At 43.3% G+C, this 72,089-nt stretch overlaps 2 protein-coding genes across 5 annotated transcripts in view; both read left to right on the forward strand.

Annotated features, from left to right (window-relative positions):
- Nucleotides 1–3,983: 3,983 nt before the first annotated feature.
- On the forward strand, nt 3,984–40,160 carry sfswap (splicing factor SWAP). 4 transcript variants are annotated; one of them, XM_040197227.2, is made up of 19 exons: nt 3,984–4,372; nt 5,911–6,074; nt 8,072–8,203; nt 10,106–10,182; nt 11,510–11,732; nt 11,917–12,017; nt 12,761–12,911; nt 15,864–16,131; nt 16,466–16,618; nt 16,795–16,888; nt 20,974–21,031; nt 21,873–21,976; nt 22,084–22,213; nt 25,357–25,553; nt 29,222–29,676; nt 30,621–30,755; nt 31,102–31,242; nt 35,032–35,104; nt 39,503–40,160. In XM_040197227.2, the coding sequence occupies exons 1-19, from the start codon at nt 4,173–4,175 to the stop codon at nt 39,566–39,568; spliced, it is 2,922 nt and encodes a 973-aa protein (XP_040053161.2). In that variant the 5' UTR covers nt 3,984–4,172; the 3' UTR covers nt 39,569–40,160. The 4 variants fall into 4 exon arrangements, with proteins under 4 accessions (XP_040053161.2, XP_077944557.1, XP_077944559.1 ...); XM_078088431.1 differs by having other exon boundaries at nt 3,988–4,372; nt 8,072–8,233; XM_078088433.1 differs by having other exon boundaries at nt 3,999–5,456.
- Nucleotides 40,161–71,828: 31,668 nt separating this feature from the next.
- LOC120832044 (matrix metalloproteinase-17) overlaps nt 71,829–72,089 on the forward strand; it is a 50,795-nt gene continuing 50,534 nt past the window's right edge. The window contains exon 1 of the mRNA XM_040198061.2: nt 71,829–72,089. This exon is cut by the window's right edge and continues 256 nt beyond it. The gene's annotated coding sequence lies outside the window, so the exon portion shown is untranslated.

Here is a 72,089-nt window from a genome sequence, read left to right on the forward strand (position 1 = left end):
TAGCATGTACCCTTTTACATGGCTTAGTTCCTGTAGAGACCTTTTTTTATAATTAATGTTATTATATGACAACAATGTGTTTCATAGTAAAAATAAAATAAATAACCTGTCTGACCGATGTTTGTCTTCATTTAAAAAGATATTGTACACATATGAAAGAATATGTAAGATTGGAGAATTTAGTAACTTTTGAATGGAACACAGAAATGTAAAGACCTGCAAAGATATTCTTTGAAAGTGGTTGTTTTTATTCCCAGTTCCCAACGTGGACTCACTACATGGTCTTGTAAGCTTGACTCTGTGGACTAATTATAAAATAGAGGCACATGGCTGAATCCTGATCTTTCACTGTGTAAACTCCCTTTGAGTTGTACCGCAGGCTTCGGCTACACAATGGAGTGAATGACTTGCTCAGATATCTCCACATTTTAATTGTTGCATTTACCGATACTTTTGTTTATGTAATCCACTTTTCATTAAGTGTGTGGGAATGTTACAGAAGAGGCTTTAGAACACTATATAAATTAACTAAATTGTCCATTACGGGGCATTGCCGGGTAATCAGATAGCTGGACATACTGAATTATTTAAGACGTATAGTCATTAAAAAAAAATCCTGTTATTGTTTTATAATGATGTCAACTATGATATTTATGCCACTGGTTAAATATTTCTACCAGCTACAATAATATATAATACTGTCAAAATAGTAATAAGCAATTTTTTTCAGGATATTTATATTGATAAATAGTTTCAACACATTAATATCATGTTATATTTTAGAATGACATTGTCTTGACACTGTAGATGAGACATTTTATTCTGGTTAACAGCGATGTGTATTAAAGTGTCCTGTTTCACTTAAATGATCGAATGAAATAAATGAGGGTTAGGGTTAGGGTTACTTGTTGGAAATGAGTGGATAAGAGAACATATAGTGAGTGAAAGCGCAAAGGTGTGCACCACTACAATTAAAATGCAATGAAAATATCACAAAATATACCTCCCTCCAGCAGCTGAATTATTTCACATTAGTTGTAGTCTTGACATTTAAACTGCTTACTTCTGCTTATATCTTGACAAGTGCACACGTTGTGATGCGAGCCGTACGAACAAGGGAGACAGAAGAAAAAGGGGCATAACTTATCCACATACTGCTGTTGGCGGGCTTTGTGTGGCTGAGCTAAACATCTCCCTGCTTCCACTTTGCCACCTCCTGGTTGGCTCTTTGGCCATCTGTGAATAGAACTCTTTAAGGCATTTAATTACCACATAGTGATTAGTGATTGGCTTAATTGAAGGCCTATGAAGAAAGCCCAGTGTGCCCTAAATACCAGCCCTCGGAACACAGAAAAATGCGTCACCCGTGGTAATTAGGGCAGATTTGTGTGACATGTGACAAGCTGTTTAATTTGAGCATTCTCTTAATATGTGCTAAATGCCATACCTAACATATGCATGTGCAGTATTTGAGTATACAAAAGAAAACATGTCATCTTTCATTTGGAAATGAATGAATGAATGACTACTATTAACAGTGCATGAAATCACACAGAAAGTGCCAACATTAACCCGGTGCAGGCACTGTGATATGAGAGCAATAACTGCTTTGAATGCAGAAAGATGTACAGTTCTTTAGTCTAATCCCAAGACATTAATAATGCTAAGATTGAATATATATTTGTGCAAGCCACATAACTGACTCCACAACAGCACTTTAATGCTCTCTCTATTTCTGTCCTACTTGTTTCAACCTCTGCTTTTGCAAATGCATTACTCTTATCCTATATGGACACATTTTGTTAAAACACAGTGAGGGGTTATAAATAATAGAGGGGAGAGATAAAAGCTTTGTGGAAAGAACTACAAAGCCAATCTGCTTTGTCCCCTTCATGGGACTAGCGTGTACCGGTTCAGATGCATACTTCTTGGGATTCATGAGTTTTTCAAGTTGTATGTGATGAACGGTGGTTTATCAACATGAATTAAACTAATTATAGTGTGTTCAATTTAATTTATTCACACAAACGCATCTGGTCAACACAGAATGCACTAAGATCCTAAAGACATATTTCTCATCCACCCCATGGTTTGATTCAACATGAATGTAAAGACATTATAAAAAAAGCTTTTATTTTTACATTTTTTACTGGACTAAAAACCGGTTCTTATTGAGCTAGTTCATTGCAATGAACGGGGTTAATATCCACAGCTAATGGCAATGCTGTATTCATTCTTTGGTCTTATCATCCCTTTTTGTTCCAAATTGGTTCTCTAAACAAAAAAGGAATTGGTAAATTGCTCTCCCTCCCACCATTTTTCCTATTGTAACACATCAATGTGTAAATGTGTTGCGGTGTATAGAGGATATTGCACAATCTAGTAGAACGAGAGTATCTTCTCTGAGGCTGATGTAAAGCGTTGCAATGAAAAATGTGAGTATTTATGGTAGCTTCACTTTTAACACATGACATGCTTAGTTTGCTGCTGTACAATCTGGCTGCGAGCTAAACGGAATCGCCACTATGTTCAGGCAACTGATCTGTGTTCACTTTAGTGCGAGTCCACCTCCCTTGGACAACCGTAATGGAGAATGAGACAAATGAATGGTCAACTACAGATGTTATTTTTGTTTTGTGTGCTTTATTTCCAGGGGCAGGTTTTTTTTAAATTGTGCTTTTTCATTTACATTTTAATGATCATAATAAATCACTTCAGTCCCACACTGAGTGTTTGGGAAATTAATGCAATTATCTTTGCACCACATTCATCCACTCATCTCCATTAAGTGTGATTGTTTTACGTGTTAGCACTTATTCAGACCTCTCCGGTGGCTGTGTAGGTCAGATAGTTAACGTATTCTCGTGGGAGGAGCTGTTGCTGATAGAAAACATTTTAGGAGCAAATTGCAAAAAGGTTCTACAAAAGGTAAGTCCATTAACATATTGAGAGAAAGGTTGCACAAGTCTTTGGCTCTGCGCTATTTATTCCCAAAATATTTGGGCTGGATTGCTCAAAAAAAGCAAAAGACTGTAGGCCTAGGCCTACTGCTTCAATTCTACCATCTGCCCTGAAAGATGTGTCTAAGAGCTTATAGATGCATGCTTGAAAAGGACATGAACAGGACCAGGAAGCCGTAACATGTTTTCCACTATTGATCTTAGTTTATCCGTCTAAAAATATAACTGTAAATTAACCTCAGGGACACAACCAAGTTACAACTTATTACTCAGGGATAACTTTTGTCCTAGATTGCTTAAATCGTCACATTTAATTAAGACCTCAGCTCGGCTGCAGCTGTCTCTTCATAAATCCCAGGTCCAACATCCACTACTGTGTTCTTACCAACAGATGGGGTGTGTAAAAATGCCATTCGGTTGTCTCGTGGCTGCAAAGGCCATTCTCTCACCTGAACAAGGTGAGCACTGATGTGCGGATCGGCTTCTTCAACATCATCATTTGGTCGCCAAATGTTCTCTTCAAGGCTGTGATGGTTAAATGGGTGAGGTAGCACAAAGAAACTGGGTGCTATGCGTTTGAAAAGGCTAGTGAGGAGAGAAGGCTTTGTGGTTACAGAGCTGGATTCCCTCATTTTAGTAGAGAATTAATATGTATATCTGTTTTTTTATGCCAACAAATGTGAGTATATCATGTATACACACTCTGTCAGGTAATTTACAGTAATATATCTTTGTCTGGGGATAATGGGAATACATTTAAACCCAAGTGCACTCATGACTTTGACCCTTATTGCTCCACGCACCGATAATGCAGGGTTGAGAGTTTTCAGTCACATCCATTCAGCACCAGTACATTCGGCAAACCGCCAATTACTTTACAGGCAAAATACGATTCATATACTCCATTTTAAAATTTTAAATAAAATATATGGTGTAAATAAATGAATAGCTTTTTCTTAACCACAATTGTATCTCATCCAAGCAAATGTTAAGAAAGTAGAAACATTGTCGAAAGCGGAGACTGGATACGTAAGTGCATTTGCCTCCTTTCCAACATGGCGACGGACGGCACGTAGAATAGTTTTGGGCTGCAACATCACGGATTATTCTAACATTTGGACCACATGAAAGCTATTTGCTTACCAGAAATCCGTCTCTATACTGTTTCTAACCAATTTATTTGGCCATTCGGCTCTAGCGAGTAGTTGGGAAATGTATCGTCGCGGAGCGGCAAAGAAGGACCACAACAACAAACCTGTGAAGAAGGATGTGAGTGACAGTGATAAATACGCCGACCTCTTGGTCTTCGGATACGCCTGCAAACTGTTTCCAGACGACGAAAAGGCGCTTTACCATGAACACGGAAAACATCTCATCCCATGGATGGGGGAAAAGAGCATCATGATTGATAGGTCGGTTGAACAAACTTAGACCGAACCATTATGCTAACCATCTGTCCTTCCAGTTAGCCCCAACGTTCAAGGGACCACTTGGAGCTTGTTTTGCAGAAGCTTGGAAATACCTGCAGCTGGCGACGAATGTTTTATTCCTTCTATGTTGGCCTGTTTTTGGATGTCTTGAACTGACCAACGAAATGCGTGTGTCTGATGTCTCTAGAATAACTTGTCGAGATGCAAACTCCTGATGGTTTGCTAACATTAGCCTAGCTAAAGCTGCTGCAGTCCGACACAACATGTCAACACAGTAAAGAAAACATTGTATCACGGTGATTGTGGATTGTTGAGAGCTGATAATTATCTCGCTGCATTACATTGTGCTGTGTACTTCATGCACTGGTAATGGCGTCTGCTTAAAAGACTAATGCAAATATATTTAAATTCCACAACCTCTTAAGACTGTTGCCTTAAAGTGGGCTTTGCATCTTGGCATGTTGGGGATCATTTTTCCTGGAAACGTTTGCACAGGCCTACATAATAGTAGAATAAAAATGATGGAGTACAACACACAAGATGTTTCCTTCTCTCTCTCTCTCTCTCTCCTTCCTTTCCTAAATGAAGTCTAGCAGAACAGTGTACACAAAGCTATGCACTGCCGCAGTCCACAAGGCCAGAGCAAATTCGAACCAAGACTAAAGTTACAGCAGTTAAGGTGATTCAAAATAGCTCAATGCCAATTCTAAACGGTGTGTAAAACGGTTTAACATCACTGCGAAACCGATGGCTGCATGCCATATCTGTCCCACGTGCGGAGCACATAATAACCATATTCTAATCTTAAAATAATGCATTTCTTTATTTGAATCACCTTGATCTGCGGTGACCCAACTTGTGTTTTCATTTGTAAAGCCTTTGTATGTGTGTCTTTTATAACATAACCCAGTTTCCCCCCCAGCAAGGTAGGCTAAGGGGTCCGGCCAAACCCCGAATGCCAACCACAGCACCCCATTTCTTTGTCTTCGTGAAGAAACTGCCACTGAGAAGTGCCGTAGAGGGACGAACCCTGGAAAATGTCGTCCATTTGGGTTCTTGCGGATAGGTATTTATGTGCTCGGGCTTGTGTGAATGTAACTCTCTTTGCAGATGTAGACGTAGTGGTGAGTGTTACAGGGGGGAATGAACCCTGTAAGGTAAGAGGCGAGTTGCTTTGTTTGATCTCTTTTTTGTTTGTTTGTTTTTCTTTTGATCTAAGGTTGTTGCCGTGTAATACTTGTCCAAGAACGAAATAGCAACAGAGAGCTTGCTAGGTATCATAAGAGCACAATCAACAATTAAGCCCAAGGACTTCGTACATTGTTACATTGTCTGCATTTTGATACATTTTACCATAAAGCATTTTACATGTATACTCATACTCCTAGACAGACTTGCAGGTAGAGCATTTTAATGTAAATTTGGGGTTTTCGGTTCCCCTCCCTCGGTAAGTAGGTGCATATTGTGTACAACACGCCTTGTCGACTCCCATCCCTCTAATCCTTGTTATCATCCGACAGATACGATGGCCGTGGTCACTTACACGACCTCTCAGAGTATGACAGCGGCTCATGGAATACGTCCTACCAGCTGTCGGAGGAGGAGGCAAGGATCGAGGCGCTGTTGGATGAGGAGAGGTACCTGGCTCTGCACACCGACCTGCTGGAGGAGGAGGCCAGACAAGGTGGGCGCGGCGCCAGTTCTGACACGCACTTATGGGTCGTGCCGGATGATTCTGATCTGTGCGTATCCCTTTGTTTCTCGAGTTAGTCATCGCTGTTTGATTAAGGCAGCTACCCAGCAGACAGTGTAGAAATCCTGTTATAGGTTTTGCGGGCCCCTCAGTCACCCGTTAGGATCCTTCGCCCCACCATCTAATGACAAGGCGGGGTAATGAGCAACAGGGAAGTCCTGAACGAATTAACAAACTAACTAATGCGATAACTGTGTAACTTGCTGAAATTAGAAACTCAAAGGGACAGAAATTAAACAGGAGCAATTCCTGTTTACTGTGCAAAATATATTTGTTCATTGCCGCGATATATCCCTTATGATGCTTAGACAGCTAGGTGCTTGCTGATATTAATTCCAAATGGCAGCAGTAGGCGAACGGACCGGCCGGCGGGACGGTGGGGGCGTGCGCGCATGTCTGCGTACGCGCCGTGCGTAGTGAGGAGTGGACAATTGCTTCAGACTTCAAAAAGAAAATTCCAGACTTAGCGAGGGGAACCGCTGCACGTATGCTGCCAACAGCTGTCAACTCCAAAAGCTCCCGAATCTTTGACACTGTGTTCTTTATTTCTGCCTTTTGCTACTGATTTCTGTCTTTTACTTTCAAAGATAAAGTGGTCACTCTCTTTCTAGGCAGGCAGTCAGGGTTTGAATTATCTTTAATCTAAAACTCCTCTAGTTACACGCCAATATGAAAAAACTGCCTGTACGGACAGAATAGGATGTACTTCAATCTTGGCTTCCAAAATGATGATTTCCCGCCCCCTCTAAGACGTTTTCAGCTTTTCATCTCCTTAAAAAGGACTGTCTTTGACTCTGAGCTCAACAGCTGCCATTTCTATGGAAATCACTTTCAACCCTTGGATACTTGCATCTCAGTCGTTTTACATTATAATGAAACCGGCTGTTTTGATGACAAAGCACCTTTCTGAAAGACAGACTTTATGACTGTAATGTAATTGATAAGCCACAGTTTCATGTGAAATATGGGGTCTCATTCCTAAACCGACAGGACAGAATGAGTGAGCTAATTATTTGTGTCTCACACACACACACACACACACACACACACACACACACACACACACACACACACACACGCAGTTAGTGCAGAAGGTTCATCCCCCAGGCCAGTTTGTCCTTGGTTTTGGAGGCCTGACCCCATTCACTTAGGCCATTACCCGTCTGTCCGCTGAAGGGACAGCAGGAGGAAAGCATTAGAAATATTGATATTTTTAGTGGCAATTTTGCCCTTGCTACTTTTATAAGATATAGTTTGCCATGAATTTCAATTGGAAAGGTTTGGTGTCCAAGGCCAAATAACCATGTGTATTTATCTAACCAGCAGTAATTCTCTTTCCCAATGATCAGTGCGCTTGTACAAGGACTATCATTTCGGTCACAAGTAATTTTCATGGCATCATTAACACTATTTATCTTACTATGTAAAAACCTGTCATCTGTTAATATCAGTGGGACATATTTCAATCCAAATATATAAATGCCAACAGTCATAGAATGACTGTTTTGGTCAAAATAGCAAATAATCATATATACCTATTAAACGTGACCAAACTGCAATGTGTATTCTTAAAGGTTGAGGGAGTGAGTGATGAGTGAAATCAACAGTTGCTATCAGCTGGCCAGAATAAACTGGGGTCTGAGTTGCCCCATTGATATTTGGGCAAACACCACCTCGTTCTGCACCTTCTTCCTGTGGTTTTGCAGCAATGCTTCTTCTCCTCTTTCAAATGCAAAGATACTAAACAAAGGGGCAAACTCCTTCACTGATTCAAGCCAAACAAAAATATACTCAAGGTTTTGAAAATGCCATTTTGAGTGATCCACTGCTACTTTGGTATTAGAAGACCTTGTATTTCTTTGATCTGATGTCAGAATGATTATCGACCTTGTTGTACATGCTTCTTCACCATGTGTCGTCTTGCTCAGAGGAGGAGTACAAACGTCTGAGTGAGGCTCTGGCTGATGAAGGCACCTACAACGCAGTGGCCTTCAAATACAGCGCGGACTACTACGATCCCTCTCAGCCCACCGTGGAGGACGAAGCCAACAGGGAATGCGGTGAGAACACGTCACTCGCAAACCAGTCAGGTAGCTCGGTCCGGTGATCACGTACGTCTACAGAGAGTATTTACGGACGCACTCCCACATGCACGCACACGTTGTGTTGGAGCAACGCAACACAATCAGTAGAGATGACTCACAGCAGGGTGCGCAAACCCCCCCAAAAATGATCCCTACAAATCTGGGATCTTACTCTTTTCTTAGCTGCTTGACTCTGTCATCTGCTGTGATGCACACAGAAGGTCTGTCTAATACGTTTCTAATCCATGTCTTCTTTTTGAACTATTCTAATCCATACGACCATCTGCAAATATCCGACCTCACGTGGACTGCCTCGGTAAATGATCTGCCTGCAGCGGACACAATGAACGCATCAAAGACATTCAAACACGATTAAATATTACAGAAGGATACCATGAAACCGACCTAGAACTCTTTTATTGAATCCCTTAAGTTGTTGCGCAATAAATGTTAAACCCTGGTTGTCGCCCACTCACATCTGACTTGACGCACACACGCAAACGGACACACACATGCGATTTTTAATATTTCATGTGGATAGTTAGAAGCACTCTGTCTCGGCCAGTGCCTGACAGTTATGCAGACTAAATGCTTCTCCCTGGGGAGAGAGCAGAGCCATTGCACGTTATGATTACATCTGCCAAAAAAGCCTCCCGACGTGAGTAGAATTGGTCCGTTGGGAGTAAGTAAACAAGGTTCATGCAACACTGGCCCTTAACATTTTGTTTGCTTACCCATTTGTTTGGCTTTCCCTTTTTCATGGTCCTCGCCGTTATCTCAAAAATACAGAAAAATCCGTGTAAGATGCTGCTGGGTCAATGTGTGACTAGCTTTGAAAAGTAGTCTAGCGTTGACCACGAGTGTGAAATAAAGTCTTGCTGACGATCGTTACCTGCCAATTTTCATTATAATATGCAATCATAAGTAACATCGACATTCATGGTTTTCTCGTTGGCGGTCTCCGTTGCGTTGTAAACAACCAATCCGCGTTGATGGGGGCCGCATCGCTAATGGGAAACTAAAGAAGGTTCAGTTACGTTTTGATGGTTCAGGCGCTGTTCAGTGAAAATGAGTATTGCACGAAGTTAAATGAACACATTTACAAAGTGTTCAAATGTATTTTTGTGAAATGCGAAGTTGGTGAGAAACTTTTTTCACAACAATGTGAATATTAGATATGTTTCATGTTTGACTATCTAGCTGTAGCTCTAAGCAGCGTATAGTAAAAAGATTTTAAGCAATACAAATACAAACGTTATTTTCCTTCTCACTTGAAATATTGTTTGTATGATGAAAACCCTGATAAATTACCACAATAAATTAAAAGGATAACTTCTCAAAAATGTTGACTAGCTTTACTTCAAAGGGATTTCTATGGAAAAGCTATATTTGCTCTCCATTTCCTTTGTGCTGATTCAATCTGCGTCTTCTTCTTTAAGAAGTCGGAACACTGTTGTAGGGGCCTTTATATCGTCGCTAAATTGGAGTTGAGATGTGAGACCGGATGGAGAACGTGATGTGAAAGCTGCTCAGCTTTCAGCCTCAGCCAAAAGATGATTTTAAAACTATTGTTGTGGCTCAACTAATACGTGGAATCTATGGGGTGGCTGGGAATGATTCTTTTACCCATTTGTGTCTTTGAATTGAGGAGCAAATTCCTCATCTAGTTTCCACCTGACCTGTACATTATTTCCCAGTGCAGAGGCAGGTATTTGTACAACAGAGAGAATAATTGAGAGCACGTGGGTCACACCTCTTTTAAAACGCTTTAAGCATTCAAAATGAATCCCAAGTTGTAGCTTTTTTTACTTTTCATTACAAATGACTAACACAAGTTCATCTTATTCTTTTTGCCCAATTATCTCCTCGCATGCATAGAAGAGGCAGAGCCTGAGGAGAACGAGGAACCTTTTATTGCTCCCCCGGGACTCGCCATCCCTCCTGACGTGGAACTGGTGAGTGTTAAATACACTGATGCCCTATTGTGTGCCTCATTCCCTGTTTATATCTACACAACACATACAAATGGACATGCATAGGGGGGGTCCACTGTACGTAGGCCTGCAGACGCTGCAATTGCTTCCCATTTAGCCGCTTTGTGATATTTGGTTGCATAATGTGTCTACATAGTGTGTATTCTTTGTGCGTCTCCATGGGTACATCTCGAACCGCTTGTCAGAGCTCTAGTGGACAGCAACAATTAACAGAATGTCATGTCTGAATGTGGGACTTATCCTAATGTAGATGATATTTATTCATCTATTCATGAAATTCCTGCACTCTTTTGGTAATTGGTAATCATTAAAAACACACAATGGACATAATAAGGAATGAATAATTGATAATTTCTTGTTTCTCTGATTTTCACCCAATGTTTATTTAATTATGTCAATTAATGTCATTGAAATAAAATGAAGAATGCTTAGCATGAAAATGCCTTCGGTCCAAAAAATAAGCTTTTCACAATGGGTGGACTACGTTCTAATGTTATGTGCCATAAGGTCCACTCACTTGACTCAAACGCTTGTAAATTGTTGAGGCCAACAACATTTTTAAAGGCCAATAATAAGACGGTTTAAAGAAGGAAAAAAGCCTATACACCTGCTCGGGAATTCGGCCCACTTTCAAAATAGAAGCCATCCCTTTTTGATCCAAAAATGAGAATAGATTTTTAGTTTTTAAATGTATACCCATTTAATTGAATTACAACCATGCTTGCTACATTCAGCAACACGTTCTATTGCATTTACCGGCAACCCATTAGTATACAATACAAATTACACCTACAACACAGACTATTGCTAGCATCACTCCACTGTTTGAGCCAGAAGACTGCATTTCTTCATGCAAGCATCACTGGGGGGGGATATATATTATGCATCTTTAAGATATTTAATTCATCCAGAAGATGGAAGCCTGAGGCACAGTACACAGTTCACCAATTCTTCATTGTAAAACATTTCTGTTATAGATTCACCTTAAACTGAAAGTTTGTTCAGCCCATATATTTTTTGTTGAAATTGTCAAAAGACCTGTTACTCCATGTCTTTGCTCATCAACATCAACACATGGCTATTTTCTCGCTGTATGTCAAAGCGTTTTTAGATGTGATTTGTTTCTATCCGCATATCTCGTGTTAAATAGTTAAATAGAGTTTTAAGTGCTTCTGCAAGATATTGTTATAGTTTTTTTGCACATTAAAAAGCAGTTTCAATGATTTTTAGAATTGGACACATTCATTTTAAAACATACCTGCTCATCTTTGTGCCCTTGCTTTTGTAGCCGGCAACCATCAAGACCCACAACATCATCGAGAAGACCGCCAAATTTGTATCTCAGCAGGGGGCTCAGTTTGAGATCGTCCTGAAAGCTAAGCAGTCCAACAACTCCCAGTTTGACTTTCTTCGCTTTGACCATTACTTGAACCCTTATTACAAACACATCCTGCGGGCCATGAAGGAAGGTCGATACAACATTGTCTCCGCCAAGAAGCATGAGCAGCAGGGTGAGTTGCAGAAAGCCGCCTGTGTCAACAGTCACATACTGCAAATAATGCAGCAATATCTGTTCCACATGAGCGATCGACATGGTAATACGTGAGGTACATCAATGCCGTGCATTGATTATGGCTTTAAACACTTGCTCATACAAATATTCATCATATTGTTCTTGTTGTTTGCTTCATGTAGAATCGAACTCTGATGATTCAGATGACGACGGGGACGGCAATTACCTCCATCCCAGCCTGTTTGCCCCTAAAAGGTGTTCTCGCCTGGAGGAGCTGGTGAAGGTAACGTAAATAGAATGTTGCCCGCCCCCCAATGTGGAACTTCACCTGTCGGACACAGTTGCTACTTAATATCGGGACGCTGTCCTGTGAAAATATCCAAAACATTTCAATAAGTCAAGGATAAACAGCCTTTTAGGCAATTGATGTTTGCTGTTATTGGACACTGATCAAACTGAAAATATTTTAGTATGCTGCCAATTCTAACTGATTCGTGCCAAGTGAATCGCACTTGTATGCTGTTCGCTCCTCCGTGTCTCTAACTGCATTCTGTTAATAACTATTTTGCTGTTTGTGTTTCTTGCCAGTGGTTTCATGTACATTGTCAGGTTGGTCATTAGTCTTTGACAGAGCAGTGTAAAGCGTGGAGGCACGTTCATCTTTTTTTTTTTTTTAAACATAATGAGCTCCTTTTAATACGAAGCGGTCCGACAGTTGCTTCCCATTAACAGAGCTTTCCACTTCTCATCAGCCACTCTGGTTTTCTAGCCGGGCTTCTTAGTCCATATTTCATGGGGATAACTATAAAATTATGTATGTAATGGCAGAATTATACTCTTTTACTTTTTTGTATTTCACAGGTTCTGACTTCACATCTTTGAATATGTGCCGTATTTATTTTGATACAACTCTGAAACGGCTCAGTCTCTCCCACAATACGGACACGGTGTGATTTCAACGGCTTTTACAGGAAAATATCACGGTGTGATAATGTTCTTAATCAAACCACCTTTCATCTACCCCAGCCTCTTCAAGTAATGGACCCAGACCATCCTCTGGCAGCACTCGTACTGAAAGCCCGACAGGAAAGGAACGGCACAGCAACGGTGGCAACCAAAGCAGAAGACGTGGCGGACCCAGTTGTCTCCGGCACACCGGCGCAGTTCAACGCTGAGCGTGAGTACGGACCGGAGATGCACTGCTCGCCAACAGCTTTGGTCGATGTAAACTTCCTGGCAGCAGATGTCATCCACATACTCTGCAGCAAGGATTATAATAAAATGATTACGTCATTTTGACTCCATTCTACTTGTGCATCGGTGCCAAATCTATGAAATTGAATAAGAGGGGCACGGCAGGTCTGACTATAAACTTTCATAGCTGTGTTTTTCAATAAAAATGCTTGTGCACGCAATCATGCCAGCACCTAAAAGGTCTGCAGTGTCCAGTCTACGTGGCTGCCGCCCTTTTGGCGCAACCCCCCCGCCCCCATTCTGATGAAGTGCTTCCTCAGCACATCAAAAACAACATCCCAGCCAGCCTGGATCCCCACCAGTTTACATGCAGAGCCCAACAGAACTTTCCATCGCCCTCCACTCAGCCCTCACACCGAAAAAGTGAGCTCTTTCTGCTTGTAGCGTTCTGCCACTGCTATTTGTTTAATAAAGCTCCCCACTAATTAATGCTGAGCATAATCTATTATTGATAAAAAAAAGGCATTCTCAACAAAGTCAAAGTCAAATCGAGCTGAGAAGTTCGACACTTTCTATTCCACCCGGGCTGCGCCGCTGATAAGAATTCAATTGATACGTGTTCTTGGTGTGCGCGACATTTCAATCGGCCTATTAGCCAGGCTCCAAAAAGCTTCCGTGGACGTGACACATGCAGCGCCTCGACCAAAACACAACAAATCACTGATTTTGATTCCTCTCTTTTTTGATATCGCATCAAAGGCAATGTGAAAACTTTATTATAGATTCATGACCAGAAAATATGTTTTTGCAAGATTAGTGAGTTTAAATTGCTCAAGGCTAGAATGAGAATCAGCTTTATTGGCCACGGATGCTTACAGGGAATTAGATTCCGGTTTTCACTTTGTTCACTGCAGTAATAAACACTAAAAATAAAAAAAACAATGACAACATAAGGAAGTAGAACGGACATAAGTATAGAAACTCAAGGAATATACATAGTTACTTCTTGCAATGCAACCTCTCATTAAATACAGATGTTGGGTTTTAAATGTCTAATAAAAGTCACGCGGCAGGTCTTTTAGATGTTGAATTGACCCATACGACACAGAATATGATGAATTATCAAATTAAGATCAATAAATAATACATCTGTTAAATGAATTAAATAAAACAACAGCGCTTCTGTTGAGTGTCTGGCTCATGGACGGCATGCAGGGTCATACCCGTATCCATCCATGTTGAGTCACACTCCACAGTATTCATCACACTTATCCTTAAGTACTTGTTCCATTTATGTCTTCTTCCTCCCCTGAAATGGTCGCTTAAATAAACCCGTGGTTGTTGGCCCCCGCTGAACCGTCAGCGCCAACTTGTCCATTACTGCAATTTATTAGTTCCTCAGTCAGTCTTGGAGGCTGCCCTTTGACCTTTTCCCTGCTGCAGGAATAGGGCCGTTGATATTACTGAATGGCTTGCGGGTGACCCGGCTGCTGAATGCCATTGCTATGCATTGTTGCTCAATATGGGGGTCTGCTAATTTGCCCAACGAAAACGCTTTCTCTTGTCCTTTCTGAGCAGTTCTGTCGTCCCACGCGAATGTTAATACAGGGTGTGGATAACGAGTTGCTCCATTATCTCTTTCGTACTGGGTTGTCTGCCGTAATGTACTGTATTAATTACTGCCTCTGACCCTGAGATGAGCGCAGCTCCGGAGACAATAAAGTAACTTCAACACTAAAGGCGATCCATGAACTGAATCTAGCCTGAATCTGATCCATCGATGTGGCGATCCATCCGTCTGACAAAACCATTCAACTAGATTTCCTTTTTGACCATTTCTACGCCTTCTAAGCCGTTATCTCAATTTTTGACACACGTCGAGGGCGTAAATTAATGCTCCTGTTGTGCTTTTCCATTTTCCTTACCGGAGAAAATTGGACGCGTCATGAAAGGCAACAACCGCAGTGACTAATGTGTTAATATCACACTGTCGACGGCTTTGACAATTTGTTTTGTCCTTGTCCCGCTCTTCACCCCTCCCGTTCCCCATTCTCTTTTCAATAACAAACTTTGTAACACAAACCCGCTGATAAGCGAGATGAGCTTTTCACGCATACGTCACATATTGATATATATTCTCTTCCCGCCGCTGATTTGAATGAATCTGAACACCAAAAAACGCATCCTCACACTGAGGAATCTGCTTACCCTTTGTCTCTACTCTTAATAAATATACGTTCTGAAGCTTAAAAACATTGAAATCTTAAAATGTAAGCTCCTTCAGTAGCAGCTTAGTTTGAGTAATTGTGGTCACTACATTTGTTCTGTGTCAGTTTATACAAAACACCAAATCTAAAACACTTTTATATCTATAGTAAAAAAACACTGCTTATTCTTAACGTATGTTAAGCCGAATGTCGAATGTTTTCCATGCAATGTAATTTCCACACAGTGACAAACACGGCAATGGTGGAGCCTGATTTTGACAGTTTGTATTTCAATTGGCACAATTGGTGAAAATAGGTACAAATAAATAAAAAGATTGCCAAGAAAATTCTCTGTAAGGAATTAAAGCATCGCTTGGAGCACCATCATTTCACATTAAGCAATTGTTTCTCTGTACTTAGTTTCTTGCCAACTTAACTACACGGGGAATGGACACAAGAATAATATCCTGCACTGTAAAGCACCACAGTACCATACAAACTATTTGCCTTTTAAAGGGACGTCTCAGCTTTTGCTGTAGTAAGAGCTTGTGTGAAAGCCACAGTGGAAAGCAGTTGGCATGACATGAGAAAATTAAATGATGTTTTATAAATGATTTCTTGGATAAAAAAAACAGACAGTCTGTTATACTACCTCTCTCTTATAATGCTTTGTGGATCGGGTGGAATTGTATACAGTGTGAAATACTGTCCCCATCTTTTCTATCCAGCAAATGCAGCTGCAACGTACTACGGCTACTACATGCTCCCGGATGGCACCTTCTGCTTGGCTCCGCCTCCCCCAGGGATAGATGCCAGCGCCTACTATAGCAGCATGCCCCCAGGTGTCATGGGGCCCGCGACAGCTTCTGAGGCCTCACCTAATCTGGGAACCACACCCTCCCAGTCTGAAACGGTTGCCGTGGCAGCGGCAGCTCCAGCTCCAGCCCCCTCTCAGGTCGCCGTCTCTGCGGCTCCCGCTGTTCTACCAGAGACCAGGTAGGAAGTAATGGGCATCCCAGCGTGACAAGCCCTGCTGGTAGTTTGCCTGGTCAAAAATCAAGTGGCATAATGCAATATCATTTAAATGAACAGTGTAAGTTACATTACATTACATGTCATTTAGCTGACGCTTTTATCCAAAGCGACTTACAATAAGTGCATTTAACCATAGGGTACAAACTCTGAAGAACAAGAAACAAGAAAGTGCAATTTCCTCAAATAAGCCAATTTACAATTTGCTATAGATGAGTGGCGTTCTAAGTACAATTTAAGTGCTACAAAGTTGATGAAATGTTTCCCTCATCTGAACAATTTCCCCCCCAAAAAACAGTTCAAAACCCGAAGCTCCGGTTTGCACGCCAGCAACGCCGGCCATCATCCCCCCACCACCCGACACCCAGCCCGTCATCGACAAGCTGGCCGAGTACGTGGCGAGGAACGGCCTTAAGTTTGAGGCCAGTGTCCGTGCCAAGAATGATCCACGGTAAGTGTCCTTAGCAGCAATAAATCTGTGGCCTCTGGTCACATCGTGTTTTTTTAGAAACTCTTTTCAGTGACTCTCCCCTCAGATATTGCACTCTTCATCATCTTCTGGTTTGTCCTTTGGGAGTGCTCACCTCTCATCTCAAACGCTTGTGTTCTTCCCTCCGTCTACTGTAGGTTTGACTTCCTGCAGTCTTGGAATCAGTACAACACCTATTATGAGTTTAAGAAGAATTACTTTTTGCAGAAAGAAGGAAAAAGCTTCCCAGAGGTAATGCAAGCATTTAATATATCTGTATGCATGTGTGTGTGTTTGTTTGCTTGTTTGTGCATAAAAATCGGGGAGATTGCCTCCAGTTCACCAATAACGGCCTATGTCCGTCTTGAGTTTGTTGGATACAGTTGACCATTACAATTACCACATCGCCATGAACTTGTGCACAGTTCAGTCATTCTAAAGGTCCCTAACCCACCACAATTTTATCATAAATCATCTTGATAAAAACCGATGAGTGAATATATGATAAAAACAAGAGAGAGTAACAACATTGCTGCCGTGGAAACTGTTGTAGTGTAATTAGTCTTTCATCAATCAATCGAGGGAAGAAATGCTACGATGGTCCCCTGTAGTTTTCAATAACATCTTGCTGTAGGCTAATACTAACATTAATGTCATTTGTTGGGATAAAAAGTGTTAAAAAAGATGGGCGGGAATAAGCTGGTAAAAAAAGAAACCATACAGATGTTTCATTTTTTGCTATTATAGATATACTAGTATTTTTGTGGTATTGTACCGTACCTGTAGTATTGTATCGAGTATCATTATATTTATAGTTTCAAAGGTATTGTTTCAAAGTCATAATTTGGTATTGTGACAACCCTCATGTGAGCCTGAGTGGGGAGAAACATGAAAAATGAAATGGACTGTGAATGGGAAAACCCCTCTCATAACTCCAACTAAGATGAATGGACAGTGCATTTTGTCACCAGGTGCTTCTCAAGGCTTTCGACATCAGGCGTGAATTTCCCCGCTGCGGGACTACTAAAGGAGTATCTTTCTTAGTTCGGTTTGTTTTGCAGTTATTCGCCCCCCCCCCCCCCCAAAAAAAACCCCAAATAAATTGGCTCATAGCTGTGTGGAATTGCTGATGATGCCGATACAATTGGAAAAACCTTTTTTTCGGAATGGTTTATGTGAATAGCCCAACAGGCCCAAAGCCCATCAGCTCGCAGTTAGGAGGGAACACGCGTTTCTAGTTCATTTTAAGTTCACTTACTTAAGGAAAAACGGTTTTCTAACAAGAATCTGCCAGAACGTGTCAGAGTACATCTCAGTGCGAGCGTTTTCCAGGTCTCATCGCTGTGCTGCTTTGGCGTTCCGTCATCTGTATTCGATCAGCGTGCCTGAGTTCACAGCAGCGCCATCCAGCCACCGTCTCTCTCAGACGGGGGAATTAATAGTGATTGTAGGGGTATGTGGGCAAATACATTTGTGTATCTACTTGGCGAGTTTATTGCTCGGGACGTAGATACACGAATGTATTTCACTTATGCGTCCCTGTGGCTCCTCTCCGAAGCGTCGTCGTGCATCGTGAGTCTGGTTTGGGGGGGAGAGGTAGAAAGTGACAAGTGGGTTTTTGTAATTCGTTTTCAAGATGACTCAAACCCACTTGCTTTTCAGAGTGCGGAGGAATGTGATTATGACACCGCTCAGGCCACTCCAACAAGCTGCTGCTCAGCTTTTCTAACAAAAAAAACCTGCCCTGTGTTTTGCACTGTGGGTATTGGGAGGCCGATAACGTCCCTCTCAGCCAGCACTATATTTGATCTTTTCATAGTTAATGAAAAAGTGAGACTGAGCTAAAGTCAGGCGACTAACTGCTGTTTTCATTCTAATCTTCACGATCTTCAGAATGTGCCACTCTCCTCAAAAGAGAAGCATTTTGTAAATTGTGAAAGGTGTGTGTGTGTGTGTGTGTGTACCTCCTGTTTAGAGAGATCTTCTCAGAAGTTGTTTAGAGTCTTTGATGCTTTCATAGAAGTCCCGCTTCACTCCTGAGCGGCTCCCGTTGTTTGTTTTGGTAGAATCGAGCAGAACCTGTGTGGATTCGCCAGAGCCTTTGTGGTTAATATGCGACTGACTGCCTCAAAACTCGAAAACTTGATTGCATTGCAGGCAATAAATAGGTCACTTAATGTGAACTCACATTTATGAGAACATCACAACAGGGAGACAAGTTTGCTCGATTACTAAATGCATTCAAATGAAGTCTCAATGACAGAGCGGATCATTTAACGTTTTAACATTTAATGTAATGTTCTTCCTTTGGCTCGGCATTTTACTTAAAACCGCATAAACACAAAGTAGAACAATGCAAATTATCATTCATTTGATTTTTGAATTAAGCTAAAATGTATTTATTTATTATTTAACAAGCCGTTCCTTTGGCGAGAGGTCAAACACTGGTCATGTGAACGTGCCCGTCCTTCTAGCACAATGTAAAGCTAATCTTGGTTTTTCTATTGTAGATTACACCTTCCTGTAAAGCTGGTGATCTCCAACTAGCGCAGGTTCTGCAGCTCCGCTGTGAAACACTGGTTCATGTTTTCATCCAGAGTGGAGGATTATTATTATCTAAACTGCCCTGTGTCTACACAGCCACGCATGTGAAACAAGTAATCCCAGGATTCCAAAGGCTGAGCTAAAGCTTAGCTTTGTATGTGAACACAATAGCGTTCCTGCAAACTCCAAATGATGAGCCTTTTTTTTTCTTTTTCTAGAGTGTTTTTTCTTCCTTCTGCTTCTCCCGTGAGCTTTGATTTTTAGAGTTGTTTTTTTTATAGAAGTTATATTCTCTCGGGCCGTCTGTAAAGTGCTTTGACTTTTGAAAGCACTGTTAAATTTACAGCCGCATCGGATGCTTCCTTTTGAAGCATCCTTCAAACATGGGAAGACACGTGAGGCATCGGCCGCATCCCCAGTCTGACCTGTCATCCCATCGGAAGGTTGTATTTAGGATAGCGACTCGGGGCACAGGTACCACTACAGAGCGTTTGTGGTTTAATGACCTTTGCAAATTACCAAGCTCTATGAAATTGTTTTGATAGATCATACGGTAGGATTTTTGAGAACAGATTGGAGGCAGTCAAAGCTGTGTAAGTAACTACTTGTATTCCGTATAAAAAGTTAGCCGTTCATTTGTTGTTGTTTTCTACACTTATCGTGATATGAATCGATCCTTTATCAGATATGTACATCTCTACAGCTGGTAAAGGTAGGTGACATAGATGATGTTTAAATGTTACAGTCCACTGGTTAAAATATTTTTGATTTTTATGTCCCAAAGGATATCAGACAATAACCATTGCAGTATAGAATAAGGGGGTGTCCCGTTGCAATTAGTGCAGTTAATTAGAATAAATATAAACATATAATATGTATTGATATATCTCAGTCTTTGTATAGATGTCTTCATCAATCATGACCAGTATACATGGACAATTTCTTGCTTAAGTGAGTGAAGGAGATGTGTGGGCTCCTTTAGAGACTGCTGCTGCACACAAGTTAATCGTTTCCATTGTCTGCTTCTTTTCTGACTTCCCACTACTGTGCTCTGACGGTATGAAATCAAGTCTTTCATCTTAGAAGATTGGCTCGACTGAACAGTCGTTCGCAAGCTTTTAATGGTGCATTGACCTTTTCTTTTCTACCCAATTCCTTCGCTACAGCAATGCACTTAAAGGTATCAGCTCGGCCACGTACAGAAGTTATTGTTCTCGGCAGTTGCTCTTTGTTTCTCCTCCACAGCCACATTATCCGTGACACAGGAGTGAGACAACTTGAGAGGTGCAAACCTTGACCGCTGATGGAACCGGCCAGATGACTAATCACGTTATTTAGACACAACAGTTGTAGTTTAATTGGAAATCGTTGGGAGAGGAGTGACGCGTTCTAACATTTAACATCCATCCGCCGCTGGTGTTACACAACCAGCGAGCATTCACAGCAGTTTCCTTTTCTGGGACAAACCAAATAGCAAGCAGCTCCTGCGGATGTTTCCTTTAGAAGCGCCCCTGACGCCACGTGCACATATTACTGCTGTGCTTCTAACCCGTCACAGAAGTGGTTCATGTCGAAGTCAAGAACCGCAGGTTTCCACAGAATTGTATTTTTGGCACCACGCGTCTTGCCGGTAAGCTCATAACATTGAGATATACTGCAGACAAAAACAGACAACTTTAGACGCCTTGTCAACATTCTCTAAACATTGTTAGTTTATAGGACACGGACATTGATACAGGTATGTTTGCATTTATTATTTATTGTCTTTCTCTTCTCTTCACTGTCCCGTCCAGAATGAGACTCCGGATGACGATGCGCTTCAGTCCGACGCGTCGGCCCACGTGGCAAAAGGTAGGAACAAGAGCACAGAACACACTGCTTCTCTTCATTCTTTCAGTTAACTATGTCCACGTAAGCACCCATGCACATGTTCACTGTATGTGAGTGCATGTTTCATATGTTGGTGTTTACGCACGGAGCTGCCTGGGAGTCTGGATGGTATTCACGTCTGCTCCTTTGTTTGGTGATATGGTCTCGGAAATGTCTACGCAAAGATGAAAGCGTCCACTTACCGCGACGCCGGCGGGATCCATAAACATGCACAAATGCAAATGAAGGCATGCATTTTGGGGCGACAGCTCGCGGAGGCCAAAGAAAACTAATAACTGCGCAGAGTAGTGCACAAGTAAACTATCCGGCCTCCTACAATAAGGATCAAAGTCTGATATAAGGGTTATTTCTTGAGGGAATGAGGCACATTCTGTACTCTCTGTGTTTGATTGTAAAAAAGGAATCAACGTGACAAACAGCTTTTGTTTGTCCCTCAGTCGGTCTCTTCTCCCTTCATTGTATTATGCCTCTTGTCCCGTTGGTTTCGCCCGTCTCTTTGTGTACGTCTGTTTTGTAAACTCTCTTTCGCTCTCAAACATATTATTCGTCAGCACTTTCCCGCGTCTTTTCTCGGGGTTTCTCTGCCCATCCCTTTATTCATTCTTCCTCCTGCCCTTTTATCCTTTTGTTCTCTTGTCATTGCCAAAAAAGCACGCCTAATAGTTTTATTTCATTTGGCTCATTGTGCTCTGAAACGGTGAAATAAATTTATGTCCAAGCCGTATTTGTTTATCGGTTATTCTAAATACTTTTTGTTCTCTCTAAACCACACTACTCCTTCTGTCTCTTTGTGCCATCGCAGCCCCTTTTGCCCCCATCTGTTTTGCCATCAAAGCGAAGGAAACCGATATGCTGCCGCTGGAGAAGAACCGGGTGCGATTGGACGACGACTCCGACGAGGACAAGGTCCAGTTCCAGCTCTATTCAATGCACGCAGATCCAGGGGTGATTTTTGGTATGCATTGAAAAAACGGCATTATCAATAAATCATCGTCCATGTTTGTCTTTTGAAGTTGCTGGACGATCAGGGGCTGGAAGCTCTGTTGGGCGGAGCCATGATGGCCGATAAGGACCCCGCTCCGGTCACTGCACCCGAAGACAAAAGACCGTCCCTCAGCTTGGAGGAGTTGGAGGCAAAACAAGGTATTAATATTCAAAAAAAAATATCACTGCAAACACAAACATTGATCATGCACAGCTTTAGCCAAGCTAATATTGATATATTGAAAAGGTAACAGGTTGCTACAAAATATTATTTTAAGAGTGATAACTTGGCTGAACATGATTAAAATTGAATCCGACTATATTGCGAGAGTAAGCGCAGATTCTCTGTGACAGCACAGACTAAGTGCAGGTGCTTACAAGACACCTCCGTCACACCCACCGGCATGCCGTTTCTTTGTGGGAGGGTTGTAATGTGGGCAAAAGAGGACGAGCGGAGATGGATAAATCCGTTGAGTCTGAATAATGAATTGTCTCACCGGTGTGTACCCCGCAGTGTGGCACCGCAAACAACCGCACAGATCTCTCCAAAGGCCTAATGGAGATGTATTCTCTCTATTTATGTCTCACTCCTTTGTTCACTCGTGGCTTTGTGGTATTACACACTCCCTCTCCTCTGTTTCCCCTCACCTAAAGTAACGCATCAGTGACTTTGCACTCAAACACTTGACTTTTTTTTGCCTACGTTAGAACGCACACACTCACAGAGAGCATTCTTTGTCCTATAAAAGGTTTACACTCTGATCAGGATCTTCATCGGGACCTATGGCATCTAACTCAGCTTATCTAATAACATCACGCTTGGCTGGTAAACATACCTTTTTTTTGTACAGAGATCTCCTGAGTGAGGGATTGGGAAAGAATACATAAAAAGTTGTCTCATCATTTTGGCAATTATATTTTCAAGGTTCCGCACATCTCTAAAATATTCATGTGCTGTAACGTATCACCGGCTATTAATTTCAAAACTAATAGGCTTTGCTACTGGAAGCTGAAAGCTATTATATTGGAAGTTGATTCATTGCATCTTGTTATACTTTCACACCCTCCAAAATATGCATTTGTAGTCTTTTAGCTTTCAAAATCGGACGCTTTGCCTTGGACCGCAGCTGAACTATGAAATGACAAACGGGTGATGCTGATGCAATTGTCCTTTCTCGAAGATGAATTTGGCCCTACTTGATATCCAGTTGCACAAACAGTCTAAATATTAAAGGTGTAAGAAAAATTCCTTTTCCCTGTCATCCCACTAATCATTACTAATGACTCAATCCTTGAGTAGGTCCCAAGATGTCTGCCTCTCAAAGGCTTCGTCATGAAATCTGAAATGCTTTTGCAGGAAGAAAAAAAATGCAAATGATAAAAGCAATATTAAAAGTCTTACCGACAGTGGATACCTTTTTACAAGGCACAGTTCTTATTAAGTCATTTTGTTTGAGTTGTGAAAATAATTGATTTAATATCAGGTTTGGGGATTTACTAGATTGCTCTATGTGGCGAGCATGCTACTGCTTTTTTGGGAAATATGTTATCACGAGTATAATGTCACAGTCCGGGAAAAAACAATTTCGATATGCTAGAAACTGACAGCGGACCTACACAAATACATTATTTATTTGCCAAAGTTTGAACATTGTGTTTATTTCACTTGACACACTCCTGTATTTATGTTTTTCGCGTCGCCATCGCCTAACCTGTAATAGCTTTAAATCACATAACTTTCACGGTTAGCTGTTTTTGTGTCCGGACCGCTTTGCTCCACGTTTAGGTTCGTCGGGACAATCCCAGAGAGTAACGCGCTCTCTCTCTCTCTCTCTCTCTCTCTCATATATATCGAGCTGAACGGCAGCCAGAGCGAGAGGCTGGAAGAACCTAATAAATAGCTGGCTGAATTGGCTTTGCTGTGTGGCAAAGTGGCTGTCAGTCAGCAGGCCTAACTTGATCAGATAGCAGGAGAATCAGTGGCAGGCAGCACAGCGCTAATCTCTGGCGATGGTCTGGAAAGCAGCCGCACAATGAAAGCGGCTCCCAGCGATAAATACATGAATCGTTCAAGTTGCTGCAAACATTTCTTAGTGTATTTCTAATAGTGGTGGTGGAAGACTTTGAATGACAATGTATCTTAAATCAATGTGAAGTTAGGAATGTTGTAGATATACTGTAATTATAGATGCTATCTGTGATCCATTCATTGAACGGGTCACAGAAAACAACGTTAAAATGTGTGTGAGGTTGCTTATAGCGATACGCCCTCCATCATTTTACCCAAAGATGCATCTCCCCTCGGCTTCACGGCTAGTTTTTACTTTACGGTTTGGCTTTACTCTCAGCCCTCTCAAAGTGTGGTTTATGGCTTCTGTTTTCTTTGAAAACGCTAAAAACTGACTAGACATTACCTGCTGAACAGCAGACAGATCAAATGTGCCACTGGGTATTGAGCATCGGGGACAGTTTATGTTCTAAGGAGCCAGATATGAACCTCAGGAGTTAGCTGAGACCCAAAATGGAGCTAAAAGGAGAATGGCTGGCAGGCCGTGAGCACGTCCGCGTACGAGAAACTAGAAGCGGCGAATGTTCCAGCTTCTCGTATGTAATGTTTCAAAACAACATTACGTTACTGCCGAGGCAGCCGAGGCAGCACGGCCTTGGCTGCTGTTTACACAGCCCTCAAATATGATTTGCCTCGGCATCGGGCCCGTTTAACCTCCGAGAGATGACAGTAGCCCCGGCGATTGCATAACTCCCAACAACTTGTTTTCCGCCAGCATTTGCTTTAGACTTCACCGTCTCGTCTCGTTTTCCATGTCTCCTTTATTCCGCTCCTCGGCGTGACTCATCTCATTGGTGTGTGCTCTCTTTACTCATCCGTCCCCCCCACCCGTCTCTGTCACTTTATCTCCTCATCTGTCAAAACCGCGCATATTTTCCCATCACATCACCCAATTCCACTCAGCCGTCTGTCTCCTCTTCCCCACCCACATCTCCCCTCCCAGTTTGATTCTGTATTAATCTTTTATTCAAAAGTGCCCGCCACATAGGGAGGCCTTATTATTCGGGGCAAAAACTTTTTTTGTGTCTATATATTCTTTTATTTCTTAGAAGAGAAACACACTCTCTCTTTCATCCTGTTCTCCCTCCCTCGTGGTCACGAGGTCAGCAGAGTGAAAAGCGGAGCACGATCACTCTTTGCCTCCTCCTCGTGTCACTGTAGTTGTATCCGGCTGTGGTTAAAAAAACCAAACGGGAGCATCTCTCACCTGTTTGTACTCTCTCGTATCCCTTAGCCAAGCAGAAACTGGAGGACCGCCTGTCCGCTGCAGCCAGGGACAAGCTGGCCCAGGCATCTAAGGAGTCCAAAGAGAAGCAGCTGCAGGCCGAGAGGAAGAGGAAGGCGGCGCTCTTCCTACAGACACTGCGCGGCCCCGTCGCCGGGGAGCCCGAGGCCAAGCGGGCCGGGCTGGACTCAGGCGCCCAGCTTGAGGTGGGTGAAAGGTCGATCGACCCCGACACACAGTTCCCCCGCTGTATGTCGCGTCTCTGTTTGTTTTACCTCCAATGCAGAAAGCTCTCTCCATCTTCAACCAACCGCCTCGGCCTCTGCGATGTAACTAACTGCAGCATGCAGCGGTTTCGTGTCGGGCGTCAACGCGCACCGGAAGCAATCAAAGTTGCGTTGAAATAGTTTATGGCATTAATCTCGCCCACAATAATTTCATAGATTAAAGCTTTAACTGTGTCATTCGTACCATTTAAAAGTTTTACTCTGAGAGAACCAAGCTGCTTTGATTGCACTTATATATACTTGCACTGGTACATTGTGAGACGGGTTAAACCGTTTTGGGCCATTAGAAGAAAAGATTTTGAGATAAATGGTAACATGCCTCATGTCTCACTTTTCCACCTGGAATCAGGCTGCTGGGAGCCACTTGAGCGGGCTAACTGCATGAAGTCACAGTCAGAGTAAAAATCAACAGTCTTTGATATCAGAAAAAAAAATACTGTGTCCGTTAATTCCATCCCTGCTTTGATTTTCAAACTGCCGCTTCAACCTACATTGATCATAATGTTTTTTTTGTAGGCAGGAACATATGAGTATTACACATTTTAGCACAGAGAATACCAGTCTGAGTGCTGACCTGCGGCCTTTCCTGGCCTCGACACATTTCCCAGTACATTTTTCATAAAACTCCGAGCTGTCTTATTTCTTTCTAGATTCTTTTGAGTTTTGATCACATTTTGTTATAGAATTCTCAAATATAAACAACAGAACCATTTTTTCTCATAATATATACATCATATATATATATATATACATTAAAAAAATAACCTACGGATGCAGTGGATAAATAAGCACAAGTGTGACACAGCACAATAAACCCTGCCTCATCAAATTGTTAACCTCCACAGCCCCGCTCAGACATTTCCACCCTGAGGGTCAGAGGCACATTTTTGCTGCATCAGATTCTTTTTCTCTTTGGTCATAATAGAGGTTTAGTAGATAATAAAATACAGCTGACTAAAAGAGCCGTGATGTTCATGTCTGTTAACACCAGATGGGATACTGTCTGTTTCTTCTTCTTCTTTTCCATGAAGGTTCATTATTGATCATGCGAAAATGAACTTGCAGGCACCTACAGCTGCTGTATGGCTGTATTGATGCCAGTTTTCAGTTTACGTAACCAAGCAACAACAGATTAGGAGATGAATGTCTGGTTGTCGGGAGAATATCTTCATCTACATCAGTGAGGTATATCGAGAGACGGCATGGATCTAAAGGTCACATTTCTGCAGAGAGGATGTGTAACACATATTGTTATTGTTTTCAATCCGCACTGAGACTGATGCATGCATGAGCAGCTTTAAGCATGGACTGTGACCGCAATTCCAATCAATCATTGGAAAAGGTGGCATTTGTGCGCTACGCAGCTGTTGCCACCCATGAGGAAGCAGTATATTTTCCTCCTTGGCTCATGATCAAATGTTTCAAACAAAGACTGACGCAGACTGCAGAGAGTTGAATCTTTCCCAATAACTAATCCGCTTGTTTTGTCTTTGTCTTTATCTTTTATGGAGGTAACGGGAATTTTTTTCTCATTTTTCTGTTTGTGTCAGTTTTCTTAATGCCTAAGAGAGTTTGCACTTGAAAGCTGGTAAACCGATGTTTTAATGTAGGAAAGGAATTCAAAGTTCTTTGGAGAAGGAAGACTGGTCCAACCCACATTATTTTTTTTTGTTTTAATGTATTTTGATATTATCTGAGAATGCATGCAATCATATTGAAAACGGCAATTTAAGTCATAAGGTTCGGGCAAGTATAAAGTATAATGCAAGGGGATAAAATAAAGACACCCCCAGTTCTTCTGCATCGGTTCAACAATTGTTCTTCAAGCTGCACCTTCAAACTCTTCTCAGCCACCGACCTCGAACGGCTTCATCGCACCATTAAAGTGTTACTTTCGTCGGCCATGACGGACACAAACGTTTGTCTCGTGCTTATTGAGACATGACTGCACGTTTACGGGGAGCGGTGGCGCCGCTCACAATGCCGATGAATGGGAGAATAATGATGTGGAGGGATAAGAGAGTTCCCCACTGCCTCGCAGGCTGCCTTCAGTGATGGATATCAAAAGGTATTTTACAGTCGAAGCCTTTAATTAATGACCGGCGGGGAGGCTGGCCCGCCTCTCCCGCCTGTCAAAAATAACATTTTCCCATCAGTGTTTTTATTAATCATAAGCTTTTCGGCCTCCTGCAAAATTGTCAGACAATGCTCCACTGAAAAAGAAGTTTAATTAACTTGTTTATTAATACTTTATTATGTTGGGTTTGAAAAATGAGTGAGGACGTAATGGTCTGATCTTTATTGTGACTTTGAGCGTTTTTGTGTGTAAAGTCCTTTGCTGTGTTAAAGTGTCTCTTTCACAGTTATTCATCCTGTATTAAATAGTATGTATTATTGAATTTATTTGAATGTATTTTTTTGAATTGGAGATTTATCATATAGTATTGATTTATGTCATAATCATTGTATCCATAGTAATTATTAATATATATTTTGATAGAATGTCCCTCCTATCTTTCCATTTCCCCTCCGTGGGAACTCATATTTTGTTTATTGTGACTTTCTGTCCGAACTTTGGTATCTGCCAGAGCAGGTGTGGGAGGGCCGACATCATCTGGTTCCCGGTGTTGGGATAAGCATCCCAACACGTCGGTCCTAATTTTAAACCAAACCTAGCTTCCTATCACTTATCCGACCGTAAGCCCAGATAGCGTGCAAATAGAGAGGTGTGAAAGATATTCTTCCTCTCTCCTCTTCCCTGCCTCTATTTAGATACTCATTGATTTTCCTCTGCTGTGAGCACTCTATCTCTCTCTCTCTTTCCTGCTTGAACATTTCTCATATTCTTTCATCATTTGTCATTTCCCCCTCTACTTCCTTCTGTCCCGCCCTCTCTCTCGTGTTATGCTCCACCTATTTTAGCAGATGGGGGTGATTGAATTGGAGAGATTGAAGTCACAGCCTGCATACATTTCCTTGCCGTCTTCTATTTTCAACCACTCCAATGTGGTTGGTCCAGTGTGATAGCCTTCCAGTACAATGAAGACATACATATGTAACATGGGTGACCCCCCCCCCCGGAGTTATCTAAGACCCCGCCCTGAAAGATGTAATAAGACCTTGGAAGATTTATTGCCGTGTTCAATCCGCTGATGGCCTGAAGCCGTCTCTTCAGTGGGAATCCAGCAGCAGGTCAATCTTCTATGAGCAGAAAGACCCACGTTGGAGTAATTAGAGGCACTTTGCAGCTAACAGTTGTAACTCAGTGTGAAGCCAGAGGGCTGCACTGTGTTGTGCAACTCACACATTTTAATCAGCTGAGTAAGTTTTTTTTTTTTTTAGTTTTTTTTTTATGTGTGTGAAAATGAGTAATAATTGACTTTGCCTCAGCCAGCTGGTTTTTATTCCATTCTGTTCATTCTATTTGTATCCACTCAGCATTTGGTAATTCCATTCCAATTTCCTTAATGATGAAAAGAGAGACTTATAAGCAATACCTTGTCCACTTTAAAAGAAAAGGTCCAGCGTCCCGATGTTTTGGTGCCTTCACTTACATCTCTGCTCTGCGTCCCTCCTGTTGTCTCTAGTTACAAGAAGCCCTCTCGGCCCTGTCGGACCCGGCGCCCCATCCAGCGCCGTCTGCCCAACCTGCGTATCCTCAGGATCAAAGGCCGGCCGTGGCGAGCAAAGGGGGCCATCGCAGCAGGGAGCCCACGTCCTCCTCCTCCCACACCACCTCCAGAGGAGCTGCAAGGGACAGAGATCGGGACCGAGACCGAGAACGAGACCGAGACCGAGAACGAGACCGCGACAGAGAGAGAGACCGCGACCAAGAGAGGGCTCGAGAGAGAGAGCGAGACCGAGACCGAGAGAGAGAGAAAGACCGAGACCGAGACAGAGACAGAGACCGGCACAAAGGTCGGGACAAAGACAAAAAGAAGAAAAAACACAAGAGGCGGTCAAGATCGAAGTCGAGGTCAAAGTCGAAGACGAAGAGCAAACACTCCCTTCCCAGTGCCTACAGGAGATCCCACCGGTCCCGGTAAGTAAGACCCCCCCTCGGCTGTGCACTCGGTGACCCGTCTGAGAAGCTCTAAGAATCAACGTTATTCAAAAAGGGGGCGGGGGGTCTTGGATTACACGTACATATTCTTTTTCCCCCCATGGGTCTATTTAAATCTTACTATTTAGCGAGATGACGGAGTTATTTTAGGAGAACAACTTTCACCTCTGCTTTATCCATTTTTATTTAAATTTATGAAAATGAGGATTAAAAGACGATATGAGAACGAACGTAGTTAAAAATTGAATAGAGGTCGATGTCTGGGGATCAAAGGAAGAGATTGGGCTGCTTTTGTTTCTGCCATTTATTCCTCAAATAGGCCAATATTGATCATCCCGCTTTCAAGCACAAGCTGACATTAACTCTGCTGTCCTTTCCTTTGGCTTCGTTTTAAGAAAAGGGGGTTTTAACGTCCCTCTTTAATCCTGCAGAGTTCATGTCTGCAAATGATGTGCATGCTTAAGTTAATCTAGCGCGGCCCTTTTATGCAAAGAAGAAATCTGAGAAGTGAATTTATCTCACATATAGGCCATAAATATTTAATGCTGTTTTCTTTCGGACTAGTTTTGAAAAACAATATTTACATATTTTAGGTCTATGATGTGTGGTAAAGTAATTTAAGGATTTTTGTTCTTGTGGCCCAGTTGAACTGTATTGGTGACTGCGTTGCCTTTAATGTGAATTGTTCCCCATCCACCTCGGCCGATGGTCTAATGGAATCCCTTCAAAACATTCTGACTATTCCTCGTTTCAATTTCCATAAACAAAAACTCCCCGTAGCTTTCTTTACTTCTTCCTGTCGCACAGAACCTCGGTCATAGTCTTCTATCCGTGTTCTTCTATTTCAAATGCATCCGCTCCTCCCCTGAGGCTCGGTCGCGGTCCCCTCCTCACGCGCTTTCTTTGTCCTCCTGTCTGGCCAGTTCCCGGTCACGCTCCCCGGGGAGAAGGGGCCGCAGGGGCCCCTCGGCGGAGAGGAGACGTGACGAGAGAGAGCGCGAGCGCCACCATCCCAGCAGCAGCAGCTCCAACCCTCCCAGGGGCCATTCCAGATCCAGGTAAGGCTAACGGCAGGTGTCGCAGGTCCGCATCGAGAGCTGTGCTTACGTTGTCACTGCAGCCAGATTCCAACAGTAAGCGTTGATAATACTATAATGTGCATTCGTATCTGCAGAAGAGTAGATCTACCCAACATACCTACAAGGCTGATACTTAATCCCCGAATGACCACTGATGGAAAATGCGATGGGCGGCTTGTACTTGCATGAATTTAAAGTGGGGCTTTGCTGAATACATAAGCACCGCCTTCAGACAGCTGTTCCTGCCCTTGATATATTGTGTGCTGCGTTGTGTTACTACTCGAATCTGCAGTCTTTCAGTCCCTTCTTGCATTTGTCGCCCAAGGTCCCCGCCTGAGAAAAGAAGGAGCTTCTTGTCATCCTCGGGACAGATGCAAATTGTGGGTTCCTCTCTCTCCCCGTGTTCCTCGTCCGGCAGAGTTTTGTCCCCGTCTGCAAGCCCCGCCTCCAGCCTGGCCCACTCCAGGTAAGCCGCTGCGCGCCTGTCAATCAACTGCTCTACTCCGTTTACCGGAATGTCTCCGCGCTGAAGAAACAAATGCTGGTTGGGAGGACTTACTGTCTGGGAGATTGATGCAATTTGTGTTGCTTTTGCTTTTACATTTTCTTATTTAGACCAGTAGATCAAGTCTTTTGATCTTCTGTCTCTTATGAACCAAACGCAGCAGTTAACTATTATAGCAAAAGGTGAAAACTGCCAATACACCCCGAAAGAGACCTGAGGATGATGGCAAACACAAACTCTTTATTAAAAACACGTTTGTATTGTTATTGGTGTGGAATAAACAATGAGTTGAAGCGGTGTGTATGGGGCTGCAGTGAGAGCAAAACAAGCATTTAGATGGTGTTGTGTTTTCATTTAGCCTTTGGAAAAGAAAAAAACAAACATTTAAAGTGTCAAGAAGGTTTTAAACCGTGATACTCAATACCACCCAGATGAGTAAGCTCACACAATCCGACTTCCAAGGACAATTTTGTTTGGTTGAAGAGAGAAAATCAGCTTAGTTTTGCACTCTATCAACTGAAGCCAGACTTGTTACCCAACATTGGATTACGTTCATTAAACACATCAGTCCTCATCTTCAAACCGTTCGAGTGAAACATAATGTTTGAAAATATGAGCAATAAAGCCTCGAGGTAACCTCCGTCTTTCTCTTCCTAGTATGCACTGGTATTCAAATGGTTCCGTTCTATACACCCTCAGTCTTTTAGCAGTATGTAGCCATCCCAGCTAAGACTCTTTTAAAGTGATAAACGTAGTCGTACGGAGGAGGCGAGATGGTGGGTCAGGGTTAAGCTGAGCTTTGCGCCCGAGGACGTCCATATCTGGAGCCGCCCAAACAGGAAATCCAACGAGCCAGCGTCACCGTGGCTGACACCCAACGTCTTTCAAGGTCGCGAGGCACGAAGGAACTCGCGGCAGCGACGCCAACGGGTTTGTCTTTGTTTGAAGAATTTCCAACAAAGAGACAATTAAAGCTGAATACATTAACTTCTGAATACGAGCTGCAATTAGAACACGAGGCTGGTTCGCTCCCCACGCATCGCCCTCCGTCTTGTGTTCCCCCGGCAAAGCGCGTTGCCGGCGCCGTACTCCGCGAAGTGAGGCGAGGAGACGGGTAGCGGGACGAAGTCGCGTGAGGCTTCAATCCAGCAAAGAGCAGAACAAAAGCCGGATGCGGCCTTTCACGTGCATTACTGCAAATGTTAAATCATGCAGCTCTCAAGACCATTTTACATGTTGAAGTAATTAGCTTTTCCCAGAGCAACCGTGTCAAATGCATATGATTAGAATCAAATATGTCACGTATTAGGCGAAGGAGTCTCCCGACGATCCACAGAAACCAGCAAAAGCCCCTTTTCGCATCCGTCCAGTTGGAGCAGTGAGCCGACCCATGAAAGCTGGCAGGGGCAAATGATATCAACATGGACGAGCAAGGTTTTTATCCGTTTCAACTCAAAAGCTCGTCCGAATAACACTAGTGGAGGTTCGGAGAAGGACGCCTCTGTGGGACGAGCCGATTCAGTATTGTTGGTTTTATCTGCACACATGTTGGTTTGCAAATTGTGGAAATATCTAATGTCTAATGTCCTTCTGATAAGCCGGCTCGGTGTACGTGATCGGGTTCCCCCTCGGCCTTGAAGCGTTCCCTTAGTGCACCACAACCCTCATTACAGTTTCCGCTTAGCCGGATAAATTATACCATAGGGATCTTTTTTAATACGGTTTCTTAAGAGATTACCGTCCACTTTGCGAGGCATGAAACACTGCTTGGTGAAACATTACGGGTCTCCGCCATTATTCCAAACACAAATCATGGATTTTAAAAAGTTAATACGTTCTCTGTTGTAATCCACAAAGAAACACAAATAATCGGTTTCAGAATCCAAGTATTATAAAAAAAGAAAGAAAAGAAAAAGGAAATTATGCAATTCTTAAGTGCTGTCGCTCCAGCTTATCTGAAAATGATGAATACATCCCTTAAAGCCATTTCAGAGAGGAAAAGCTTTGCAGAGTTGAATAGGATGTTTGTTCTGATGAACCCGTGACAGGGCGACGGGGGGGGCAGGGGCAGAGCAACTTACCCGCTGGTGTGTGTTGTGACTGCAGGAAATATTTGCATGAATACTTTAAAGAAGTTCTTCACTGGCGGGGGAGTAATAAGTGTTTGTACAGTTCAGGTCAAAGGCCATTGCTGTTGCATTGAGGATGAATTTCTACAAACTTAATATCCGACGAAGGGAAAGAGCTCATTGATTCCAAATATCTGCTGCGTCACACCGTGGGCAGAGTGGCCACGTATTTATGAAGCGAGTGATCATCGCATTGGGACGGAAGCGCCATTAAATGACCATACCAGCCACTATTGGGGATTTATGAGTTTTAAGCAAGCCATAAAAGGCTGGATGGGTGTTTTATACAGTTATGTTATGAAAGGGCTGTAAAGGGTAATTCTCGACTCCTTTTTATTGAGCTCATCTGTCGTGTCACTATGAACAATATATATATATATATATATATATATATATATATATATATATATATATATATATATATATATATACTGTATATGAACTTTTTGCTTTTGCAAACGTAAAGGCTCCTTGTCAAGAAGGGATGGTTTGCGTGATACTAACGTATCTCATAAACCTTTATTTCCTCCTTTGTTTCCAACAAAATGCCGCGCTTTGTTCAGGCGAGAATGCTTTGTTTCTATTTGAATTCTGTCGGTCACAACTGGTTATACACTCTGTGCATAAGCAGACAGAGCAATTGAAAAGGAGTAGTTAGCTAGTAAATGTATGATTTATTATAGACCTCAATCAGGTACAAAAATCCGAGGTTTACATTTAGACAATGTCGTACTTTAATTGTCATATATTTACCTTGTTCTTTTGTCTGTGGCACCCTGGACATACATTCGCTCTGCCACGGGTTACAATACAGAGATGAGAAACAATAAATTATTGAGCTGAAAGTTTGGGATTAAAGTGCTAAGATATTAACAGTTATTTACATATCCTAAATAGTTGGGCTGAAAAAAAAAACTGCCGCAGTCCCAGTTAACGTCCTTTGTTTGGTAAGATGACAGAGAATAAAAGATGTGAATCTTTGCTGTGGCTTCCCTGCGTCGGCTTCCTGGAGGGAGATTTTACAAATTCATAAAGCGAAGGACGCGAAGGGTGCTGAACTATTAATGTGGCTTCCCTCCCGGGTACCGGACGCTCTCTGGCGGCTCCGCATTATCTCGCTGGCAGTTTGAAACGTTCTTGTGTGCTGACTTTTGCCCCCTAATTTTCCATTTTCCAAATTGTACTTTACCGAGGGGGACGACTGAGCCACAGCGAGTCGATCTCCCCAAAAGGAACCATCTCCATGGGGTTTTTAAAGGAGTCTTTCCTCCTCACACTCTCACAAGAGGCTGAAGTACATCCCGTCCACATACGTAGACAAAAAGTATTTGGACGGGCTGAAGAAGATGAGCTTTTGGCCATTTTTTATATAAACTTTTCCAGGTTTGTCAATGTGGTAGTTTTCTGCTCCGGGTGGAACATTTTTTTTTTTGATAACATTCCACTACTTTTTCACCTGTCTCTTCCCTCTCCTCTCCCTTCTGCTGCTCTTGATGTCTCTCCAACTTTGAACATTTCAGAAGATATATTATGAATATTGTATAGCTTCCCCTGTTAACATGATTGGTTTTCTCTTTCTGTTCTCCCCCTCCGTCTCTCCATCCCTCTCTTCTCTCTACAGGGGCGGCTCTCTGGAGAAAGACAAGGCAGTGGCCTCCTCCATTGTGTCCTCGGTTCAGTCAAAAATAACTCAGGTATTGTTCTTTTGTTTCCAACCCAAATATGTCCTCTGCTGAACTATGCAGCCTTCCAGATGCACGTAGAGTGCTTTTATGTTTTTCCATCATGCAAAGAGGTAAAAAAAAAAACGCCTTTTGTTTTTGAAGCGGATTAATTTTTTATACCATCCACATGCTGCAGTAGCGCCTGTATGTTTATGCAACACATCCGTGTACTAGACTTTATCAAGCAACTATCTGTTTAATCTCAGGGACTTTGAATTGCTCGTCATTGAAGTTTCTTACCTGCATCTCTACCTGCGTGCGTGTGTGTGTGTGTGTGTGTGTGTGTGTGTGTGTGTGTGTGTGTGTTATAACCAGTAATCAGTGTCAATGTTGACACAAAGGTTGAGTTTTAACATCCTGGACCTTAACAAACGTTGATGAGGACATTCGGAGCAGACTGAACTCTCAGGCGGTACTTTCGCCTGCAGAGTGACATCGGTATCGTCACCCGTACGCTACCTTTCAGCGCGCCGAGCGATTGTGGCAGTTCACCCAGTCTGCAGAAGTGCCCCCCCCCCCCCCCCCTCTCTCTCTCTCCTCCCCACGGACTCCTGCCGGAAACGTGGCCGAGGTTTTTTTTTTTCGGAAGAGTGGAGGCCGTTTGAGCGGCAGCGACCTCTGCAAACTCTCTCCCGGCCAAACGGGTCCCTTTGGCAGCTCATTTGTGCGTCTTCCGGTGCTTGTAAATTCAGACTGAAGGAGCGAGAGAGCGTGACACTTCTGCTGAGGCACCGGAGGTTACGTTCATCCAGCTGTTTTTCTTTGCGTCCCTGCCTGCAGGTTGTACAGGGGCTTTTTATTGTGCGTGGAAAGGCTTTGGGAAATGTTTTGGGCTGGATGACTGTCACCGCTGAGTGTTAAAAACAGACACTTTCATTCATAAACCTACAGCGATCACACTGCATGCGCCCCTCTTTCACACAGTTTTTGCACCAATTGTCAGAATGAGGACGCTTTGTGCATCTGCAGTGCGTCGAACGGGACGGGTCTGTGTTCTGTTCACGCACAGAGCTTCGCTTTCCTCTTTTAGCGGCGTTGGAGCCCGATGTCCGAATGAGTGGAGCGGACATACTTTACAAAATCGAACCTCGCACTGATGAATTAGAACAACAATGACTACAGATTGGCTGCTTGAAATGCGTGATCCAGTTCCAGAGGAAAGAATAAAGAAGTTGGCTGAAGAGAATAGGAAGGACAGAAGAGTGTACGGGTCAATAGATTTATTTATTTAAACATGTTTTTTTTTCTTTGTGTCACTATCACTGACCAAAAAAAGGCTCCGCGGTGTTGTCGAGCCATTTCTGACGTCAGTCATTTCTCATCAGGACAAATAGTCCCAACAGTTTTCTCGTCAATTTAAGTCTTATTTTAGAATCTATTTTCGTCTCTCCAACAGCACTTAAGTGCAATACGGTGTCATATTGCTCACTTGCTTAATTTGGACTGATGTGGAAACACGGCGCGCAATTCCTCAGACAAACATCTAACTGAATCCCCTCGATTCATCAAAAACCCGAGATGAAAAACTGGCAACCAGCGAAAGTATTTCATCAACTATATACGTCTTTACACTTTCAGGTTAGATCATTATCTACTATGATTCATTATCCTGAAGTGTCACTAATTACATTTCTACTTGCGTGCGATGTCATACATGTTTGATCGTCAGGCAACTTGTGCGCGTCTACAAAGGATGAAGGGACGGTGTGCGCTCATGTTACTACGTGACGGCTACGTTTCTGTAGCAGTAGAAGTATTTTAGGCACTCGATTGTGTCGAAATGGAAATATGAAACCCTTTTGGTGAAGGAAGAGTCGAACCCGCAACACAGCCAGTGTCGAGAAGCATTGGGCCTCCAGTTAATGGAGGTCAATGGAGTGTGAATGCAGAGGCTAAGCCGGCTGTTCTGTGAACACTGCAACAACTAACACAACATTTTCCCTCCTGTGGCCACGGGCCAATTAGTGCGTGTGTGTGTGTGAGGTCGTGACACAGCGACTGCTTGCCGGAATGCACCGCGCGTTTCAATCACCTCTGGACGGCCCGCAAACAAAGCATATCGACTTCCTTCCCTCGCGCGTAGTCCAACGCAACGCCGGCGCCGACCGAAGAGAGCGAGCTCTCCAAGACGCCAACCCCCGCCCGTGGTGTTTTACAAACACGTGTTGAATTATTCAGCTCATCCTCATCTGCCTAATGGTGTCCTCTTTCCCCCTCAGGGACCCCTCCCTTTTTTTGTCTGTCTTCCTCCGTCTTCTGTCCTGTGATTTACATTTGTTTTGGTCTACTCTGCCTGATGGTTGTCGCGTCCACTTTGAGAGGAACTTAGCTTTGTCGTGTCGTGTCTCTGTGGCAACTGTGTGTTGCATCCAGCTTCTCCTTAGAGGGTCGCGTGGCCGCAGTCAATCCCGACTGACTGACTTCTAGAGGGATAAAACAAAAAGTAGTGAAGAACTTTTCCCAGGGAGGTGTGTGAATGTGTGGGAGAGATGAAGAGGAAACTGAAGATGCTGCGTAGCTCCCTCGATATATTTAGCAGGAAATCAAACTTGCAGTTGTAACCTGCGAAACTGTGAATTTTTGTATTTTATTTTGAGTTTTGTAAACTGATTTGAAATGAACAGACCAGTGTGAAGTGTGTTGTTTCTTTGTCTTGTCTTGCAAAAATATTAGCTTGAATCTATGTTTAATAAAACATTAGATGAAATAAGGAACATTTAGGTCGACATCCTGTGCATTTCTTATAGGAAATCTTCTTTGCAAGCTCATTTGTTTGGATGTAACCACAGTGGGCCTGCGCCTTTGCGACGGCTGTAATGTAACTTGTGATAATCTATTAATGTAATACAATTTCTGCAGCACTTTCATTTACCGAGACAAGAATCAACTGTAGAGCAACTTCCTACTTTCCATTAATAATTTGGAGGATGTTTATCACAATTTCTCTACTCGCGTCTTTGCCCGTGTGTGTGTGTGTGTGTGTGCGCGTGTGTGTGTTCAAATACACCAGGGTTTAGAGAGAAATTGCCTTGTGAGTGATTTGATATGACGGCTCATTCCCTCCGTGATCACAGCTGTTAATTTGTCTCCTCTGTCAGGAGAGCTCAAGGGTGAATATTTGTCCATGTGTGAATAATCACTCTGAGGACGTGAATGAACACTTCCTATTCAGCAATGCAAGCACATTGTCGGCAAGTTGAACATTTCCTCCTGGAAAGGGAGGGAATGTGGTTAGAAATGTTGCCGGTTCCTTATTCAAATTATTTGAATTATATCAACTATCTTTCTGCTGATTAAGCGGGTTTTTTTGCGCGAGACGCCGGTCGGACTGCGCTCGTCTCTTTTAGCTGCACTTTTTGTCAGGTGGATACAATAATCACAACATTGTGCACATTCAGGCTTTATTATGCTGCTCTAAAGGTCTACTGAATAAATTCTGCAAGTCTAATAAAGTAACCTGCGACCCACCTGTGGGTCCAGACCCAGTGTTTGAGAATCACAATCCTCTGCTCATGATCACTACTGCTGTTTTACTCGCGTACATTGTGTAAATATCCCGACGTAATACGCATGTTTTCTACTTAGAAGTACAAACCTCAAAGGACAGCAAGCGTTTATGTATCCAGATCTCAAGCGGATAATAGATTTTTGACGTAATACAACGACGCCCGTCGTTTCAGCCTGAACTAAAATTTCATTTAACTTCAAATTGAAGGAGGCGTTGTTTGTCTCCCATCGTGCGGCGCCGTCGCTGCGGTGGTGCCGCTTCATCCCCCCGCAATCAAATACACATTTGCATTTGAGAATACCTATTTGTTTGTTTGTTTAGCTATTTGCAGATAAGCTGAGTAGGTCAGCTGTTGCAATAGAGGATTAGGTGACTGTGCACGTACAGATTCGGGGAGGAGATGATGGATTTCATTCCCAGTGCTTACAGGGTATTATTCGGTACTTGAAATATGTTTTAAGCTGTATTAAGGAATTCCTGATGGCTCCATGGAAGGAAGCACGCTCCGAAACAACTCTTTCAAATTTACCACCGTATGTTGCCCTTCAACATGAGGGCGGGGGTGGGGGGAGGGGGGGGGGGTGGGGGCTGATGGAGGAAACACAAAGGAATAAGCTTAGAGTATCTGACAGCTGCAGACTGGAGAGTTTATTCCCCGTAGCATCAGCAGCTCTTCTGCACGACGGGGAGCAGTTAATGTCGCATGAATGTTTCTTTTCAAAATAAGATCCTTTTGCGTTGGGGAGGCGATCAATAGACGGGTACCGCTTTAGCTACGTGTCATGTGATCCGGTGGATATGTGTGGAGATGTACATTAACCCCCACCCCATCCTTTCTCTTTGTGTCTTCCTGTTTTCAGGATCTGATGGCCAAAGTGCGGGCCATGCTTGCCACCTCCAAGACCCTCCCGCCTCCCAATTCCTAAAGACGGCGCCGCTTCCTGCCGGCATTCTCCGGTTGAATCAGCTCCGTCTTATCCCCCCTCCCATGTTCCTCCTCCGTTTATGATTTCGCCTTGATTTGAGCGCTGGCTTGTGTTGTGAGGGAGCGTAAAGGGCAAACGGCAGCGCTGAAACCATCCGGTGTCCCGCCCGACCTCCCGAAAACGTCTTCATCGCCTCGGGGGGATTTTTCAGCTGTCGACATGTTTGTGTGTAAATGTGGAGGTAATCCATATGTTATTTAACATCCCGTTTTTAAACAGTCAGTCTTTGCCGTTATGTAACGCCGCCGCAGGTCTGTATTCTCCCCTTCTATGAAGGGTTGCGACTTTGATTCTCTCCTCCCTCATCCACTATTCTCCGCTGCTGGTTTCCCTTTTTTTTTTTTTTTTTTTTTTTTCCGCCTCCAGCCGCCTGCCCTCTCCTGCACCTCGGAGCCCATTTCATTTCTCTCCCCTGTCCCTTCAGCTCAAGTGCGTGGCCTTTTTAATTCAGTTCCTGGTTTGTACTGTAATGGAATTTAATGCAGAACAACTTTCTAATTTGAACTGTTAATAAAATTTCAATTATGATTTACTAGTGGCTGTGCCTCCTTTCTTTCTTTTCCTTTCACATTTATTTATTTTTCCTCGCTGAAAACTATTTAATGCAAACGTGTCGCCGTCCTTCGTTGGAGATACACTGATAAGATGGCAGAGATGACGTTTACTGCCCCCCAAACAGCATTGCTGGTACGAGCAGAGCTGTTGACTGCTGAAACCCTTTTATGTGTGTGCTGTTTGGGTTGAGAGGGCCCTCAAACGTTAAAACAGCACTGAAACCTCTCCATGGGTTTTAGTGGAACTAAGTAGTCCTCTCGTTCACAACAGTCCACTTCAGAGGAGCTCCAGTGAAAGAGGCAGGAAAAGTGGAAAGAGGTGAACCTCACGTTTGAATTGACACTGGAAATAGCGACCGGCTTCCCAAGTGAAGGCGATGTGCTCGGCCCCTCAACGGCCGACACGCTCTCGCAAATGCACTCGTGTTTTGTTTCAACATTATCATTTCCCCGCCTGATATCGACCGGACGTCGGCGACCTGAGGGGGTCCGAGGCGTTGGCTCACGCCACCGGCGCCCACGTGGCCTCGCGTTCAACGTCCCGTCGGAAGTCTCGGGCGATGAACCGTGCGGCCTGTGGCCTGGCGGTCCGGTGGGGGTAGGGGGGGGGGGGTTCAGCGGCGACGGCTCCGGAAATTGGATTTTAAAATCGAATCATTCAATGATGAAAAAATGCTTTCAGTGCGGCGGCGTCTCAAAGAGTTGCCGGACCGAGTGGAAAATGGGATTAGAGAGGTTTCTGATTTATTCTCCCAAATTTTTTTTTTTTTGTTGAAGTGGAGCAGTTGAACACAACTACATGGACAGCAGAGAAGTAATGAATTGAGTTTTGTTTGAGAATAAATATAATATATAAAGTGTATATATATATATATATATATATATATATATATATATATATATATATATATTTATATATATATATATATATATATATATATTTATATATATATATATATATATATATTTATATATATATATATATATATATATATTTATATATATATATATATATATATATGTATATATATATATACATATATATTTGGGGCCTGACCCCCAAAGGCCAGCGTCCCCCTGTCCCACCGATACAGGGACACTTGAGGTAAACCGCCTCAAGTGTCCCTGTATCGCTGTACAGTCTGTTTGTACGCACACTGGCAGAGACGTTCCCCCTCTCGCTGTGTTTCCACACTTTGAAGACATGGAGCTGAGCATCTCAAGAGAAAAGGTCAAAACGGGAGTGCAGCAGTACGGTTGGAAGCCTGCAACAAAAGCTCACATTTGCCCGGGACTTTCCCTTTTTTGTACGCGGGCCCTTCGAGGTTCTTTATTGATCTCCCACTGGGCTGTTGAGTGGCTGCAGAGCTTTACTTGGATGTCCAAGGGAAGTTTTGAGTCATTTGAAACAAGGTCCAGGTCAAGTCAGGTGGCAGGTACTCGAAGGCAAGTCACGAGTGTAAGTCGCTTCACGCTGTGATCAAAGGTCCTAGAGCAACAAAAAAAACAAAGAAAATGGAAAAATCCACTCGGTGCTGCAGCATCCAGCTCTTCAAATTTTAATCGAAAGGATACCAAAAAGTAAAAGCATACATGCAACAATTCCAAAATGTTTGTATAAAGGAGAGATGCAGGCGTTCTCTGCGTGGACCCCCGGTCTATTCCTCCCGTCCGGCCCTTTTCTTAAGGGACATTTCCACCGTCCCTGACTGAGGCGCCCATCTAGCCGAGCTTCCTCTCCTGCAGCTCATTTCCTAATCAGCCCCGCAGCGCAGCGCCTTTTCCTTTTCTTTTTTTTTACCCAATTAGTCGTCAGACTGCTGTTGCGTCTTAGTCGCCGTGTTTTTGCTTTTACGCCCCTCACGCCTGAATGCTTGTCAAGCGACGCGTATGCTTGTAAGCCTTTTTTTTTGTATCTGGTTGTTGTGGTTGTTGTTCCCTGGCTGCCTCACATCCACCGGCCCCCGTCAGACCAAATAAACCTGTGAGCTTATCCAACATCGGTAAACAAAGACAGCAGCACACTGGCTAAAACACGAAGGAAAACTCAGGTGACTTTTATTTATTTATGTTTTATTCAGTTCATTGATTTGCTTAATGTGACCGAGCTAATGAACTAGCACCTCGCTTAAACCGAGTTATCACGCGGCGACTGAAACTGGAATTGTTTTAAAGTTCTATGAGGAATATTTCGGTGCACCCATTGATTTTTGTGTTTCCCACCAGCTGTCATAAACAAAACACCTGCTTCTGCGCCGCGATCACGGCGCCGCTGACAAGTGTTTGGCTGGAAAGTTTCATCAGATTGTGCAGCAGCAGCCTCCTGCTGAGCGAGGTCTAATGTGGCCTGTCGCTCACTCGTTATGGAGCTTAATGAGGTGTTCTCTGGAGACGACGATAGGTTAAAATATTCATTTTCTTCGTATTTTCATTGTTTTGTTTTCAAAGGGCGCCCCGTGGCATCGTTGTTTTAGTTACCGCGGTCCTTTATTTCTACGGTTGTTCCTGCGTTAACACAGATTGATCCATTTAGCAGGTTTGGGCAAAGACCATGAATAATACAGAGATTTGTATCATTCCTGGTGAAATATATGAATCCCTGATGTTTTTATTAGGCCGATTTAGCATAAAAATACAGAATCTTTTCGCTGTTACCGCGTTCATTTACATGGAACCCGTCTCACCTCATTATCAGTCGTTATCACACTGTGACACTTCAGACTGGATATCAATATTTGTGATGCGACTTGTTAGTGAAGCATATCTTCTCAAACATACATTCAGATTTGCCAGCTTGGTCTCCACTGATTTCCTTTTTTATTTAAATTCTAAGCTTGTTATGAAGGGATCCCCTTGAAATAAATGATACAAATGTCATTGTGTGATTAGGTTTTCTCAGTGTAATTCCTGTTATTGTATATCGCTGCTCTACCAGACAGGTGCGTACCTTTTGTGTGCGGCATTTCAAATGTCACACTATTTAGTACAGCCGTGACGGTAAACATAATCGACTGAAAATCGACTGTCATTAAGGTTGAATTACTCATCATTTATATTTAGTTATGCGGAGAGCAGTTTGTTGAGAATCGCCAACCTTCTGGTTGGAAGATGAAAACGATGACTCCTAAATGATGTGTGGATCGTTAGTTAATATTCATACCTGATTAAACACTTTGATAGACGTAAGAATATTTACCTTTTTGAGAAATCTCATCTTACAAAGAGATTTCTAGCCCCGCCCTATATAGCGAATAAAAAGCTGTTGATATTCATTTCAGGTTTTCGTGTGTTGACTTCTGGTTAGAACACAAACAACGGTCTCCTGGGAGAAAGTGCTGTTTGTTTGACCCGCTTTACTATTCCTACACGCTGTGTCGCTCTTTATAAGGACCCCCCCCCCCCCCCCCTTTCAGGATGAAGGCACATTGTAAGAACCCCCAACCCCCCCAACCGCACACAACGTATGTCAAGTCCTCACTTTAGGGTGGATGACGAGGCCGCGACCCCCCCTGTCAGCCTGTCAGGTGATTAAATGATGACATCATAGTGTCAGCTGGTCCCAGAGTCCCTGCCGCTGTTGGAAACAATTCGCCTTGGAAGCACCTCGTATTTTGATTAGAATGTTGACGTTGTAGCACATTGATGAGCGTGTTCTCCGCATCCTTTCACATCGGTGGCGGACACCATAATCCAATCAATCCATATTCTGCTGTATGCATGCACAGATCTGTTAGAAGAGGAGCCTTATGTGTCCACACGTCGAGCATTCCTTCTTCCTGTCAGCGGGTGTGTCGCCTCGACACTGTAAAAGACGTGGGTCAAAATGTCAGTACAGTAGTTCATCGGGCCGAAAAGAAACACTTATTTTGCTATTTTTGGGCCTTTATCTGCACGGCTGCAGTGGCTTTGATAAGGCCGGCGGTTGAAGCATTCCGTAGCATTTTCCAACAAGTAATCGTACGCTTCAACTGAGAATAGATAAAAGTCAGACATATTCCAGCGAGGGAAGATGTATGCGTGATGAGACGAAGCCCTTACATGTATATGGTCCTTGTAAGGCTTGTGAAGTATGTGGAACATTCAGCTGCATATTTCAAATGTCTAAAGGACCTGAGAGAAAGGTCGTCGCTGCGGTAGATCAACATGTTTGCCTCGTTTGCTGCTGTAACTGCCACTATAAATAAGGGGTGATGTCCTACGAGGTTAAATAACTTATGTCGGGTTAATTGTCAGATCCCGGCAACAGGCAGTGAAAACTGAGGGTAGTGCATCTAAAGATACATAGATAGATAGATACTTTGGAAACAACGGATAAACAAGGTAAATCAACGTGTGTTCCTCCCTTGGGGAACTTTAGTGATATTTTTCCCGTCTCATTGCAGAGATGATAACAAGAAAAGGGAACTAAGAAGTGCCAATAGTGAACAGTGCGACTTGGGGAGCCAACCTCATGATATGAGGAGTTTTATATGTGACATTTCTATCACGCCAAAGCCTATTTGCTACATTGAGCTCTTTGCTACAAGTGAAGCTAACTAGAGAAGACGATGGATCTTTTTACTTTGCTATGGACTTAACTGATTGGATCCTCAATTCTTTTCATCCATGCATTCATTATTTTAGTGCAACATAAAAAAGGATGTTGGGTCGACATTCATCAGGTGGCCGGAAGCACAAGTCCAGATGAATGTTGCCTCCTGGATGCATCGATAAGCAACAATATGTTTCCTTAGCTGCTTATTGTGCCAACACAAAATAAAACACTACTGCATTTTTTATTCTATTGATCATGTCTGATGAATAGAAAGCAAGTGTTCAACCTTACAATCTAACATATTTTAAGTTGGGTCGGTAAACCTGATGAGGTTTGGCCACTTACTGAATACTGAGAGTCTACAACAAAATGAACGAAAAACAAGTGGATCTAGTGGATCCTGGTCCACACAGAAACCGGAGGAAACATCAAAGTCCGCTCGAAGCCTCGCGGGAGCTGAACACAAACCGAGAATCACGGCACAATTGTTGTTGAAATACAAAAACACTAAACTATAAATCACATTTTTTTTAATAAGATCTTCATAAGATGCTTTCACATAGACACACCTATCGCTGTGTCAGCGCAGAAGGGAGGTCTGGCACCACGCGTCGTCATTATGGTATGTGGAGAGGGGAGAAAAGAAAACATTGGTCCCAGGCGGCGGTCAGCTCGCTCGCACTGCAGAGAGTGAGTTAAAAAAAAAGGTTAACAGACCATTTAGACTTACGACATTATAAATACTGTTATTATTACCACTACTAATAAATAGTCCATCAAAATAATGGAACTAACGAGTCGTCTAAATGGCCACTCGTGTCTTGTTTGTCCGTGTGGCCACAACCACCACGATGCCTGGACCCCCACCCTGAAATGTAGCCAAATCTAGCTCAGCACATCTGCCCCGATTGATTCAAGACAAATTGCTGCCCGGCATTTGCAATTTCATTAACTCACACAGGCAGAGATAGATGGCGTGTGTGTGTATGTGTGTGTGTGTGTGTGTGTGTGCGTGTGTGTGTGTGAGGGACTCTGACATTGAAGGAGGAGAGCTCGCAGGGCAGAAGGAAAGTGACTCAGGCAAGTAGTTCGAGAGCAGCACGTGGGGCAGGGAGAGTGATTTGTTTGTTGAACGGGACCTCGCTGCGTCGTAATTCAGGGAGACACCCGAGGAGGGGCAATGAACAAAGTTTGTGTTGGTGGAAGAAGGGTTCCACCCCCAAATGCAATTGATGTTCATAAAAACTAGTGATATATATATTTATGACTTCACAGGCGGACATTAAGATGATTAAATCCTCGGCCGAGTCATTTTTTGTCGGTAAGTGTTGACCTCAAAACTGCCGAATCGACTGATTTAACTCCAGTGACTCGGCTGAGGTTTTCCGGTGTGCGGCTTCTGGAAATGACGCCGTGTTGCGTGGCGGGGGGACGTATTGCAAAGGGCCGCTGTAGTGCATTTTGACTGATGTGCTCTGACCGCCAACCAAGAGCGCTGCACACGGGGTTGGGGCACCTTGGCCACGGGCCCAGACAGAGACACATTGGTCCAATTAAGACGTTGTAAGAAGGTAGAGAGCAGACTGGCAGAAGTCCCGGAGGCAAAAGGAGTGCGAGATGAGACAGATGTGGAGATTCGCCTTGTCTGTGTCTTTCCTTTCATAAGCCCTCTTGCCAGTGTTGGACTTATTTGCCCTTTGGTCACTCTTAGTCAGACCACTGTGTCTTTGTTAGGGACAAATGTTGGTTGTATCATCAGAAATGTTTGTGAAAACTCAAGTGTCAGTGAAACCATCGACCTTCCTTCTTACCTTCTGTTTCCTGCATAATATTAGTTATTTTTGTCCTCCTTCTTAAAATGTAGTAGACCAACGTAACGGCAACAGTTACGAAACAGATCCGAAAACACCTGTTTTCTCACTTGAGAAAAAAAATCTTATGCCATCAGATTTATTTTGAAAATGCTTTCAATAGTTTACATGTCCTGTTGGTTTGCTTTGTATCGTTATTTTGAAGTACATCCCATTTACCGTTTTTTTCCCAATTCCCAATAAAATGGTTGGCTGTGACAGTTTTTTTCTGCTTTCTTTACTTCCTCTTCAGCAAGAAGCAAAACGTCCTTTATCCACAGATCTGTGCTATTGTAGAGTATCCATGTATCTGTGAAGGTGATTGTAGAAATAATAATGTTTTCTATTATTGACAAGGAATTCCAGTAGTCGTGTTTGTCAAGCCCTTAAATGTGCAGGATTTCAGCGTGCCATCACTTTGCCGTGCATTTGTAAGAAATGAATATGACATTTAGTCTAAATCGATTGCTCAGTGTAGACACGCAGAAGTTTGTGTGCATTTTGCTTCAACACCGGCAGTGTGACAAACAATACAACGCTCACACAAACACACCTGCCGCAATGCATTTATATTTAGTCGCATCACTCTCCTGTCTCCATGCATCAACAGCAGGGTTATAGCCCCCCGGGGTCTGAAAGTCAACACATCTTCTTCTTCAGATGGAAGAAGCAGAAAATAGACACGCTCCAGAAAAAAAGGAAGCCGCGTGCCAAGAATCCCAGTCAGAACCTGCGATTAGAGCCTTTGGAGCACCGTGATTACTGACGTATTTGATTACACTCGGTAATTACTATAACTTGATGTCCTGTCCTGTGAATCTCGATGTCTCATCTTGGCTCCGCTGGTGCTGTTTCGGCTAGCAGCTATTGTCCGCGGGGACAGCTGTTATCATTACAACTCTTTTGTCTGTCCTCAAAGTGAGCTGAATGCAAACTGGCAGCCGCTGCCGACCTCGAGCCATCCGGCCCGATGCTGCTACCTCTAATTATAATGGCGCTGGTGTGGAATGACTTATCATGTTACATTTAGTTACCGTGCTTTCCTTAAAGACATGTATGGCAAAAAATGCACTGGCCGTACCCCAATTCTGTCTGTCCGTCTGGTCACTGACTGATGGTCCATCCTTGCGGCTTTTCAGAGGAATATATGCAGGATGTTACATTGATTGCAATTCGAAATGGAAAAAAAGAAGTTCAGTTGCTTTTGCAGGCGACGACCTTCAGACGCAATGAAGCCCGGGACATAATACATAATACACCTGTTTGTAATCCACAGCCAGTAATTGAACGCATACTTTCTGGCCACGCAGTAAACTTTGCACGTATTGTAAAAGTATCCATCATTTTTTTCTCAACGTCTCCTGGGAAGCTCTGGGAACCTGATCTACTCACAGCAGTTCATGGAGCAAATCTGTATCCACTTATGATGATGATCCGCAGACCGAGGTCGTGTAATGAAGATAGAGGAAGTGTGTGCTATAAGTTCTTGATTTAGACGTATTATCTGGGTCAGGACGACGGATGTGCTGTGTTCAATGTGGTTAAGCGTCTTACGTGTATGTTTCTACTGTCCATAAACAGCTTCAACCTCAATTTAATATCAAATCTAATGAGCACATTTGGAAGTTTGTGGACAACTAGAACAACTCCAGAACCGAGACAGAACTGGTTCTGACGGATCTTCCGGAGTTTTTAGTATTCCAATAATAAAGTAATAATAGTCCTGTAATGATGTTGGAAACATGGGTTGTCTCCATCATATACTAAAGCTAAGCCATGTTAAATCTGTTAAAACCTGAGGCAGTTTTAAGCTCTGAGTCACAGGATGAATAAAAGAAACATGATAAATCAGACTTTTAGAAGATGGCGGGTCGATCAGCAGCTTTTTGTTCCCTGCCAAATTTACATTTTAGAGAGGTAATACCTCGTTCTGAGTCGAGGAGCTTTGGAGATTTATTCATTTTTGTCTCGGCCCACATTTTATTGACAGCCAGCACGAAACCAAGCACAGGATTCATTTTGTTCAACCGGCGTGTGACCTTTTGTGGTTTAAATTAAGCCTGTGAATAAGTATGCTTCTTTTACAGACCCGTCCAGGCTTTTCTTTCGACCAGGCAATTTAAAGTTACCGACCCAACACTTAAATTGTATCTGTCTCAAAAAAAGGAGCCATATTGAAAAAAAGGATTTTATTACCATCCACTGCTGAAAGGAACAGACTCAAAAGTCAGAAAGAAAACTTGTGTTTACCGTGGAGGATATGTGGAATCGGTAATGACGCTTGTAGGGAAAAGATGAAGAGGAGTCCTCTCTCCACTGCCGAGGGTTCTTTCATTCAGAGCTGTCGATGAATATATCGCTGTCTGTTACTCACTTTCTTTGAAGTCTGTCTCAAAATTGGCAGTACAATCACCATCCAATAAACTATGTTCTTTAATTCCTTTTTTGAACTGTGCTCCGCAGCGGGGATGGAGTGCAAAACACTGTCAAGGTTTTGGATCAACGCGAGCAATTTCAAGTGGCATTATTGTCAAGGTACAGTGTTCTTTTTCATGACTGTGTTCCATGTGAGAATCAGTAAGATTACTGCGGTAAAAAGTGGTGTGATGTGAACGCAACCAGGGGAGGGAAGTATCGGTGCCAATCATTTAGGGAAACCTACCAGCACACAGTAGTGTAGAAATACGCCGTTTCATGCGTAGCTCTGCATTCAAAATCCTGTTTAAATAAAAGTACTGAAATACTATTTAGAAAATGAAATGAAAGTAAAAGCGTTTGTTTTGCAGAACATTTACCTCTAATATAGCAATATATTAAACAGCCACAGTCATTTGCTGGAGGCTTTTATTTCTACACCGAAAACATATTTCCCATAGTAGTAATATCTCATATAAACGGCCCATCCCACTGCATCAAAGGCCCAACCCGACCTGCACTCCAGACCACACAACGCAGTACATGCAGACAAAAACTATTAGAGTTAAGCAGAGAGACGTTTTCTCCCTGATTTCAGAAGGGACGGATGACGGCGGCGCAGAGTGGCATCTAATTTCACCTGAGAATGAACGCCATTGTATTTTTGCCATTGATTTCCCCTTTCTCTTGTCACAAAAAGAAGCACAAGGGGAAAAACAGCAAGATATAAAAGTCATAATAAAGGGGGAGTGGAGAAGTAGACGACAAGTCGAGACATTATACAGATATGGGAGAAAAAAACAGACATAAAGAAAATATGCCCCTTGTTAGTGTTACACTCCCACTGTACCTAGTTAGTCAGTTTAACAGGAAGTACATTTGATGTCACTACTGCTGTGGCATTGACCAGCGCTATAGAGTATTTATTGTAAGGGATAAGATCATCCAACAATATAATCCAATTTGGGATAATAATAGAACAAATATTCGGATGTAAGTCCTAAACGAATAGGAGGGGGGGCAATTTGGGTCAATTTCTGACTTCCTGGTTATCAACCAGCTCCTGGAAATGATTTCCTGTCCTCAAATACGTGAATATATTTTTAAACCTAATCTGTTCCCATCCTTTCTCAAGACGTGCCAGTTTCCTACTGTTCACCAGATCACTAAACGAGTCGTTTACTTCAGAAGGACACTCTGTTTGTTTGTTTGTGTTTGTGCCGTACGTCCTGCTTTGCTCTATTCCTCCGGCAGGTATAAATAAAGTAAGATGATTTGTGACGCTGCCAGGACTCTTTACACGCCCTCTTTCCGACGCCCTTCGCCTCTATTCCCACTCGTCCGCGCTCTGCCAAATCACCGCTAAGAAAGACCAGCGAACGAGTCGGCACACAAAAGGTCTCGTCACGGCTGCCAGCAGAAAGGTCAAAGTTCTGTGTAAATATACTACCGTGTTTGAATCACTGTTACATCGGTAGGAGGTGAGGACTTTGTTTTTAAATAATATGACTATACTTTCCCAAAACGATTTTTACCATAAAATCCTATTTTGGGTTAATGTGGACCTAAAAGGATTTTTCCTTTCAACCTTTTTTTACCATTTTACAGCCAACTGAGTGCCGTCGTGTGCACGCTTCAATCGCTCCTTTTAGTGGAGCTACTCGGCTCGGAGACGTCGTCCCTGGTGGTGTTAGAACCACTTACCCGAACGTGGGCTTTTAGTCTCAGACCTCTGGACGTGTCCCATCATGAATGACCGCCCTCTCTGACACATCAGCTTCGGCACCTTTCCTAGCTTTGGAGGGTGAGGGGTCTTTGAGGTCTTCCTCCTTCTTCTCCCTCCCTCCCAATGCCAGAAAGCCGGTCAAACCAGGAAAGGACGCGGGAGAAGGACCACGCTTTGGTTTTTGGCACCGAGCTGCGGCGACTGCAGTTTCGTAGTCCACTTTCATCCCCTCCCGGTGTGTGTGTGTGAGTGTGTGTGTGTGTGTGTTCTAGTCTCTTGGACGGCTCTCACGGACCAACAGCCCCGCGTCTCTGGACCCCACTCGGTGCAGAGTAGCCATTGTTTCCCTAAAACATTCCCCCTCTCAGTCTGCATACTGTGGAACGTTGGCAGCGCTGCCTGAACAATGGGCTCCGAATAACCGTGACGCCGGCAGTGCAGACAGCACCGCTAATTGGAAAAGCCCTCTAATGAGTGGGGCTGAATGCCCGACCCGCGGGCCACCGAGCCCCAAGCCGGGGAGCTGGTATTGTTTCCCTCCTCTGACGGCGTTGGGTGGAACTGTTTGTGCAGATCTGCTCGCGTGTGAGGATCTGTTCTATATTCATTTGGGAGAGAGCAGGTCATTCCCACAGTGCACAGCCTGTGCTTTGGTCCTGAGCTGATTTGCATCTGTACTCACATGATCTCTCGTCTTTATTTGCATTCTACTGTTTTTAGAAATGCTTATAAAAAGCAAATGTTTTTATTTCATTTCTAACTTTTTATATCACAGACTGCTTTTAGAATTCACTGAAAGCGTCGTTAAGGACCACCAGCTGAGTTAATGCAGTTTTCTTTTTTTTTTTGCATAATGAGCTTCCAGCTCAGTCACATCTAACATCTCCTAATAAAAGGAGAAGGGTCACTCTGCGTGGTGTCCTATTCAGCTCAAACTCCATGAGGAATGGCTCCTAATAAGGGGCGTTAAAACTCTACAGGGGACACTAACAACCTTAAGGGCGCCGTGGGTTCACGTCTCCCATAGACCTCTGGCCCAAACACTTTCTTTTGCCTGCCAAGCAATTAGAGCCAAACGTCAACCGTTTCCGTGAGACGAAATCTCCTCTTATTCTATATTACCACTTTTTGTCTCAAATTGCTGTTACACTACAAACCAGCCACTCGTCATTCAGCAGTGAGAGTGAGGTCGCAACCCAGTGTCAGCTTCCTTTTGAGTGGCAGGCCTGATGGCTCTAGTGGGTTTCCTCTTAATGGCAATAATGTGCATTTGATCTGGCTTCTGACCAAACCGGCCACGTGCGCGCCTACGACAGCATAACCCCCCCCCCCCCCCCCCCTTTCCAACTGCGTTGCAGCAGAGCGATAACAAAGCTGTGACACTCTCTGGCCCCTCTGTGTCTTCTGCAGAGAGTCGAGATTTTCTGCTTTTCCTTTTTAAGTTTGCGACGACAGCCGCATTGACCAGATCCCCCTGCGGCTCGCTCTCACATTGCTATTGCATTACCACGCCCCCGTCGTCCACCGTTGAGATATTTTGGTTTATATAACTTTTCTTGACAAATCCTCAGCGCTGCAGTGTCAAAGACTGAGTGAGAAGGGACGGAAATCACCGTCGCACAGCAAGCGCTCTGCAACCAGCTGTGGGTTTGTGGCACACGGGGGCCGCTGAGGGTTTAACGGCCGTGTCGGTGCTTAATTAGAGAGGCAGACCAAAAGAAAACAGCTCATGTTCTTTGTTGAAGGCCGCGGGCTCGCTGTGCAGACTGTCTGGGGGGGGTCAGTGGGTCAGATTGGGGGGTTGATGAAGTTTCCCCCCCGTAGGTGCTTCTTCAGCTGGAATGAGGTGAGGGTCCATCAGTAGCCCGGGTTATTGTTGATGCATTGAGATTATCATTGCATTGAACTCAGTAAAGTGAAAAAGTTAACTTCTTGTTTTAGTTCAGCCTGACGTGCCACAAGGACTCCGATTTAAGTATGCAGTTGACAGTTTTTTCACAATTTCCAACTCTATTTCCCAACTGTTTGTGTAACGATAACACTCGCCTGGGCTCGTATGATACAGAAAGATCCTCTCAACTCCAGCTGCTCGTGTCCAGTTTGGACCTCGGGTGCTGGCACCTGTTCCCAAACTCTCAGGCGGAGGTGCAGCCATAAACACCGGCATGCAGCCAGATACAACCACTTCTCTCTGAGATGACTTGCCATGTTGATCATTTGGTCTCAGAAGTGACCTTTTTAACTGTTTTTTACGGCAACAAAAGTCCCTCCTCATTTTCAAAAATGCAATAACGTAAAACCAGAGCTACCGTCTGCATCTATTATAATTAACCCGTAGGTCTCATATTATCTTTCTATGATTGTGAGCGTATAATCTAATTTAAGTTTTTGCAGTAAATCCTGTAGTTGTAGTGGTTGGACCACTGTTTCATGATTTAAAATGGCTTCATCATCTGCATATGAAAGAGAGAGATGTATAAAAGTGTATAGGTTATGAGTCTGTAGTCGGCTGCACCGCTGCACAGCAATTATGTTCTGAAATGGCCACCCACCTGACGACAATCTATAATGAATTATTACACCTAAGAGCCATCCATCAAACCATTTTGGAGGGCATCTTTGCTAAATCCTACGACGGAATGTCATTCAAGTCATTAGTCAGTCAGGAATTAAATAACACGTTTTTTTTGGCAGAACAAATGGCCCCCCGTGAATTTAACACAAATGAGGAACATCGGGTTTGAGGGCGGAATGATGTTAATGTCCACCACAGTGCCATCAATTATCCTTGAAGATTGGGGATGAATTATGATGAACCGTCAATTGAGCGACATGCAAACCAGCTGAAAAGCGGCGGTTTACAGCAAAACTGTCAAGATGGGAAGAGGACCAATACGGCAATTCATCCCAGATTAAAGTCGGTGTGATTCTTTTGTGCGCGGTTTGCCTGCTGGATCCATCTGACTGCACAGGCTCGTCGAGGCTGGCAAAATAAAGCACCCCGGGGATGATAGAAAGGGATCAGCCAAGAGTAACAGGACAGCGGGTCATTACACACAACAATTGTCTTGTGGGCCATGGAGCTACAGTGGTGGAGCGCTATCACAGAATGTGAAGTGTGAGGGTCTGTGTAGCATGGCTGTACATGCACAAAGTACGACAGTAGCCTGTTTAGTCTTTCAGTTTATGAACTCTACATGAACCGTAATCATGTAAATCTCACCGATTCTATCTTGATAAATATTAACTTTTTCATGCATTATTCACTCGCTGTGGGCCATTGTGTTGGTTGAGATGTGAAAAGTTGTTTGATGTTAATATAGCAAAGGAAAGTGACTGCACAGTCGCGGACGTATCGGAGACTCATATTTTTGTATGCACGGCCACAATGTGAGGCCACACAGACGCGTGGAAAGTGAATCCGAAGATGATGCCCTGAAACAGCTGTGGAAGAATATATAGAATTCCGATTGCCTCCTCCTTTCATGTTGCAATTGTAGATGTGCAAAGTCGGAGTGGAGAGAAATTGAAAGGATAATAGGGCGTTATCAGCGTAGTCACTGTGGGTGACTACGTTGCATTAAACTGTAAATTTGCAGTTTGTGTAACACTGGGAATACACATTTTGTCACAATTCTTGTTTTGGTAAAGCTATCATTGCAACAAAAGACTGCCACATCAAATATTTAGTTTTAAATGTGGTATGTAGGTAGGAGGGAATCATTTTCCTTGTCATGATAACGGTATGCTAAAAGGTACTGACCTCGGTTGCCAGGTCAGTACGTTTTAGAATACCATTAAATACAAGGAGCCTCATTTAAAACGCTGATTCCATTAGACTGCATTTCTGCGCACATTCTCATGTGAACAGAATAAAGAAGAATAGAATTACTCTCTGAGTAACAGACGTGATGAGCCTACTCCGTAATATGGTGTGACTCTAACAGCAAGATTGGGAGGAGAGACGATGTATTAGAAGTGAATAGATGATGCATTCAAGACATCTTATCTAGTCTTTTTATTATAATCTGATGAGGGAGATAATAGTTGTACAAGTTACTGTTAAAATGTCACGTATTTTTTTCCAGTTGCAGTTCACTTTCAACTCCTTTTTTACATCCATACTGAATTGTCTCTGCTGGCCACTTTCCCCCAAATTTCATCTTTTCTTTTATGTTTCCTCCCTGGTCCCCCCGCTGGCTCTCCCTTTGTCTACGTAGACTTTGTGTGACCCAGTTTTTATGTGAGAATTTCATGGCAATCCAAACAATAGGTATTGTTTCACTAAACCAAATGTTTTATACAAACTGGAAATCAGTGTCCATAGAACAGGATGTATTATGTTGTCTGGAATAAGACCAGATATGTCGGTTGTGAATGCTGGCCGGCAAGAGGCTGTAATCATTTTCCAAATCCTAAATGGAAATGTAATCAAAAGATAATGAAAGCACCCCAAGTCCCAGTATGAATCAATTAGCAAATTCTCAATCGTGTATTCACGGTGCACAGGTTCAACAGTGGGTTGAGAATAAAAATTGTGTTATTTTTGTAATTCAGCTTGAGTTGTAAGCAGGTTCAACGAGATCTGGAAACGCTTTTGCTCTTTTTGAAAAAAAAAAACATGCCTCAATTAATCAAACTATTTATAGATGGTTGTTTGAGAGTCTTAAGTGCACAGCCTAGGGTGGAGATAAATACCTGGGGTTTAATTCAGACAGATAAGTGAATCTTGACACGGACGGCCCTTGAAACGTCCTTGCAGAAGCAGTAGACCAATGAATGACCTCCACTACAACAGGTCTTATCTCCTCTGTGAAACAAAGCTGAATGCACGAGTTGTTTGCCACGAGACCGTCACACCTGCACGAAGACAGAAGAGCAGTCAAATCCTCTCCTCTGATCCCATTGATGTCCAAGCTGACATCTAATTGGAGAGGTGCTCTCTTGACAGAGCACGAGTCCCTCCTATATTACTCACTTAAGCAGCTCTCCTTGAGCATGGAAAAAAGAAGAAGACGCGCTTTACTGCCTGGTGCCCTGCAGTCAACTTTTCAAAGATCAATTGTAATTTGGGCTGAATTACCTCAACGGCTGGATGGATTGATCACATGGGCTCGTGGGGATCACGGGATCGATGCGTTTAAAATGTAGCAAAAAAATGTAGCATTTGGTGTTTAATGCCACCGAGGTGAAAGACGTACTCGGTGTAGCAGGAGCCCCACAGAGCCTGGCATGGAGTCGCCGAGCGGATGCTTCCACTTCCAACGGGGCACAGGTCACACGGGCCGCCTGAAACGTGCCGCTATCTATCGACTTCGTTACGCTCGTTAACAAGGAGCGACAGAGTCGGTAGATCGCGTCGCTGCTCGGGATAACGGATGCTGGTGGGTTCGGATTTACGATGGACTGCTGTTCCATGTTGATGATGGATTACAGACGACAATGTGACACCAGGTGGGGTAAACACATAGTGGCTCTAGATGTGACGGTGTATTTCTGTTGAAAAATGGAACGACTGCTGACATTATCATACGACAAACCATGAAATGCATGCTACATAATATTATTATTACTATTAAAGTCATATTGCCACATGTATCTAAAAAATGGCCCCACGAGGAGACTAAATATTTATGACGTCGGGCACTTTCCTGCTCTGAGTTGTGTGCTGACTGCAGGCTGCGTCAGGTCATGCGATCATGGAATGACGCCCTCTCTCAGAAGCATCGACGGTGGTCCTCCACTCTCCTCTCTCCTCTCTCCTCTCTCCTCTCTCCTCTCTCCTTTCTCAACTCGCCACTCGAACATGAGAATGAGCAGCTCTGGAACGAGAAACTCCCTCACCAGTCAATCTTAACAAATAAATGTCCGTTGCTCCGGCGGTACATCATCGGCATTGCTTCATTTAACAACTTCTCACCGGTGAGGGATTTTTTTTTTATTTCCGCCGTCACCTGAAAAAATATCTCCTGTACGCAGTGTTCGAGAAGACACTTGATCATAGGGTGCGGACCGTTGTAAAAGCGTTACGCCGTGTTCTACCCCATCATGGACCCTCATGATAAATCCCTCTCACAGCCCGTTGGCGGCTGATACTTCTGAGAGGAGAGCACAGATTCAATCATGAGCTAATTTTCAGGTAAAGTCACACAGAAAGGTGACACGTGCATCGAGGTGCTTGTCCAGCTACAATCTCAGCATTAAGGGCTCATGGGATCAAAGGTTGTAAGTGAGTACGTGCGTGAAGAAGAAGAACCGCAATGGCGTTTTTTTGGTTTGTTCTGCTTTTAGTTCTGAGTAAAAGCTTCATTGTTCTTGTTTCTCATATCCATTCCACCAGTGATGCTAGTGGACTGCTGGTGGAGCCACCGGCCCATCGCATCTATTATTCAACAAACCATGTGTGAGCAGCTTTTTCTAGACTCATTACAGGGAGCATCCAAAAGGCGGAGGATATCATGTTAGTCTTGGTCTGACTTTCAATCAGGCGGCAGGAATGACTTCAACTCCTTCAAATAACGCAGGCTGAGAGGGAACGATGCAAGCCCTTGTAGCAGTTTGCAGAGACACACACGTTTTGTCACCTGATAATATTCTGGGACACACCGTTCCTCCAAAGCTGAGAGGGATTGCTAGTTAAGTTCCTTTGCTTTTTAGTTTATTTTCCAGCAGAGACCGATTCTATTTGAAGACATCTGGTGAATGAAGGCTGACGCGTCGCATTTGTAATTTGTAAATCGAATTTGTTCCAGTCTCACCGAGGATCTTGACTCATTACATTTTGAATTGCATGGGGAAAAGACATTTTTTTAAGTAATTTTGGGTTTTTTTTATATAACAAGTGTAACAAAAATATATATTTAGTCTGATCATGTTGTCATTTTAGGAGCTAACCAACACATACACAATAAAAACCAACGCGGGATGCTACAAGGGGGATGCCGGATGAAATCCTTGATAAATTAAACGCTGCCACTTTGACATAATTAGTTAAAGCTCATACGCTCATCTTTATTATTTAAATGAAGGCAAAACTGAATGCTTCCATACTCATTAATTTAAAGATGAATTGATGTGAACTATTATCCCACTTAATGCTTCTGCATGTCTCAACCTAGATCCATCGAACAAATTGACAAAGAAGCGGCCGTGAGATTGTTTCCAGACGGTCTTCAGATCTCAGCCCATCATGAAGGTTGGAGGCCAGAAGGCAAATCTGTACTGCAGAATTCTGTTACAGTAAGACGTCTTACAGTAAGATGTTCAAAAACGAGGCAGCTGTACATCTTTATCACATGAAAATCAGTATTTTTACTGTTTTCCACTGAATTGTAGCACTTTAATTGTACTTATAACGACTCTTGTCTATAGCAAGTCGGCTTATTTGATGAAATGGCACATTCTTGTTTCTTGTGCTTCTCAGTTTGTGTCCTTATGGTTGAAATGCACAAAAGCCGCTTTGGATAAAAGCCTCAGCGAAATGACATGTAGCGTAATTGATGTTATATTCAGTCTCCGACTCATTTTCTGTTGAAAGGAGAAGATCACAGAATTAAAAAGCATGTGTAGTATTTCATCGGAACACAACCATGGGTTCTGCATCAGCGACACCGTAATCGATCAGAATGCTGATTGGTGAAAGCTCACTCGGGACCTCGGCTGCAAGCGGAAATTAAGCCCATTATCTTTCCTGCTTCCACGGGGCAGACAGCGATGCAGCATTGGCAGATGCTGAAAGAAGAGGGTGTTTATTCACAGCATTATTATGCTGTGAGTGGGTTTACTGAGTGGATTCTGGTCCGTCCCGGTAAGGCGGGCCGGCAGCTCTGATGATTTGAAAGGGGTTTAAGTTGAAGCCTGGAAGCAAAGTTGTCTTCAAAAGTCTTGTTAAATAGTTAATGTTGTTCAAAGCGCATTTTACTGATATGAAGGAAATACAAGTTATATTGAAAGGAAATACTGGTACTTCAGGTCAGCTCATTTCTTCTCCAGAATGACACTTTTGGAGGGGGGGGGGCTTAGTTTTCCATGTGAAAGGTGTCCTGGGAGAAACAATGGAGAAATGTGGAGGTGGATGATAACAAGGAAATGACATTCCAGACAGAAGCAGACTGCTACTTAGTTAATTAACTTTGTGCCTGTAATGGATTGGCCATAACTACCGTGTGGTAATTGGTCGGTCACCCCCCCCCCCCTTACCCCCTCTCCTCCTTCTGTCTTCTCCTTGTTCTCTCCATTCAGTTTGGGTGCGGGCTCATCGGCCCGGGCTGTCGTTCCCTTAATGCAGATGTTCTGGATGTTAATATTTGTGTTTCTTACCACGCGGTGCCGGTATCGCCCGGGCCGGTATCGCCGGGCCCGTCGAGGAATCTGTCATTCGTCCTTGTGGCATGCGAGTGGGCCGCGTTCAAAACCTGCCATGATGGAAGAAGTTGCTAAGAGTTGTGGCGGGAAGGTCGTCCATGCCCGTCGTGGAGGCAACCGGGGGGAAAAGGAGGGGGGGAGGGGGTCCTCTGAAGCAGCAGACCGGTAACACCGGAGCCACAGTCTCGGTGGTCACTGAAGCACAGCCGGAGGCACCAGGAACGAGTGCAACAACCCTCATCTGACCCCCCCACACTCAAGACGCACAGCTTTAGTGCAGTTGGCACACAGCACACAGAAATTCATTAGGACGGCAAACTTTTTGAAAAAGAAACGACAGCCCAGGTTGAAGTTGAAATGCTTCTTCAGTGGTTCTGGGGCCCTGCACAGAGCCTTTGAACTGGCGGCCGGGGATGGTAGCGCTCACTTTTTAAGTGTCTTGCGGGATGTGCTGAGGGAGGAAAGAGTGACAGCCTACTACTGTGGGCCCTTGTGCCCCCTGACAGTCAAAATTTATGTCCCCATGTTCAGGGGGTCGCTGGCCCAGGGTTGTCCCTCCGCTTCAAAAATGTGGTTTGAGATCTTCATGAGGGATCAGAGGCAAGTAAGTAAATTGCACTTTGGTCATTGAAATTTAAAATGAGGAAAAAGACAAATTAAATTGAAAGAGCACTTAAAAACAGCAACTGGGCCTCTGCTATAAGAATAAGAAGTAATTGACCGTAATTCTCCCTTCTATGATCTGCATGCTGAGTTCTAGGATACACAATTGAGTGAAGGTGCGGGAACTGCAGCACCGAAAAAAATATACAGCAGCAGTTGATGAGAAATCCTCTCCTCGCATCTTTGGTCGAGTGTGTTCTGGGCATTATTACACATGCTCTTTGATGCCCCTTCTGTCTCCTCAGACACCGGAGATAGTGGGGTAATTAAGGGAAAAGCCCCAACCCCCCCCCCCACCCTACGACTCCTTTCTGTTACTCTCCGCCCTGCCACTTACTGGTACCCAGATTCTGATTAATGGAGTGCTATGAAAGGGTTAGCCAATCAAATCACTGGACTCATAAATCAAAGACTTCTCTCTTTTCCCTATGGGACAGTGGCAATATCATCAGAGCCACTATTCAGCAAAGCCCTTTGTTCCTCTTCTTGTTTTTGATGTTCCTGCCTGTGTGCTTCATTACACCAACATTTTCAGATGTGCGCACATGCATGTGCACAAGCATACACATACGTGTTGTTTTCTTTTTTGAGCAAGCCGATACGCGCGCACCTTTATTCCGCTTGCTCCGCTCGGCTGCACACACGCGGGGGCCTATTAACTATTTTCATCTGAGAGATTGGAAGGAGGTGGAAGGATAGGTGAAGGGAGGGAGGACAGACACGGTGACAGCAAGATATACAGCTGGTTTGGACAGGAGAGACTCGAAAGGAAGAGAAAAAAGAAAAGAGAAACAAAGAAAGAGGTGAAGAGAAAGAGCGAGAGAGGAGGACAGGAGTGGAATAGGTAGGTGTCTATGGAGGAAGAAGAAGTCAGACGAAAAGACGCAGGGGTTATGAATGTGGGATCTTCTAGTAGAGGGTAATGGTTTCCCTCTCCTCCTTCCTCTATTGCTCACTGAAGGACACATTAGTGTCTGTGGGCAGGTATCCGAGTCTGCCAAGCTCAGGACATTTCAAAGACCTGAGGAAGAGGATGATAATCCAGTTATACTGAAAAATGGGAACATTCATGGATCCTCGTTCGTCCTGTAATTAATCCTTTGTTACGCTCATGCAGAGAGTTTATACGATTAGGATTGACTGAAGATAATACTTTCCTTAGTAATGCCCGACTAAGATAGTATTAGCTACATTATGATGTACAAAAGAACATCTATTTCAAGCTTCCAAGAGCTCTCCAGTGTTTAATGGAATAGTTAAATGGAGTGTCACCGATATTAGACAGCAAAGCTCCTGAGGTTTCACTCTGTCAGTTTGACTGTGTTCAATCTCCAGAACCAGCTGATCGGGGGGAAGGGTAAACATGGGCCGAACTGTCTCCTGCAATATATTGACAGTGCATTTGTAATCGGATAACTAAATGTTGTCTTTGTCGGTGTTAGGATGAGATCAATATAATCAAGGTGGATTTTGTTACACATTAGGGATAAAATGCCAACCGACCAATGACCAAAATAACGCAGCTCGGTCAGCGGCGCTACTGCAAAGTTCCGCTCAGGATCAGTTTTGCAAAATGTTGTGTCAATGTATGTATTTCCGTGTGTGTCAGTCTCCTGGATGAAACTCGCGTACGATATCTAAACTGTATTGTGCATTTCCCTACTAACCGTCGGAATAAGTGGGCTTTTTGAAAATCGTCAGTGCAGTATGCTTCATGAAATCTGAGAACTGACACTTTGAATGTCTGCTCCTTCGTAACGGTACATTTATCCTTTCTAAAGCGCCGCATGATGACATCATTTACAAGGGTCGCATGTGACTGAATGGCCACAGTTCACAATGAATTTCAGGGATAAAAAAAAATGTCTTTGGAAGGAAATTGGAGTAGACACCTAAATCAAGGGTAAAGTAGAGTGTAACACAGGGAACTCCATTGTTGTAATGATCACAAGGTGTGAAACCACCACAACTGTCAGACGAGACAAGAAGCCCGGCGGTCGGAGAACAGATCGAGACCCCAACGACGACTCTGACAGTGTGCATCTGTGCCGGGCACGGCGCCAATCAAGAAATTGCAGAAGACTGGTGAGATTTTGAACTCTCAATGGCACGTGACAAAACAATTGAGATTTGTAAGGCACTTTAGGACGTGGAACATTTTTTCCCGTTCTCCATTGGGGGAACGTCCGCTACCATGCAATGCATGATTGTCTCTATGGCGACAGTATGGAGGACACCTGAGACCCTTGAACAAAGAACACAACCCACTCTGAAATGCCCAGTGGAGAGTCCTTCTTTCCTACAACAACAATGATGTAGTAGCTTAGGGAGCGTTCTGTGAATTCTCTAAAGCCTGGCTTTTCAAACTCCCCCCAAGGCCACAACAACGGCGACAAAAAGCGGGGAAAAGGTGAAAGGATGTGAATATTTTTAAAGGGAGCTGTGGATGCGGCTGATGGCTTTGAAGAACTGAATCCACAAAGCGGTCTTTTCAGGCTGCAGGATGGTTTCTCTGAGAGCGGCAAAAACATACTTCTTTGCTTTTCATTTATTCCCAATGGCAGCTTGAAACAAAGACTGGCCACAAACACACAATCAAGCAGCATTTCTGAGCCGAACTGGGGCTGAAGAGGGGAGGTGGGGATACGCGTCGGGATGGAGAGTGAAATGACTTATTTATCAAGTCAAATGGAATTTCAGAATGAGGAGCTGAGTCGACGGTCGGTCAGCGCAGTGTCAAAAGATTTGATGAACTACAAATCAAAGTCTAATCAAATCAAGTTGGGTTTTTTTAAGCTATACAACACGACGGCCACTTGGAAGATGGACACACTGCAGGAAGGCCGGGTACAGAGCCGCGTGCAATCAAGCGGCGCGGAAACGCTGCACTCTGTTTATTTGCACTCTGATGATTCCATTAATGTTAATTTAAGGGAGAAATCAAAAGAAGAAATGGAATATTTTGGAAGACCCACAGAGCGGCACTTTTATCTGAACTGTGTTCATGTGAATAAGTGATCAGGAAAAAAAAAAGGTTCAGACAGATTATTTTTGAGTGCATGGGATGAATCTTTGACGGGAGACTGACAGCTCTCTAAACTGACAATATCTGTAACAATGAATCAATAACTGGAGGCACCAGCCTCATATTTACAATGATTATACGGGATTATTTTCACCATAAGTTCTTAGGCAGAAGGTGATGATTCAATTAATTCAGGGGTTCGGTGTGAGAGCAGATTTACAGACTGAATGAGGTTGTTGTGCCAATTCTGACAACCCTTGTTAACCTCATTGCTGGCAGTGAAATCCATGGAAATTGTGCAGATTGATATCCACCTGTTTTCTATTAAGAATTAAGGTAAAGTTAGCATAATTAAATAATGATAATAGTGGCTCACTGGCTCGCTCTCAAAAAGTAATCAGCTGATGGGCAGGTAGGAGGAGATTAATATTTAAAATCCATTTAATATTTAGGAATTAAACATTCATGAGCTCCGTTGAAGATTTCTCTGTGCAATGTTCTTAGTTTGTGAGAACCTAAAAAAGATGAACACATTTGTGTTTGAACGACTTCAATATTTATTTAGTCAAATATATAATACAAGATATATTTGACATCGTAAAAGCAAGGAGGGGGGGGGAAACTGATTGGAGTGGTGCTGGCTAAATCGTTGCCTTTTCAATAAACACTCAAATACTCTATTGAGGAACGGAACCAACGTCCTTCAGGGATGTCGGTCCGCCTGCAAACTGGGACGAGGACGCAGACAGCAGCAAGAAGCTGGCTGCAGATGTGGCAAAGTCAGAACTTCCTTCCGTCCTTCCCCCTTATCAGCGTTTGCTAAACTGCCAGAGGACATGTCGAGCCTTTAACACGGCCCGTCAATGCCAAACCATCTGGCATTGTAAACTCCTCCACGTAAGTAACGGCCAAGGCCTTATTAAGGAACACTTCAAAATAAAAAAAAGTATCTCATTCTTTTCCGCTCCACTCTAAACAAAATCAATTTGAGGAAGTTGTTAAACTACTTGTGGAGTTGCATTTGAACATCTGACCAAATTTGTACCTCCTGCTCTCTAATGCCAGGATACGAGACAACGCAGTTAGTGGAATCAGATTTTTTTTAACATTACCATTGTGCAAACCTGATCTCTGCAGGAAGCTGCAGGCTAGTAATTAAGCTGTATAACTAAATAGCCATTAACCCCACCGTCTTTACAGTTAGTTGCTAATATTAGAGCCTTTAATTGGAGTCCTTAGGGTGTTTCCATGGCCTAATTCTGTCTGATCCATAGAAAGAGAGAAAGCACTTTGGTGTAGGGATTCATGTACAAAGCTACCATGATAAATTCTAAGCAAGCCTTTAAGGGCAATGATTCTCAAACTGGGGTCTGGGGACCAGTGTGTCATATTCATTCATTTCAATTGTCATGAAAATCGTCTGTAATGCAGTATTTACTATTATTTTCTACAATAGACTTGATAGTCTAACGTATAATTTTTTTTAATATAAAAAAACTACTTTTAAATGTAACAAATTTAGAACTCTTAGAATGTGAAAATATTTGTAATCCATATCTGTCTTTCCAACACATTTTTCCTGTGTTGTTCTGTCTCACATATTTTTGGGGAGGTCGCCAGTATATTCTCTATCTTGTTGGGGTTCCTTGGCTGAATTGAAAAAAGAACCTCAATTTTAGTTGTCAGCATACAATAATGATAGACTCACATAGTGTAGACTTTTCTTTCCAAACGCTGAATGTTTGTTTCCCTGAACACTCAATATTCTTTTGAGTGTTTGCTTTCGCACCGATGTCACAGAGAGAAACACTTTATCCTGTAAGTCTAAGCGATAGTGCTTTTCAGGTGGGCAGAACTCCTCTGGTTGTTGAAGAGGATTTAACCTTGTAGCACTTAGGCGCTGCCTCACATACAGAGAGTATGCAAATGGGAGAGAGGACTGATCTCTTCTTTGAACTGCTCCACTTGTTGCCGAGTTTTTTTTATTGTCTCGCGGGCGAGACACAGTGGGATTACAAAAGCAAGCGGTGCGCACTGACTAATACAAATCAGGTGAATGACACGGCCGAGGGAACAGCGTGAGCAGTTGAAAGGGGGAATATTGAGAAACAGAAGGAGTGCAAGGCGACAGGAACCTTCCTTCCACGATGCATTGCTTTGACGCATCCCCTTTGGTGCAGCTGTTTGTTATCTGTCCGAGTCCCAGCAGCGTCAAACTGAGGGAATGCGAGCCATTGTAACCACAGCCTTCCCTGTTCTGGCACTTATTAGCATTGGAGAATGGAACGGACCCCCCTCCCCCCCCCCACCCACCCCATTACAGGAATTTCAAAGTGATACTGAAGGCATTTGGGGCAAAGAGGCAACTGAAATTAGCTGCAAAGTATCCAAATGTGTACTGATAAGGAACCGGCAGACAGAAGAAAGTGATTTAAAACACTTCATGCCGAGTTTGTAACATACTTCAGGAGAACAACGTGTTTTTGAGAGTTCAAGGAAATACCTCAATTACATTCATCATTAGGAGTTTCTGTAATGTTGTATCAGAGGGCCATTTTCTAAAAACATAGTTTGTTGCTATGTCATTTATTTGTGTGGTGGCTGAAATCACTGTCGCAGCTCCTCGGGGCACGAGTACCAATCGTAACCACGCTACGACTGTCATTCCCGGAGAAGAGGAGAGATGCATATCCACGACGTGTTGACCTATGCGACCCCTTGACCTTCCTCTTTTCAAGTACCTCAATTCCGCTGCCGCTCATTCAGAATTAAGGGGAAAGCAGTCGGCCCTCCAACGTCCACCATCTCCTGTCTGTGTGCAGCAGCAGCCGAGGTGTCAGCTCTCATTACACTGCGCTGTAGCCCTGGATCTAATCAAGCATGTAATCGCACTAGTGCTGCTAACACACGAATGGAAATGCCTTCAGTGATCAATATGCATGTCATGAAAGCGGAATAATGTAGGTGCACGCTGTGACATTAGTTCTAAGACCACCCTCTTGCAGGCCTCTGGAGGCTTGGCTACAGTGGCCATGAGGCGCAAGCTAAAAGGGCAAAATGTACGCCAATGTGCAAGACGCAGCGTCATGAGCGAAAACGCCACTCACTCCGCTGAAACACCATTGGGAGCGAGTGGGTTCAGCCCGGATGATGGTTTTCTCGCTCTGATCGGATGCACCACCCAGCAGCCTGAAAGAACATTGCTCGCTGTCACAAGTCGGGGTTATGTGGAAGTTCTATACGGCACTCGCGGTGTTTTTCAATCCATTACTTTGCAACCACACGCGAGCTGTTTTTTGTGCCTCTGATGCGACTGTTTATTAGAATCAACAATGGCCGCCCCGAAAGAGGTTAGCGTAGGTGCCACGATAGCATCAGTTAGATCACAACTGGAGGGCATTTCTTTAAAGAAAAGCGAGGCTTTTATTAGGATGGAAAGGATGTTTTCTTAGATCAGCTTCTCAGATCTGTGTTAAAGAACACGTAGCGGGTCAGGTCAGGCTTATCAGGCTGTGAGGGTGAATATCGTCACTATTATCTTTCTATTTAAAGTTCAGATTTGATATTGAATAAAAAGATTTATTTCCAGGAGAAAATGCCTCTAGCTTTTTGTCTGAAACCACCTCTCTGTGTGACCTTTGTCAGATGCTTTCTCTTCTCTGCTAATGCCCATTTTTTAAAGAAAAGAACATTTCCAATGATTACAGCCCATTAATTTGGCTGCCCTCAGTACTTTTAGGCGGCGGTCATAATGCTAACCACGCGTAGCACGTTTTTAGGCAAGCCGTTGCTTGTTCGGGCTGCTGTTGGGACACTGGAGGAGAATTTATCATGTTTCGGTGATGAATGTTGGCGCCGGCCCACCTGCGGATCCTGTTGAGGAGCGAGGAGGGTCCCGTTGATCTAAATCAATGACGGCCCTCCCCTGAGGGCGTTGCTGCCGGCGAGACGAGCAGGTTCTCAACACAGGGCACGTTTTCTATTAGAACCGTCCCAGTCTCGAGGCGGAGCGCCGGGGCCCTTTTCTCTCGCCGCCTCCACCGGGGCCACACTGACAGCAACGGGCACCGTCTCTAGAGGACATGGGGGCTGCAGATTCAAGAGGTGTCCCTCTCAGAAACTCACCTCGCACGTTTCCTCCTTTGTAATGTCGGAGTGCTGCATGATGGCTCCTCTGGCTGCTTTTGTGATCTCACGGATGTCGGACGCTCTCCTTCGCACTGGCTGGAAAACAACTCGACTGGTTGAGTCCAAAGCTCGCAAAAGCCACATGGCTTTTAAATCATATCTTTAGTCAAAAACATAGGTGCATGAATCCATGTTCATTGGCGTTCTGGAGTATTTTTTGGCTTCATATTTACCAGAAGGTTAAGAGAACGGTATCATGCTTCTCTTTGGCAAAAAAAGGAAACGAGGGAACATCTGACAACAATATTCTATTCCATTTGTTTTAATGAAACCTTAAAAAAATATAATTTAATTAAGCTGCAGATTATTTAACTAATAATTCCAGCGTTGCTATTGGAAACCGGAATTCGGAACTGGAGCCGAAATTAATGAAAGTGTATTTGTTTCATAGGTTGATGAGAAGAGCAGACAGGCGCGCCCCTTCATCACTAACATAAACTTAATGATCCCATATTGGGAGAATTTAAAAATGACGCTTGTGTCTAACCTCATCTACCTTGGTAGATATATTAATATATGTATTAATAGATACTCAGACTGGTCACTATTATGATGGTCTTACAATGAGGACAATTTTATTATGATGACAATGACGATCAGCAGCTACATCAGTTCAATGTGGCTAAATTGTTTAAGTGGAAACACATGCATACTGTAAACACACACTGTAATCACTAAAACACATGTAAAATAACCTCATGGTGGAACGCAGCTCTCGAGGGGCTTTTAAAAATGAGGTCCTTATCATAAGAGGAGTGCAGCAATCTGGCCCTGCTTAACTCTGACTTTTCTTTGTGCATAAAGCAGTTTATCTGTCTGGGAAATAAAGTACTAACTACGGTAAATCATAGAAATACATCATAGATTTTTATAAGATGCAGTAATAGCCTTGATCAATAGATACTGCTTTGGTCTTTCGCCATGTAATTATCACTTATCTGTGGGCATAATTGATGCAGGGGCACTTTTAGCTGAATGTGAAAAGTCAAATAAAACTTTAAAAACTGCAGGATGGAAGTTTTCCACAGAAAAACGTCCTCAGGCTGATGGATTCTGGATTATCGTGGAACAAAACTCAATTTCTCTCTACCCCGATAGACCAGTGACCTCTCCAGGCTGTTTCCATGCATTCTTCCCGAGATGATTAGATGGAAGTTGTATCTATTTATTTTTTTATAATACCCCGTTCCCCTTCTGCGAAGGACTGTAGGACGAACTATATACCAAACAACTTAATAGGACTCTTTTTGTCCATGAATTCGTATTTTGTGTGATTCACAGCAGCAGCAGTGCTCAGAAATGTGACAGAAATACCCCCTTTTGTAAAAATAAAAGTGGAAAATGAGTGGAGGCAGGGTGGGAGGAGCCTTTTAATCATGTCTGTCTCCCATTCAAATAAATGTCTAAAAAGGGAACTTCTTGGTTACTTTGCTTTCACGCCAGAAGTGACTGACTTGATGTTTTAGGTCATTGGATCTTAAGTGAGCTTCTAGCTGATTGTGCAGCATCACATGTGGTGAATGATATGGCCTCGAACTCCACCGTGTTGTCTGCATGTGGATTGTATTCTATTCCGCTGAGATTACAATTAGAAACATGCATGTAATACCTTTCTGGGGGGAAATAAACATCCCAATATTGAGGACAAGGAGCCGTCTTATATACTGCTGCAGAATCCCCTGTAAAGAGACGCTTCAGAGCTCACGACATGAAACGGAGTCTGAGTGCATTCAATAGAGATTTCACAAAGCAGTTCAAAACCACCGAAGCGCCTTTGAGGAAATCCGCCCTCTGGTCAGATGTTGATCTCTGTGAACGCCGCCTGCTGCTCTTTCAGGAAACGTTGTCATACAGACTATCAGCTTTTTTTACAGCTATTAAAAACTGCTCCATTTACAGTAGTACTCTACCTAACGACATCTTGCCAAAAGTGTTCCCTCTCATTTCTCAAAGGGGTGATAAAGCAGTTACAGAGAGCTTGTAATTTTTGGAACCCATTATAACGGGACTCAAAGCCAAATCGGAGATCTTAAATCCAAACCAATTGGAATTGATAGATCCTCGTTAAGTACCGTCTATTGGGTGAACAGGTGGTGCAAGTTCCCGTCCCAGACAGGCTTTGCCAGGCATATTGTTGCATATTTAAATAAGTGAACTTTATTAAAACTTAACGTGGAACACATTCACATACAAACACACACACAGTAGATGAGACAAAGAGATTAATGAACACTGTGCTATTTTTTTTATATCGCAATGGTAACTTAACTAATGTGAAAGCCCATTAAGTAGAGCTGACAGTGTGAATGCAAAATTCATTAAGTATGAATTACATCATTAAGAACAGCACACATTGTCTCCGTAATGAAACATCACACCAAGCTACACAAAAACATCGACGTCACTCCTCCCTCATAATGCATGACATGATTCGATGGCCACGGACAGATATTTGACAATAAGAATTAATCTTCAGGATTTTTTATCCTCACCAGTGAAAGGGGGTCTGCAGCCAACTTGGCACAAAACGATACAGCGAATAATGAAACGCGAGTGCTGCAATGGCGGCCGACAGACTCTCGCCACTCTGCCTGCACACTGAGCAAAGGCTTTTCATACGCATTACGATCTGACAAAAGGTAAATGAGCTTTTCTTGCTCTGTGAAAGGTTGTTACGGTTGGGAAACACTCCAGGTGAAATGTGCATATATAGGAGACGGAGATGAGTAAACGGAGGTTTCGTCTTAATGGTCAACTGAATGACTGAAGCTACTTTTTGCCAGCAGACATACAGTAAACAATATATTAGGCTGCTAGAATTATCATAATGCGGCGCCTTTGAGTCTAACTGGGACTGAATTTGAAGCCTTCTGCAAACAGCACAAATGTGCAGAAGCACATTTTTCACGTTTTTTCTCCAGTGATGAACGACTGCTGTAAGGAATCTGAATAAGCCGAGGCGAGGAGGTGTGCATGCACGTCTGGCCTTTTGTGGCTCGACTGATGAAAATGTTCCCAGATTAGGGAAGGGATGGAGGGAAATGTTATATTCAACATAACTTTTTAATACACTCATTCACTTTTCCTCATGGGAAGCAAAGAGTCGGCTGATGGAGTTGTGTCCGTTAATGTTTTCAGGTAGAAAACCTCTGCGGTTACCTTTCTGTTTTTTACACTCCACATGGGGAATATAGAAGTGTAATGAGGCGTACAAAATCTGTGCATTTCAGTGACAAGCGCCCTTTCTGCGTGTCAAGAAGGGAGCTATATTTACTGATATGTGGATTTAATTGGGTCTCAATGCATTGCTCGGTTCTTCCCTGCGCGTCGGAACCTACCGGTGGAAAAAAGAAAAGGATATAGCCATTAGGTATTACATTGAATTCTATCTGAAAAAAAAAACTCCATAGGGCCGCCCAGGAGATACACTGGATACGCTTAATTTGTGTACGTGGGCGCTTGTGTTCACACACTGATTATGCATTTCTTTGCAGTGGAGACATGAGGATGTGAACCATTAGAGTCAATGCACTGCGGGTTAAGGAGACTGTCAGTCAAAGTCGACATAGAATAGTTAAGACGACCGCACGTGGCCGTCTGCAACGCGGGTGGCCTCCGAGGCGTGTGCGTGCATACGCATCACGATTCAGGCCTTAAATGGATAATTCACCTTGATGTTGTGGAGGCAGTCAATGGCGATTCTTACAATTGAGCTCAACTGCTCCAAATTCCAATCCACAATGTCCCTTTTACACGCGCCCTCCAGAGAGAGGTGTGAGCGCAGCGGCGCAGGGGTCGTCTACGGGTCAGCACCGCTACGACTAATACGTTTTTTTTGGAATGTGGCTGGAGGACATTTCGTGATGGTGGATAACTGCCATTTTGGGGGGATTGAATGTGAAGGATCGTGCTTGTCGTTACGCCACTGTGATGCTAAGCTTCAAACTGAGAAAATAAAAAAGAATTGCTTGTCATTCGAGCTCTTCCAATTGGCAGCAGACTTTCTTTTAAATGAATTTCTTTTGAATGAGGACACAGCACTATGGTGCTGTGTGGGGCTATTTTGCCCACTGCCCACTCACACTGCTAAGTCACAATAAAATATGAAACGTCATTAAGTAAATAAACTTATTTTTATTATAATAGCGTTATTACTTAGTAATCAGTAAAATCACTAACTGATGTATATTAATGTCCATCTATTTTCCAGTATCACATTACACATACTTGCAACAATATGGCCAGACTTTAATTATGTTATTGATTATATAGTTTTGGATGACATGAATAAAGGGCAAATGGATTTACTGAAAGGGCACCTCAAGCCGAACTCAAATATTATCCCAGCTGTGTAAATAAATTCAAAAAGACACCCAAAGTGTCGTACTGTAAACGGCCGGAAGTTTGAAAACTAAGCTTCAAAATAAAAGCATGGGCTGAAAGGTTAATGCTGGCTAAAACTACTTGTTATACATCAACAACCTACTATTATATTGCCTCTCTGCATCGTTTGATTCAATAGACCCTTTGAAAGATGACAGTGGAATAATTATGTGTTAATTAGTTAATGTACCTCACACAACAACACCTTATTACAGCCGCGGAGTTTTTCAAATTACAACGAAATACAGCGATATAAAATTGTAAAGAGCAGCAACGACTCGTATTGGTACTCCTCAAACCACATCAGCTAAACATCCCTTATTTGTACACATTCAAGATGTTTTAACTGGCAATTCAAACCTCTAATTATGCTTGGAAACTTGATCAGACCACAGTGCATCTACACGCAGGGGGAAGATCGCTCGTGTTCATTCATCACTTTAAATTCCACCGGCGTCGGCTTTTATTTTGAGCATCCCAGCCGGAAGTGCGAAAGGTTAATGTCGCCAACTTTGATTGATCTCACAAAAAGCCGCACGCAGCTGCTCTCTCCGTCTCCAGCGGAGAGTGGCAGCCCGTGCGTCTCGCTCCGGGAGGGGGGCGGGGGGGAGAGAGGGACACGCATTACCTGCTATGGACTCGACACGAGACCACAAGACGCAGTTCAGCTCGGCTTCAGACCACTTGTTCGTAGTTTTCCTGTCGGGTGTCACCGGTGTGAAGGTGTTTCCACAGTGAGGAAGACTTGTTCGGGGGGGC

Source organism: Gasterosteus aculeatus, chromosome 14, assembly GCF_964276395.1.
Source record: "Gasterosteus aculeatus chromosome 14, fGasAcu3.hap1.1, whole genome shotgun sequence".
Lineage (NCBI taxonomy): Eukaryota > Metazoa > Chordata > Actinopteri > Perciformes > Gasterosteidae > Gasterosteus > Gasterosteus aculeatus.

Coding starts and splice junctions, on each gene's coding strand:
- sfswap (XM_078088431.1), top strand. CDS start 4,173: ATGTATCGTCGCGGAGCGGCAAAGAAGGACCACAACAACAAACCTGTG. Junction 16,132..16,465: donor GCTGTTCTACCAGAGACCAG/GTAGGAAGTAAT, acceptor CCCAAAAAACAG/TTCAAAACCCGAAGCTCCGG. Junction 22,214..25,356: donor GGAGTTGGAGGCAAAACAAG/GTATTAATATTC, acceptor CGTATCCCTTAG/CCAAGCAGAAACTGGAGGAC.